Source organism: Lycium barbarum, chromosome 8 (assembly GCF_019175385.1).
Source record: "Lycium barbarum isolate Lr01 chromosome 8, ASM1917538v2, whole genome shotgun sequence".
Taxonomy (NCBI): domain Eukaryota; kingdom Viridiplantae; phylum Streptophyta; class Magnoliopsida; order Solanales; family Solanaceae; genus Lycium; species Lycium barbarum.
In genome coordinates this window covers 109171735-109243823 of record NC_083344.1, presented here as the reverse complement: position 1 = coordinate 109243823, position 72089 = coordinate 109171735, and the positions used below count along the sequence as shown (strand labels likewise).

Here is a 72089-nt window from a genome sequence, read left to right as displayed (position 1 = left end):
TGGACAAGATGAAGCCATACGAATGAAATTGTTCATTCAGAGCCTATCAGGGTTAGCATTAGATTGGTACACAGAACAAGACTTTCGCAAATGGTACACATGGGAGGACATGGCCCGCGACTTTGTAGAACAATTCAAGTTTAACATCGGGGTTAGTCCAAATCTTTACGATATGTGTGAGATAGAAAGAATGCCACATGAGTCTTTTCAGGAATATGCCATCCGATGGAGATTGGAAGCTTCAAAAATACGCCCTCCATTGCCCGAGAATGAGTTGATTTCAACTTTCATCCAAACGCAAAAGGGCATATATTATGAAAAGTTGTTATCTGCACGGTTACGTGACTTTTCTGATCTAATTCAAGTTGGAAAGCAAGTAAAAGCGAGCGTTCGAGTAGGAAGAATTGTTGACACTTCATCAGTACAAGCAACTTCTCAAGCTGAGACATTTAACAACTTGCGAGGCAAAAAGAGAGGAAACGACTCGGCTGTCAGGTCTACATATCAGCCGCAATCACGACAGAACTATCAAGTTTCGCGTGATCATATATCTCTTCATCAACGAGGCTTTCAATATCAACCCGATCAAGCACAGTCTAGCTTACGACAGTCAGAGCACGTAAAATTCCGCACTTTTACTCCTCTTGAAGAGTCATTAAGCAGCATATTTGAGAGAATGAAATCCAAGGGACTCCTGAAGCCAAAGAAAGGATGGATCCCTAAAGGCCTACCGCCAGATTTTGATTGGTCCAAGAGTTGTGCTTACCACTCTAATATTCCAGGTCATGACATAGAAAATTTCCCAGCACTTATGCATAAGATCCAGAACATGATCGAAAAGGATAAGATAAGCGTGCAATAAAATAAATTGTGCGACAATGATGGCCCTCCAGTTGAAAATGCAATTATTGTTACCGGAGATCCATCAAAATTGGCACCGAGACATTTGAAAAGGAAGCGTGGAACTAAGTAAAATAATTGAAAGGATCTACCGTCACTAGCATTCTCCACCCACTTGCCTCATGATCAGCTTTTCTTCTTGTAATTTTTTGCTAAATCTTCATATGAACTACTTTTGACCTAATTCCTTTGGGATAAGTAGGCAGTCCATTCTTGGACACGGTCTTAATATAGTGAAAATTCCATTTTTCCCACAAAGCAACACTGGGGCAGCTTTGCAAATGGCCTATCATTATTCGACAAAAGCATGAATCGAAATCCCGAGCAATATATTATCGTCACCAGATTTGTCGCAATGCCATCACCACGAGAAATGCAGATTCAATGCCAAGCTTCAGTGTTCAATGCAAGGCAACCATTTTATTTTACACTAACAAGTTTTCTTTGAGTAACGCAGGGGCATTTTTAGCTATTCTTGTAGGATATCACACAGTATCAAGTCGGCAATTGCAAGATTCAGATAAAGCAAAGGGCAAAGCCAACTTAATACTGATTAAATTTGAAACTCACAAATTTCTTTGAGTGCAGGAACTTTTTAGATGTAAATTTTGGCAGGGTAGAAGATCCCCACATCATTGGCACTGCATCATGAGTATTTGTTGCTGCAAGTTACGCACTGCGTCAAGCTCGTCTCACCGCATATGAATGTTCGCTACTACTCAAGCATCGCATCAAGCTCTTCGCTCCGCACCAATTTTAGTAAACATAAATCAAGCACCGCATTTAGGCTAGTCCGCCTTTAATAGGACATTATAGGATTGTCCGCCTTTAATTGGACATTATAGGCTTGTCCTCCTTTAATTGGACATTTTAGGCTTGTTCGCCTTTAATTAGACATATTAGGCTTGTTCGCCTTTAATTGAACATTTTAGGCTAGTCCACCTTTAATAAGGACATTTTAGGCTCGTCCGCCTCTATCTGTTGCATGGGCTGAGCACCGCCCTCTTGATGTTGCTGCATAAGGCTGAGCACCGCCCTCTTGATGTTGCTGCATAAGGCTGAGCACCGCCTTCTATTTGTTGCATGGGCCGAGCACTGCCCTCTGGATGTTTCTGCAAAGGCTGAGCACCGCCCCTTTGAAATTTCTGCAAAAGGCTTAGCACCGCCCTCTTGATGTTGCTGCATTAGGCTGAGCACCGCCTTCTTTCTGTTGCATGGGCTGAGCACCGCCCTCTTGATGTTGCTGCATAAGGCTGAGCACCGCCTTCTATCTGTTTCATAGGCCGAGCACCGCCCTCTGGATGTTTCTGCAAAGGCTGAGCACCGCCTTCTATATGTTGCATGGGCCGAGCACCGCCCTCTTGACGTTTCTGCATAAGGCTTAGCACTGCCTTCTGTCTGTTGCATGGGCTGAGCACCGCCCTCTTGATGTTTCTGCATAAGGCTTAGCACCGCCTTCTACATGTTGCATGGGCTGAGCACCGCCCTCTTGAAGTCTATATAAGGCTGAACACCGCCTTCTACTATATTTTGCATGGATTGAGCACCATCCTCTCGATGTTTCTACATTAAGGTACTTCTTTTCACCTCTAAATTTGAACTACGCTTGACCTGATTCCCTTAGTGGGATACGTAGGCAGCCTATGTCAGGCTCAGTCTCGTCATTTTTAAAGTCCCACATCGTCCTATGCCAGAAACTGGGACAAATTTTTAAGGGCATCATCACAAGCGACATCGAGAGATGTGAAGAGTAGTGGTCAGCAGACAGAGGAAAACTTCGGAAAAAGGCATTCGCTTTGTTTCACAATGTGTCACAGTTCCAAGTTCAGTAGAAATTATTTATCACTATACACATATTTTACTATGCATATTTTATTTTGAAATAATATGATTTTCAATCAGATCGTTTTATTAGTTGGTCAAGACTTAAGAATGAGCGGAGGTTACAAGTCCAGACAAAGTTGGAGGCATGAAGCGCCAAGAGCCAGATCTTCAAAGTCAACGCGAATCAACCCCCTCCCAAAACTTACAAATTTTCTTTGGATGCAGATTTCCAAGTTGCGGAAGCTAAAATATGTACAGCCTTGCAAGGATGGCACGTCGAACGGTTTGAGCTTTCTTATAATAATTATGCTTCTCAAGTATCAACAATTTTCAAGATTTGCAATGAATTAATTGCTTGAGTCTTGCGAAAATTCTTTCAAACATATCGATGCACAAATTTTTCCTATTGCTTTCAAATACCCCGCACTGCACATGCATTACTACTTTCAAATGCACCGCATATATATTGCTTTATTATTTTCAAATGCCTTGTGAATGCTCGCAAGTGCACCGCACAGGCATTGCTTCATTATTTTCAAATGCTCTGCGTATGCTCGCAGATGCATTGCACCGCACCTGCATTGCTTTATTATTTTCAAATGCTCTGCGTATGCTCGCAGATGCATTGCACTGCACCTGCATTGCTTTATTATTTTCAAATGCTCTGCGTATGCTCGCAGACGCATTCCACTGCACCTGCATTGCTTTATTATTTTCAAATGCTCTGCGTATGCTCTTAGGCGCATTGCACCGCACCTGCATTGCTTTATTATTTTCAAATGCTCTGCGTATGCTCGCAGACGCATTGCACCCCACCTGCATTGCTTTATTATTTTCAAATGCTCTGCGTATGCTCGCAGATGCATTGCACCGCACCTGCATTGCTTTACTGTTTTCAAATGCTCTGCGTATGCTCGCAGACGCATTGCACTGCACCTGCATTGCTTTATTATTTTCAAATGCTCTGCGTATGCTCGCAGATGCATTGCACCGCACCCGCATTGCTTTATTATTTTCAAATGCCCTGCGTATGCTCGCAGACGCATTGCACCGCACCTGCATTGCTTTATTATTTTCAAATGCTCGCAGACGCATTGCACCGCACCCGCATTGCTTTATTATTTTCAAATGCCCTGCGTATGCTCGCAGACGCATTGCACCGCACCTGCATTGCTTTATTATTTTCAAATGCTCGCAGACGCATTGCACCGCACCCGCATTGCTTTATTATTTTCAAATGCCCTGCGTATGCTCGCAGACGCATTGCACCGCACCTGCATTGCTTTATTATTTTCAAATGCCCTGCGTATGCTCGCACACGCATTGCTTTATTATTTTCAAATGCTCCGCGTATGCTCGCAGACGCATTGCACCACACATGCATCGCTTTATTATTTCAAAATGCCCTGCGTATGCTCGCAGACGCATTGCACCGCACATGCATCGCTTTATTATTTCCAAATGCCCTGCGTATGCTCGCAGACGCATTGCACCGCACCTGCATCGCTTTATTATTTTCAAATACTCTGCGTATGCTCGCAGATGCATTGCACCGCACCTACATTGCTTTATTATTTTCAAATGCTCTGCGTATGCTCGCAGACGCATTGCACCGCACCTGCATTGCTTTATTATTTTCAAATGCTCTGCGTATGCTCGCAGACGCATTGCACCGCACCCGCATTGCTTTATTATTTTCAAATGCCCTGCGTATGCTCGCAGACGCATTGCACCGCACCTGCATTGCTTTATTATTTTCAAATGCTCTGCGTATGCTCGCAGACGCATTGCACCGCACCCGCATTGCTTTATTATTTTCAAATGCCATGCTCGCAGACGCATTGCACCGCACCTGCATTGCTTTATTATTTTCAAATGCCCTGCGTATGCTCGCAGACGCATTGCACCGCACACGCATTGCTTTATTATTTTCAAATTCTCCGCGTATGTTCGCAGACGCATTGCACCGCACATGCCTCGCTTTATTATTTTCAAATGCTCCGCGTGTGCTCGAAGACGCATTGCACCACACATGCATCGCTTTATTATTTCCAAATGCCCTGCGTATGCTCGCAGACGCATTGCACCGCACCTGCATCGCTTTATTATTTCCAAATGCCCTGCGTATGCTCGCAGACGCATTGAACCGCACCTGCATCGCTTTATTATTTCCAAATGCCCTGCGTATGCTCGCAGACGCATTGCACCGCACCTGCATCGCTTTATTATTTCCAAATGCCCCGCGTATGCTCGCAGACGCGTTGCACCGCACCTGCATTGCTTTATTATTTTCAAATGCCCTGCGTATGCTCGCAGACGCATTGCACCGCACCTGCATTGCTTTATTATTTTCAAATGCTCTGCGTATGCTCGCAGACGCACCGCACCGCACCTGCATTGCATTATTACTTTCAAATGCCTTGCGAATGCTCACAAACGCATCGCACATACATTGCATTATTACTTTCAAATGCCTTGGGAATGCTCGTAAACGCATCGCACATGCATTGCACTATTACTTTCAGCTACCCTGCGAACGCATTCATCATGCCAGCTTTAAAAGCCTCATTTATCATGAATCGTTCTGCTTAAATAGCCCATCCGGTTTAAGGCCTCATTAAATTGCAGCTTTTTATGGGCTTATTTGCATCTCTTTACTTTCGATATTTATTTTTACTGACTATTTTATCTAGCTTAAGTTTCGCAGGAGCTTTAGCGCAACGTGGAACTATTCCTTCGGCAGCGAACTGGGGCAATGCGTTGGGAAGGGTAAGCAGACTTCCCGACAAGGGTCAAAGATCTACCTCGAACACTCGCCTCCAAGTCCAAATATCCCGCTCACATTCCAGCAGAATTTTCGAGTTCTACCATAATACCCAGTGTCATCATAATTCGACACTGGGACAATATTTTGCAAAGATTCGCACCAATCGGGATTTGTTATTCATAGGGGTCGTAGTCATCCCAGAACTACACACGGCCTGATTCTCATGCAGCCCGAGATATGTAGGCAACTCGGAGACCGGAGTTCGGCCATAATCCTCTCAAATTTTCTCTACCCTTAGTCCTCCAAAATCCTTTAGCCGGGACAAAATAGGCTACTAAGTCAACGTCTTTGCCCAAAAATTCTTTCATCATTACCGGGCAAAGAGGGACAAGTTGTTGACACCCAATTTTGTCCCACCTTTCCTCCGAAATACCTATTTTTCGCTTCCAATATTTTGGCAACTTTAAAAAATAATTATTTGTATTTTTTACTATAATTATTTGCTTTTATTAATACCGGCATTTCATTATCCTGTTGTAGTCACTACTGTTATTATCTTTTATTACCGTTACTACTACCATTATTATTATTATTATTATTGTTATTGTTATTATTATTATTATTATTATTATTGCTATTATTATTATTATTATTATTATTATTATTATTATTATTATTATTTTATTACCAGTATTATTATAATTCACATTTTTTTATCATTTCAGCACTTTTACCAGCTTATGCACACGCATCGCATTTATCTTCGCGTAATTTAATAATAGCGTTTACTTACTGTTGAATTTCAAAATATTATTGCACAACTATTGCGACGTCATATCATGTTATTTTCATCTGAGTACTAACAAATACATACTTTATGTTAGGGGATATTTTAGCACACTCAGTATATGATTAATTGAAATGGGTCTCTTATTTAAATCTAGAAGCCAAACTATTTTCATCCAGCCCAATATTTTAAAATAGCCAGCCCAAATCAGTTAACCCATTATTTTCATCCGCCCAGCCCACATTTTCAGCCAATTCAGCCCAAAAGAAAATTGACCCAGTCCATTAACCCACGACCCGGCCCAATTCTCATTTTAACAAAAATGAAACCCCTAAGGGTTTCATCTTTTTCTCCTGTCAGTCGCACACCCCCCTTGCTCCCAGCTCTCTTCTCTCCCTCTTTCATCGTCCTCTTTCCCCCCCACTTCTCCCTGTTCCCCACGCCCGTCTCCCACTTCCCTCTGTCCCCCACTTCCCTTTGTCCCCCCGCTCCTCTCTCTCTTCTTCACAAACGAAAAACCTATAAATCTTGGTTCTCTATAATAGAAATTCTCTCTTCTTTTAGCCGCCTGAAAATTCCATAGAATTTAGAAGCTTTTTTTGTTTTAGCCGCACAAAATCCCAAAAAGTTTTAATGCTCAGTAGTGGTAGCAGTTTCTGAATCGAGTAAAAAATCCGAACATCGCAAGCTTGGATTTGATAGTGTTCGAGTAGATTGGAAACCCTCCGCACCCACTTCGCTGCGCCCAAAGAAGGTCAGTGAATCTTCTCTTTTTAGTTATCTTGAATTTATAGCTGTTTCCCCGCTTAGCTGTGTTCTAGGATGGTATGGTGGTAGCTTTTAATTACTAGTTCAATATCTGCTTATGTGTGTTGGTTGTCATTCTTGTTTAGTTATGTTCGTTAATGGTTGCAAGCATGTTTAGGCGCATTAGCTTTTTTTAGCATTGTTTCGGGTGCAGACGTATTGTATTGTTTAGTTGGTAATCTTCATCTCCTTTTAGTTTTATTGTTTTCTTATGTGCGTTTTAATTCTTGCTCGTTTGTTTCAATTTCTCGCTTAATATAGTTGGTTAGTATTCAACAGTATGATCTCATGTTAGCTGCTTAAATGGTTTGCCTCCATGTTTCGTGTTAATGTTTTAAGGTAGTTTGAAGTGTTAGTTTCATGTATATTTAGCTGCTAGTCTTTATCCCATTATGTCTATGATTCAAGTATAGTAGTGTAGTTTAGAGCAGCTTGAACTATTAATCTGTTATTTGTTTGAAGTATTAATCTGTCAGGAAGTAGATCTCTGTAGCATGTTCTGTGTCTATCGTTAGCCATATTTATCGATTACATACTAATCTTTTTCCTTTCGTTTTTATGCATGACCACCGCGTGCCAGTCTGAGGAACTCGTCTTCTTCCGCATTCGATGTTGGGCCAAAGCCCAATGAAACATTCTATCGAGTCAGCCCCATCAGCTGTGTAAAATTATTCGGGGCCGAGACCCATAACAGCGGCAACAGTGCACAACAATTGGCCTGAAATGGGCCGATCCATTTAATTCCTTTCCTCCTCTATTTATGCTCCGTTGTGCATTTTGCTTTGGTGTTGAATGACTAACGCTTTGCCTTGTTTCGTTTTCTTAACATTAGATGAATCCTAGCGGATTAGTGGGGATGATGTTAGTAGTAACGGGTAGTTAAATTTAAAGGAGAAACCAATAGTTAATTCCCTAGGTTTCAGTTTTTATGTTCAAATTAATTAAAGTCTTCTCTTATGCAAATTATTATATTTTCTCTAAATCTTATTTTAAGCAACATTCTTATATTTTCCTTAAAACCTTAACAACCTTTCTTAGCCCTTTTTTTTCTTAAAATTCAAAGCACCTTATTTAGCATTAATTAATTAACCTAAGATTGGCCGGATAACCGTAGTTAACGGATTCTAAAGGATACCTAACCCCTTCCCTTTAGGATAATATAGAACCCTTACCTAGAATCACACTGATTAAGTAAACTATTAACGGAGGTTTAGTTAGCTTTACCTTAGTTAATAATTAGGTGCCCTAATTCACCTTAAAATCAATTAGGTGGCGACTCCTTAAAATAAAACAAATAGGAATCACCAATATGTTGTACTCTAAATTTAACCCGGTTAAAATGGGGTATAACAGAACTAATATCAAAGAGGATTGAATTTGGTATAGAATTGATAGAGATGTATTAGGAACTCACCTTAGGGTTTGAGAGAGATCTCTGGGGTTCCTTTCCTCCAAAAAGTCAACCAAAAAGAAGTGGGAAAAAGTTATAACGAAGTTAGGCTTTTAAAACGTCATTCTCGGTGGGCGGCCGCACAGCTGAAAGCCCACTTCGCGCAGCTGATCACGTAACGAAGGCCATAACACTGCCTCTGGTGCGCGATAGCGCACCTGAAGCCTGTCGCCAGCCAGTCACGCAGACTACGAAATGTATAGTAATACAGGCATAACTCCTAGCACAGAGTTTCGATTGAGCTCCATAATATATGGTTTGAAAGATATTTCAGAGACCTACAACTTTCATGTTTGAGTGTTCTCCAAATTCTCAATGCAAATACCCAAAAACTGGAACATAACTACTGTCTCAGACTTAGATAAATTTCAAGATTTCTAATGAACCTCCTTATCTCGTTTGACCCAGAAAAGATCATTTAACACCTGTACCCATCCCGAAGGGATCCATATAGCTAATATGACATTTAAACCCCAATTATTTCACATTTACATCTAACTCAGATTTATGGGACGTTACATAAAAGAGAACAACCGAATGCTAGCACGACGTTGTAGATTTTACATGCTCAAGTTGGCTGACGAACAAGCATCATCAACTAGTAGGGAACTAACATCTATAGAAAGAAGATTTGTCTTAAGAAACCCAAGATATTTATCTGAGGACGATATTGACAACTTCAATTCTGATGATTAAGAATATTGTGATTTTAATTATATTTTTAATTTATGATGATGTCGTTAATTTGAAGAATATTAGTATGTTTAGTTTTGCATTTATTCTTATATTTTATTATTTACTTACTTAAGCGTGTTAGAATTGACAAACATTATATACATAAATACAAAGTGCAACGATTCAATTTTTTATAGAAAAACAAATAAACTACTACATAAAAAGTGACGATTACATAATACATTAGAAAAACCATAGAAAATACATAATACATAATACATAAAAGGGAAAATACATAAAACAAAACCCCTCAACGTATACTCGGATTAATTATGACGCACCCAACCTTTGCGGGCGACCTATTACCCCCCTGGCCTTATTTTTCTGTATTTTTATACCCTTTTTCGGACATTTTTAAACGACCCCCACTTTTTTAGTGTTAGGTGCGATACACGTGCCCAGTCTTCTTCTTCATCATTTTTTTTTTCAGTTTGCTCAGGTCTTCTTGGATTGATTACTACAAAAAAAAAAAAAAACAGAAAATCTAAAAATAGAAACCACTGTTGTTAGTGATTTTCTTGAAGTAGTGTGTCATTGTTTGAGTATATATTAGTCACCAACAGATCTAAAAGTTCAAAAAATATTTTTGTTGAAAACGTGATTTAGATCTATGAAAATCTATTTGATTTTTGTAATTTAGATTGGGAGTTATTGTTTGAAGTATGAATTTGAGCTGAACCTAAGTGAACTTTGAGATTTGAAAACTGAATGTGGGCTTGAAAACCTATACCACCATTGCTGGTTTCTTCATTGTCCGAAACCTGCCGATTGAAATTTGGGTGTTGCCCATGTGTTGTTGAAATCAGCTTGTCATGATAGATTGGAGCTAAAACTCATTTTATTAATTGATTAGAGAAGCTTGGAAGTGATAAAGTTTTGAAAACCTGCATTGTTGAAATTTTGAAGAAGCCGGAAAGGTGAGCTAGTGTTTTTTGGATTCATTTGTTGGATTGAACCTATTGGAGAAGGACGTCGAAGCTAGAGAACGTAATAACCATGGAAAGGTGAAAAATTCAAAGCAAAGCAGTCCGCCATTGACGAGCTCCATTGAAGCTTCGAGTTCGAAGTTTCGGGTTGCCACAAACGAACTCCGATTTAAATGGGTAATATCTCAAAAGAACTGAAACATCGAGAGGAATTCGAAACTTGAAATTTAGGGTTGTTTGGTTGAGATTTGAGGTGTATTTGGTTGGATTTTAAGCAGTTTCTATACCCTCACGTGCTGCAGCTTCTGATTGACACGAAAATGGCCGAAAAAGGGTACAAAAATACAGAACAAATATGGCCAGGGGGGTAATAGGTCGCCCGCAAAGGTTGGGTGCGTCATAATTAATCCGAGTATACATTGGGGGGTTTCTATGTATTTTCCCATACATAAAAAGTTAAACTACTAAAAATAAAAACAAACTACATAGGAAATAATATACCTAGCCGACAATGCAACACTTCAAAATTACAAACAACAACAACAGACCACAAATCATCCTCCAAAATTTCACTTTCTCTTTCAAAGCATTTGTCTCGCGTTGAGAGTCTCTAAAGATTATCCTTGAAAAAACTTTTTTGTCACCACCCAAATTAGGCTTGTGCAGGCACCTACCTTCCCACCCTAATGGGCGAACCCTCTCGTTTATATAACGCTTCAGTCACGTAACATTGCTCTAAAAAACAGTTGGAATTTAAGACATACAGCGGAATTTCATTCATAAATACTAACTCGAATATTTCATAGTCCAACAATAAATATTTACAGACTGGATACAATTTTCCCATGACCTGGTCTAGACTAATACAAAAGCGACTAAGTAAATTTCAGAATGACATCATATTCTAAGATTCAACCTCCGATCCCGGAATGAAATGGGAGGAGGCCTTCCAGAAGAGCACCGCATAACTTCCACATATACTTCGATCAATCACCTAAAACAATCTACACCCCAAAAAGGGTGTAGCAAGTGTAATATCAGTACAAACACGGGTACTGAGTAAGTATCATAGGCCGACAACGGTTAGAAGTACATATTGGTAAAGAATTCATGAATAATGAGGATAATCACTATATCAAATCACATATCCCAAAAATAGTAGATCACTACTTCAATATAACTTAAGTCACAACTAATCGTTCAAGAATTATAAGCTGGCCAAACCCCCCATACAGGTTCTCAACATCTTTACAATTCCTAAGTCGCTCGTTCGTGTTTTAGGAGCGATCTCTTTATTATGACACCTTTATGTCCACCTTGCTTAACACAATACACTAATAGTCTTAGGCTAATTTAACAGGCACAATTCAATAATATAAGTCACAAGTATCGTGTCCAAATGTTCATCATTGCCTATGTATAGCATCTAAACCCCATATGATAAGTCTGAGTACTTTCGATCCAACCAATCACTACGTTTAGAGTCATTACAATACGATCATCACAACAGAATCATCACAATAGAATCATCGCATACATCTCGACCAAGTCATAATGCAATGCAATGCGATAATGGTATGAATGCGATGCCATGCCATGCAAATGAGGTGTACAAATGTACTCCAGACGGAAATATCGACGTCACGGTAGCACAACCCAGCGTGACTCGCGAAGTCTAAGTGCCACCGTCCCGGATCTTTGCCAAACAGGCAGACGGGACCCTGGCCAATTGCTCATAGGGGGAGTCTCACCGGCACCACCCTGGGAGACTCGCGGAGCCAATGCACTAACAACGATCCCGGGATAACATCGGAATTGGCCATGCAACAACGATGCCCGAATATAACCATCGGACATCGGCCTCCTCACAATCACTCAAAAGAGTCTGTCAAATATCAGTTCATAAATCAATGATTCCGGAATTGAACCTCGGACATCGGCCTCCTCACAATCACTCAAGTAAAAGAGTTTTTCAAGTATCAGTTTCGCTCAATCAACGATACTGGATCATCATCTGATATCGGCCATGCATGATAAATATGAGAGAATGCGTGCAATGCATATGTCAATCACCAACAGTCGAGTTCAATATCATAAATACCACAACGGTTATGTCAACAACGTATCACATCGCAATACTAACAGTGGGCATGCCAACATATATCAATAACGCAAGTACCAACAGGGGGTACGCCCACAATATATCCAAGTACAAATACCAACAACGGGTATGTCAATTCTATCTGAACCAGGACAACAAGCAGAATTTGATATCTACCAGCTACACATGGCATCAAGCCAACACAATTGAACAATCAAACACACATAACGGGGTGGCTAGCCCCAACACATATCAAGTCAATCATTTAACATACGGTATTACCATTTCCCTAATCAGCATATTTGCTTAAGATAAGAATCTCACCCTACACTCAAGTCACTCGTCACCATTTAACTAGGACATCATTCACTACCGTGATTCAATTTATATTCCCAACTAGCGTTTAGATTCACTACAATAATCTCATCAATAGGCATAATTAGATTCCGTCCACTACTCCCAAATCACACAAATCCATCGATAATCAACAATGCCACATCAATACCTAAGGAGTCTACATGACGCAAGCCCGAACAAACAAGTCACACACAACAACACCATCCTAATGTTACATCTCAAATCTCCAATTTCCTATACATGCATTCTCCGTTTCTTCTACACAACCAGTGGCGGAGCCAGGATTTCCGCCGATGGGGTTCAAAATATAAAAAAGTAAACATATGAAGAAGCCTAAGAAGGTTCAACATCTACTATATATACATAAAAAATAATTTTAACCTTGTAAAAATAGTTTTTTTTTTTAGCCGAGAGGGTTCGGATGAACACCCTCGGCATAGTGTGGCTCCGCCACTGTACACAACAATACGGAAAACTAACCGGAGTCTACCGAAAGAAAATCATAACCTACCTCATGGCCGAGCGGGTGCAACGAACATCCAATGAAGCCTCAATTAATCACCACCACGTAGTCCATATGAAAAGCTCGGAGACAACCATGAGACCCAAGAGTAGAATTAACCATTAGGGTCCTTTCAAAGGACTTCGAAATTGCTAAGGTAGATATGGAATTTTTATCCTACCTAAAAATTCACTATCACCACGCTAGTTGATCAATCAACCTTTATTTAGGATATTCATGACCATATTCAAGTTACTAGTTTGGTCAAATAGCCATTTTAGGCTTATTTCAAGAAACCCATTTCCAAGTTCTAAAATAGAGACCCATATGTATTTTAATGGGATTGGTGAAGGATTAGGTTGGGAATCATGTTAGGATGATGAGCATAGGAAAATATTCCAAGGACTTTATATCAAGAAGGATAAGGGTTCATCATTTTGGAACTTAAGAGATTTGAACTACCCATTTGTGATTCTAGACAAGGATCGTTAACGAGAATCAATGTTGGGAGAATGGATGGAAGAGGTTAGGGGGATAATCTTTCCCAAGAAAGTATCATTTTTTGCTCCAAAATTACTCCAAAGACGGCTGGACCCTCTAAGGTTTATGAAGCCAATTTCTGAAATGTCACTTAAATAGGTGGAACACTGCTCGTGACCGCTGGGGCGGTCTCGTCACCGCTTCGGCGGTACTGCTTTTGCGTCAAAGGTGACGCTGGGGCGGTCGAATGGGATTCTCTGCCCTGCCGTTTTTGCGGCAGACGAGCCGCTCCTACGGCACCGCTAGGGCGACGTGTATGCCGCTGAAGCGGTCAAAGATGGGCTCGAGGGCCCCGATCTAATTCTTTACGCTTAACTCATACGATTTCCCGATCAAGTTAACGGTTCCCAAGTTGCAAGGGAAGGCTCAAGCATGTCTTCGGGAGCCGGTGTCATGAATATTTCGAAATTCACCGAAACGACGGAACGGGTTGTTACATTTTTTTTCTTACGATTCTTTTAGCAAAATCTCCAAAAGTCTAATTTTTTTCTAAAGCTTCCCTAAGTTGACAATGCAAATCAAACTTCACAGTATCTACATTGCTTCGGGAAGTCGCGGTATCTCTATCAACCAGAGCCTTTTTATACTTCGCTGCCACCGTTTTATCCGCGGAAACTTCATCTTCCCACCAAAAATATGTGCACCCACCATCTGCCTAATAAAATAACAAATAATATTAGTTTTATAAGGTAGAAAATGTAGACAATGCGACAAAAACTCTATAAAAAGTTGCAAAATAAACTTACTTCGGACACTTTACAACTCCAAAAACGATGACCTGAATTTTCTGGAGTCCTTAAACTTTGAGCAGGTCGTATACACCGCAATAACATACGTCGGGTTCTGTAACATAAAACGATGATTCGGAGTTTTGAGACATGATTTATGAGGGGGTAAAGTATGGCAAAAGAGTGAAAATTGAGGAGAATGGAGAAGTGTTAGGAAAATGGAGGTTCTGTCCTAGTTTTATGGAGTTGTTTAACGCAGGAATTTCCTACGTTATTAAACCTTTGACGGCCTTCCTTAGCGCAGTAATTTACTGCGTTATTGGACTTAACTGCGTCGTTACGGTTAAGTCCTTTAACGCAGGAAAAGGGTACTTTGGAATCATTTTTTTTTCTTGGTGTATTTTGGTTCATTTCATCTTGTTTTGGATCATTTAGGTTCGAGACTCTATAAAAGAGAGCGTGAGAGAAATGATAAATTCTCACTTTCGTTCCACATTATTACTCTTGTTCATTGCTTCTGTCTACGTAAACCATTCAATTTCGCACCCATTTTTCCAATTTCAACCGTTTGTCAATCGTGGACGTTGAGTACGTGAAAGAAGTGGAGAAAGCTTGTGGAGATCTCCCAGCTCTTATCTCCAGCAAAAACTGTGGCCCTATTATGCTTCGACTAGCGTACACACACACTCTCCCTCTCTCACTCTTCCCTTCATTTTATTAGTAATAAAACTAGTAGTACTTCTTTTACGAGGAATTAAGTTTTTTCTACGTATTTAGTCCGGTGTACATTCGGATATTAAATGTTTAGAATAATAGTAATACATATCGAAAGACTAATGTTTGGAAAATCATATTGAAAACCCTGCCCCTATCATGCTTCGATTAGAGTAACATACACTCCCTCTCTTCCCTTCATTTTCTTAATATAACTACTGCTTTCATTCTCTTATATAAGAAGAACAGTAGAACTGCTTCACGCCTCTGTTTCATCGTCGTGCCTGCTTGCCATAGCAAGAGTCATCTTCTGGTATACCACGTGTTACCGCTTCTTGGGCTCTCAAAACTCCCACCGGTCACTAATTTTTTGGGTTTAACAGGTTCTTCTTCATATTCTAATCGTTTTGTTGCATGTCTTCACTCTTCTCCCTTCCTGCTTAGTTTAGGTGATCTATAGAGTTATTAGGTGGGGTCTCCTCCCGAATTTCTCCTTTGTTTATCCATGTTCTGATTATCAATGTTATTTATTAGATTTGAAATTGTGCTGAGTTTTAATTTGAAGAATGTTCTTTTCTGTGTTTTGAGTGTTCCATGGAAGAATTAGCTTACTTTTGCCTAAATTTTTTGGCTAATTGGTCATAAATCGCTACACCTCTGTTGTGCGTGTTCAGCTTCGTTGTTTTCATGGTTAAACTGTTTTAAGTCTTTCAAAGTGTAGTAAGAATGGATTTGTGCTCATTGACTGCTATCGAACTTGCGTTGGAGGTGGAATTTGACAAATTGCCCGAAAGAAGAAACTATTTAATTTTTTTTTTTTTTGGCTCTGTTAGGACCCTCTTAAATCCAGATTGTTTAACCAAAAATACCTTTGAATTAGATGTTTCAGAAGAGAATTCAATTCTAGTTTTCCATACTATTTACTTGTAGTTGCTCTTTGTTAAAAATTCAATTTCAATTTTCCGTACTATGTACATATAACTGCTCTTACGGTAAAAAAGGTTGTCATTCTATTGTTTGCCATTAATTAATATATTTTGTTCATCTGCTTTCACTATGGAATCAATTGTTCTTGCTGGTTATTGCTTAGTGGGGCTCTTTCTGTCAACTGCAGTTGAATTTTATAATGTTTACTATCGTAGAAAGCTGGTACCAACTTATATTTGGGAGTCACAAATTTGATATTGATGGATGCTGAACATCCAAACAAACGTCCTAGCTTTGATAAGAAAGGTCCTGATAGAAATGTTACACGTCGTGAGCTGTATAAACTTAATATGGCAATTGAAAAGAACGCACTATCGTTGCAGCAACAACTTAGCGACCAAGTGTTGGAAAGTCATCTTAAAATTACGACTCCTACTACCTCTACTGAGCTAACAACAACACCGCCATATTTGCCGTGTACTTTTAACACAGAGAATTACTGCTCTGCTCCCAAAACTAGTTAGCATACAACCTCTAAAATTTGTTCGCGCAACTACTTACCTTGTTTTGTGCAAGTAACTGTTTGTTTCTCCGCCTAAATATTTATTTGGAACTAATTATTGCCAACATTTTGTGGAACTTTTCCCCAATATATGTGCAGTAAAGTTACTGAGCTTACAGTGATTTCCTCATTTCCTGCTTCTGCCAAGGGAAATCCTTCTTCCTTCTATGAGAAAGGTAACTTACTGAAAGTTGTCCCAACTTTAGTCCAATCTAGAAGACTTACTAATATTCATTGAAAAATTCTTTGTACGCCAGGTTCAACATCAGGTGCTTGTAATGAAAACTACAATACAGCTATAACAGCCATTACTCAGCGTTCGCGTAAGTCTCATGTTTAATTAATACCGTTTACTTGTTCTCATTTCCTTCACTCCTTACACCTTTTAGCACATTCAGGTCACAACGGAAATAAAAGAGATGTCCTGAATATTAAACAATGATCAGACTACGTACCATTAAAAAAGGTTTCGAACTGCAAATTCTGTCATGCGAAAAGATTTCAATATGAATCTCCTGGATTTTGCTGTGGCACTGGTACAATTAAGCTAATTTCACATCGGATGCCAACTATGTTGCGTTATCTATATTTAGGAAATGATGAAAAGTCTGCATTTCCGAACATACATTAGAGTCTATGCATTTCCGAAGTGACTAAAACACTCCTAAACTTGGCGCGAATTGTAACTTCAGTCTCTGAATTATTGCCACACTTAAAAATACCCCTGATCTTTACTAAATGGATTTTAATTCACCCCCGCGTAGACATGACACGGTAAGTGGAATGCACTTGCCGTCCACTTGGCATTTTCATCCTATGTGTCCTCCACATAGATAAATTGTTTTTAATAAAATGTAAAAATGATTTTTTTTATAAAAAATCTGGAACAATGGAATATTTATTTTAAATCTAGAAAATTTGATTTAAAAAAAAAACTGAAAAACTAGAGTTTTAATTAAAATATCTATAAAAAATGGATTTAAAAAATAAATAAATGAAAACTTGATATTTTTTTAAAAGTGTCCTAAAAAATCTAGATTTTCATTATTCTTTTAAGACATTTCTTTAAAAAAGAACAGGAAAACAGTGGATTAAAATTGGAGTTTTATACAAATATGGAAAAACTATTTTTTTTTTAAAATGAGGAAAACCCTTTTTTTTTTTTAAATAATCCCGAAAAATTAGATTATTTTTTAAATCTAGAAAAAAATTATCAATTTTCCACTTTATTCTTAAAAAAATTAGTATTCCAGATTTTTAAAAAGTCCAGGTTTTTAATCAAAAATTCAATTTTCCAGATTCCTTTTAAAAAATGGGTTTATTTAGTTTTCCATATTTTTAAAAAGTCCAGGTTTTTAATCAAAAATTCAATTTTCCAGATTCTTTTCAGAAAAATGGGTTTATTTAGTTTTCCAGATTTTTAAATAGTCCAGGTTTTTAAATTTTAAAAAAAATCAATTTTCCAGTTTTTTTTTTTTTAAATAACGGGTTTCGCACATTTTTTTTTATAAAAAGATTCAGTTTTCAAGATTTAATAAGTTCCAGATTTTTTAATAAGAAATCCAATCCAGATTTATTTTTAAAAAATGGGTTTTCCACATTTAAAAAAAAAAGTTTTTTCTGATTTAAAAAAAAAACTTTTTAATGAATTTTTCAAAATTGATTTTTTTTTTATTAAAAAAAGCTGATGTGGAGTCTCCCACGCGCCTGAAAGTGTTTGTGCATACTTGTTGTGCCATGTGGCAACGCGGTGGTGAATTAAAATTCAGTTAGCCAAGATTAGGGGTGTTTTTAAGTGTGACAATAGTTCAGGGACTAAAATTGCAATTCGTGCTAAGTTTAGAGGTGTTTTAGTCAATTCAAGCTAATTTGTTTGCATTTACATCACGTGGAGTAAATTATGATACAGACTTAGCCCGATTCGTGGTATCTATATATATAAAAAAAGACTGGAAATATATATGAGTCTAAGAATGAAATAGAGCAAAAGAATTATTCTATTTGAGGTGATAGAAGACTTACAAGTCTGCTCCGTGGATGGTTTCATCATAAACAATATTATATGTTGAATGGTCATCACAGTTGGCCGGCGCAGATGGACGAATGAGTACTTTAACGGAACTCGAAGTCTTTGCTCTTGATTTGGAGCTCTGACATTCTCTGTCAACTTCATCGTAGCTCTGTCAGAAGTCCTGCAGCCTCTTCTCGAGCTCTCAGATTTCTCCCTGAATATATGAAAGGTATATTGCATCACATATGATGATGTTAAGAACACACTAATTTGTGATCTATCCTACTGTTTCTCAATAATGAAATTTTTATTCCGCTTATTATGTCTACATATACTGGTATCTATGTGCCCATGGCTTAGATAATCACAATGTCAAGTTTCAATCTAAAGTGTATTTTCCTTCACCTCTTATTAATTTAATTTAATGAACTGATGATAGATGCTTCAATATGGCACATGCCTGGTGCATACATAACCATCTAAAGCCTTATATACAACAACATCTCACTTGAACTCAGCATACTTTCACTGACAAGATTGGTGAGATTGAGAGGGCCACAAAGGAGGAGTTTGCGAGGTTGAAAAGGAGATGCTCTTGTTTGCAGTAAACTTCAACATCTGCCATTGCTGCTAGGGCATGCCACGTGTTGCATAATATATAGGAGATGAGCAATGAGGAAATGCATTCAGAGTCTTTTGAGCGCATTGATGATGAGATAGTTCCCCAGATTCAATTGAGATACACCAACGCTAAACTCGCAAGAGATGTCATTGCTTATAATCTTCTGACAGGAGTAAGCTCTGATGTGTTCTTAATTCATGTATCTATTTGAAGTTATTCCATGTTGCGTGTGTTTTCCTCACAGTTTCTACTCATGGCAATCTTAGTCATATGCATAGTCTAATCATTCCCTTTGTCCAAAGTCCAAACTGACGAAAATTGCTTTTACCACCATAGCATACACCATAATTACAGACAGACATTGTAAATCACAACCAACAACTGCTCAATTTTTGCAGTACAATGATGTGTTATTCTATGGGTTTAAGATCCTCATGGCAGAAATAAAACATTCAGGGCAATGGTTCATTTAAACACGTAGTTTTCGACTTCGACTTCTTTTGAAGTATGAATTATGAATTATGAATTGTTAGTGAGGACAAACTTTAATTTAAAATTTAGGACAACGATGTCAAATATCAGGTGGGTTAATTGGTTGTTGATAATAATTATAGCAACTTAAAATAAACTTCTTAGCGAGCCCGGGCTTATCCCCACTCGTCCAAAGAATACGAGGAATTAAAGTTTTCTCAACTTATTTAGTTTCCGGTGCACATTCGGATATTAAGTTTTTAGAATAAAAATACTTATGGAAAAGGCAAAATTAAGCTCTGTCTACTGGGAGAAAATATTTCCGCCACGTAGTTTGTTACGCGGTTTAACCCATATTTGTGTAGAAACACCTTTTATACACTATTGTACAAGATTGATACTTTATGTATAATGCTTTCCCCTCAGGCATACGGTTGTATAATATTTTATAATGTTGCATAATATTGTATATTGGGCTACGTGGCGTATTGTTTTATGTTGAGCTGTATATTTTTGAAAATTTCCCCGACGAAAAACTACTTATTGTATTTAGAAAACAACAACAACACCATACCCGTGTAATCCCACAAGTAAGGTTTGGGGAGGGAAGGATGTACCCAAACCTTACCTCTAACTTTGTGGGGTAGAGAGGCTGTTTCCGAATACTTATTGTATTTAGAAAATGTTTTGAAAATCATAGTAAGAAAGAGAGTTTGGCTCTTCAGATAGTAATAGTGCAAAAAACAAAAATTGGGACAAGGTGTATTTCACAAGAAGGATAATCATTAGAGGCTTATTGGATTATGTTTTTTTGTAGATGGCATGATGCAAGAACATATGATTGTAAGTCCAAAACTGGAGGACCTAATGGTTCTATCCGTAATGAGGAACAGTTCACTCATAGTGCTAACAATGGCTTGAATATCGCTCTTGAATTTTGCGGTAATTTTACTGCTTCATGCTTCAAAAAGAATTGACTGACTGGCTTCGTTTTTTATTTTTAAATTTACCTTAAAAGAAGGTACAGTTTGATAACCACCATGTACAATCTGATTGTGTTAGCTGGTCGAAAGAACCTTTTGCAATTCCAGCAATGACAAAATATTCCAGGTTTGAGCCTTGGTTGGCAGAGTTATCCGGTATCTGAACTGGTGGGAGCTAAGACGTACCCTGTGTAATGGTCAGGCCCGGTATAAGCTGGCTCAGGCAACATCGTTATATATAAAAAAGGAAGAAGAAAATTCTGGGAATTGTCAATTAGACTAGCTTATTTAAATTCAACATTCAGCACTTAGCGAAGCTGTCCCTTGGATCATATTGTTGGATGGTTCAGAATGTCTGATGCATCAGTTGCCTCCGAAGTTGAAAATTGCAAATGAACTTGCAATGGTCATGATGCCCCCCAAAGGAAAATGACACAATGTATTGTTGGGTAGGTAGGGGAGGGGTACATATGAGAGGTTAAAAAGGCATGCGATAATTACTTCAGTTTTATAGTTATGAACTAAAAGGACGAAGAGGTTCGAACTGGAAGGTTTTTGAGACCCCTAATTCAGATTGAACTTGGGTGGAAATAAGGAAGTAAAACTTTTTGACTTATCTGGTATGGTATACCAAACAACCTGAAGGGAATGTTAAATACTTGTCATTCGAGAAGCAGGACAATTGACTCCTGCTCCCTTTCCTTGAAGTGAACGTTCTATTATGTGTTTTTTCACAAACATGAACAAAACAAAGAGTTTCTGTCCATCGGAAATCAGCTTTTGAGCTAAATTCTTTCTAATCATATAGTATGACATAATAACGCATCTTTAAACCTGCTCTGTTTCTAATTGCAGAAGAAGTGAAGGCTGAACATCCAAAGATTACATATGCAGATCTATACCAGGAAGTCACTTTTTTCTTTGGTTCTTAAAGATGCTGGAGTGATTTCTTGTGGTATTCATATGGTTTTAAAAAGGGTGGTTATCAACTTAATTATCACTCGTTTTCAACAATTCGTGCTTTTTTCATGATAGTGAAGGCAATCCTTTAAAATTTGATTGTTTAGATTGTTCAAATTCTTCCGCTCAAGTTTTCGAACACTTAGAAAAAGTCTATTTCCAGATAAATCTATTGTTTTTTTGGCTGATGAAATGCAGCTTAAATTAAACACAGGAAATTAAAGGAGTTCAGTACACAAAGGAACTGATCGTAAGACTCAGTTCCCAAATAGTCTTTGTGGAAGGTAAACAAAGCATAAGCGGGGGGAGAGTTCCAAAATACTATATCAGTTCTAACTAAACCATGCGATTCCCAAGTCTTCCCGTAGTTTGCTGGAGTGTCAGCCGCCATATTAGCTTCGCGGTAAATGTGGTGCAACAGTGGACAATCCATTGCCTCAAGTAGGAACTTGCAATCATACTCGTGTGAATAAAATGCATTTTGTGAGTGTGAAGAGAGTAGATCTTTCAATAACTGAGAATCCGTCTCTACTATCAATGGATACAGATTCTTAGTAAAAGCCAGCAGATAATTTATTTCATCCTACAAAACTAGTTATTGTTGGCAAAGGTGCAAGTTAGATTGTAATCCTGCATGGTGAGAAGATGTAAAGGACTTGGCTCACCCATAGAATAGATAAAGGAAATGCCAAGCAGCTTGTCTAACTCGTATATCCTTCCTTTCTTTTGGCCGTACTGTGAATGTAGTTTTCGGAATAAATTCCTGGAACATGGAAATGATTTATTGCTGAGATGCCTCAAGTCAAATTCATAGGGATTGATGAATATGCACCTTTCATAGTCTTGCAAGCTGGGTGATTCTGTTTTGTTAGACACATTGTAATAGTGCTGATAATTTCCAGAAAATTGATACCTGAATTTTCCCTGAATAGCTGACATGTTATACCTTGCATCAAGTTACATTTCAGGAAATTGTCATTATCTTCTAATAAGGGTGCTGATGGACGTAGTTGAGCTTATTTATTGCCATAAATCTTATCGCTTGCAGGTGTTGTAGCAGTTGAGGTCACTGGTGGTCCAACCATCGACTTTGTCCCTGGTAGGAGGGTGGGCACAAACTTTTGCATTTGGTATTTGATGACAGTGAATAATAAATCATTCAAATGTCAATGCCTTTGTACCACTGTTGTTTTTATTAGGATTCAAAGATTTCTCCAAGGGAAGGACGTCTTCCAGCTGCTAAACAAGGTTTTCCTGGACTACCAATTCCTTTTTAAATATGTTGTAACCAACAATCTTTTTTTTCTTGACAATTCTCTTTACTTCTCAAGCTTCTGTCGCAGTTAAGTTATTGTTATTCAGCTCTTTGGGCAGGGCAGGCTATGAAGCTGCACATTTATGATCTTTAGGTTCCTGGGGGGAATTTTAAATACCTTATATCCAAATAGACAGTATCTTAGATGTTATTCTAGTATTTTCTATAGATAGGATGAAACTGCATGGAATAATATACCTAGCAAATATGTTTCATGAAAGAATAGGAGTGTGATGGGGACTGTTGGATCTTTTTCTTATAATGGGCATATTATTCTTTCCTCGTCTTGTTAATTTGGTATAACTGTTCTAAAAGTTGAAAAGTTTACTTCTTCCCTGGAATATGATCGTCAGGATACACTTGGTTGACATGCCTGGCCTTGCAAAACTTTCTTTTTACGTCCTAACTAACATATCAAATATCTTTCTCGCATGCACTTCCGCCTTCATACCAACCATACTCAAACAAAGCAGTGGTTTTTTCTTCAAGCAAGCCTGCAGTAACCAAAAATGGAAAAACCAGAGAACACCCCTTTCAGAAAAGGCAAAAATGTAACTTAGAAGGGAAAAAGGGGACAAAAGGAAATTGGAACAGGAAAGAGAATGTTTATTTAGCAGAAATACCATCAAATGTAACAAACAAGAGAAAGGAAATTATATGGGAGGAGATTGGTTATCCGGATGAGATGCCATCAAGGGTGATCAGTGCCTTTCCACACCCCCTTTCTTATTCTGAAAGCTAGCCTTCTACGGCCATTTTCTTTTGGTTTAGTTCTTCTAGCTCCTATCCCCGCAGCCCCTGATGGGCAATGCTCTTGGTAAGTCACTTCGTCTTTCACGATCGATGGTAAATCCTCTTGCTTAGCCTATGTCAACTGCTGTGAAAATGGTCTTTCTCACTATTGCTTTTTTGTCCACTTTAATCATTGTTCACTGGCAACTCACCAGAATCCATTTGGATCTTCTGCGCATTAAGTTTGAGAATGTTTTAAGAATAGTTGCTAATGGTACAAGAATTGCTTGCTTTTGACAAGTAGTACTATTCATTTCATTTCTTTTCAAATTATTCGGACTTACTGTCTTCTTAATATTAGTGCCAATTTCGTTGTTACTTTTCTCCTTGTTGTTTCTTACTTGAAACCACAAAAGAAGAGAAGGTTTCCTGGTCTTTACTGCATTTAAGTAAGGTTTACAGCTATTTTTGGTATGTTAGGGGATATCATTATTGCCGAACACAATGCCTACATTGCATTTGCAGGTAAAAGAGTAATTGAACAAACATTGAATAAAACAGTACCCGAAGGTTCACAAGTAGCTGAATGAGGAAGAAGGAACTTCACATGGTGTTCATCGACCTTGAAAAGGCCTACGACAAAGTCCCCAGAGAGGTTCTATGGAGGTGCTTGGAAGATAGAGGTGTACACTAGGGCGATCAAGGACATATACGAAGAATCCAAGACCCGGGTATGGACAGTTGGAGGTGACTCGGAGCACTTCCCGGTCATGATGGGATTGTACCAGGGATCAGCTCTTAGTCCGTTTTTGTTTGCCTTAGTGATGGATATTTTGACGCAGCATATCCAAAGAGAGGTACCATGGTGCATGTTGTTTGCGGATGACATAGTGCTGATTGACGAGACCAGCAGGGGGATTAACGCTAAGCTGGAGATTTGGAGATAGACCCTGAATTCTAAAGGGTTTGAGTAGTACAAGACAGGATACTTGGAGTGTAGGTTCAGTGGCGCAACGCGGGAGGGTGACGTTGAAGTAAGGCTTGATACACGTGTCATCCAAAAGAAAGAAAGTTTTGAGTATCTGGGGTCCATCGTCCAAAGTAATGGTGAGATTGACGATGATGTCACACATCATATCGGTGCGGGGTGGATGAAGTGGAGGCTCGCATCCAGAGTCTTGTGATGGAGGCTGACGTTGAAGTAAGGCTTGATACACATCTCATCCAAAAGAAAGAAAGTTTTAAGTATCTGGGGTCCATTATCCAAAGTAATGGTAAGATTGACGATGATGTCACACATCGTATTGGTGCGGGGTGGATGAAGTGGAGGCTCGCATCCAGAGTCTTGTGTGATAAAAAAGGTGCCACCAAAACTCAAAGGCAAGTTCTACAGAGTAGCGGTTAGACCAACGATGTTGTATGGGGCGGAGTGTTGGCCAGTCAAGAATTCTCACGTTCAGAAGATGAAAGTTGCGGAAATGAGAATGTTGCGGTGGATGTGTGGACATACTAGGAGAGATAGGATTAAAAATAAAGATACACGGGATAAGGTGGAAGTGGCCTCGATGGAGGACAAGATACGGGAAACGAGGCTGAGATGGTTCTGACATGTGAAGAGGACATGTGCAGATGCCCTGGTGCGGAGGTGTGAGAGGTTAGCTATGGATGGATTCAGGAGTGGTAGAGGTAGACCAAAGAAGTATTGAGGAGAGGTGATTAGACAGGACATGGCACAGTTGTAAGAGGTTGTGGAGGATACAGATTAGGTTAGTGGGGTAGTGGCGCGTTGTTTCGCATATTCTTCTTTACTATTAGTCATAGTATTTTTTTTTCCTGTAGTTTCTTGTCCTTTGATTTATGTTATTATTTACTCTCTTTGTGCTTTGCTTAGCATACTGTTGTCTTGCTGTCACTATTTCATTTTCCTATTTGACTTGCTTTGTTATTGCTATATTCTGTATCTGAGGGTCTATCGGAAACAACCTCTCAACCCCAAATAGAGGTAAGGTCTGCATATACTCGACCCTCCCTAGACCCCACTTGTGATATTACATTAGGTATGTTGTTGTTGTTGGCTAATTATTGAGTGCTATTGCCATATAACATTGGGTATTCGGGTATTTCTCCTTTGCCCCTCATTTCAGGGGAACTGGCCGAGGCGTTTCCATCAGTGATCAGCGTGATCCTTTTCTGACTTTGGGGTGGGGTGGAAGGGGGGGGGGGTGGGTTGGTCCTAATATTACCGCTAGTGTCTTCTGGACATGATTACAAACATGAGCCAGATATAATCAAATCTACGGGACATGAAACAAAAAGGATATATGTATTTGTTTGTCTTAATTACAAAAATATTTAACGTTAATCTATTATACAAAAGATTTGATACTCTCCTTATCAAGAAAATAATCTATTATACAAAAGAGACATAGAACATAGTCCATTAGTACTTGCAATATCACAAGCCACAATTCAGATAATTCAACATCAAAGTAAAGATTTAGAAAGCATCTAAAAAGTACCACCAACAGGTTCTCTTGTTTGCAAAATTTTCTGGGCACGTTTGACTTCCAAAGGTCAAACTGTCAAACGTCCCCTTGGTCAACCATCTTCGTGAGTTAAATGCAATTTGCGCAATAGAGGCAATTACTAACAGTGTATAAGAAGTAATATCTTTTTGGAGTTATGACAAGTATGTTATTACAGTTTGTAGATTAATTTGCTCTTCAATTTGCGTTTATAATTGTTGAATTTGATAGGTAGTTCTTTCGTGCTCATTCGTACCTGTGTTCTCACAAGATTCAGATTCTCAGATCTTTCAATTGTTTGTAAAATAACATATAAACCTAAATTGAGCTTCTCTGTTTCGTTTGTAAGTGATGGTAGGTGTACCACATGAAGTATTCTATCGGATGGGTTTGTCTGACAAAGATATAGTGGCAGTATCGGGGGGTCATAATCTGGTAAGTTTTTCTTTTTTTTTTCTTTTTTGTACTTTTGTATTGTTAGGCTGATTGTTTTTCACCATTTATGCTCTCCTCCTCTTGGTGCACTAACATATTTGTCCTTAATGTAAGTCGAGGAATGCACCAAAGTACATAAGTACATATGAATCGGTTCATTGGGTATTTGTCTGCAGGAAAGGGCACATCCAGAGAGATCAGGCTTTGATGGTCCATGGACAAAGGAGCCTCTGAAATTTGAGTACAATTCTTACTTTTTGTAAGACTCACTGGCTCATGGCCTTGTGAGCTCATTTTTGGATTTTTTGACCTTTAATTTCAAATGGGCAAAAGCCATCCCTCTCCCCCTTTTTCTTATTCATATTTGTTGTTACTGAGTAGAATTGATCTTTTCAACCAGGGAGCTACTAAACAGGGAAAATGAGGGCCTGCTGAAACTTCCCACTGACACAGCTTTACTGGAAGATCCTGTGTTCAGACATTATGTTGAGCTGTATGCTAAGGTAACTGAGTCATTTCAACTGTTTGACCAAAGTTTGTGGTTTAAATTATTCAACTTTGCAAACTTTTACCAAATACTATGAATTTACTATCACTTTTACCTTCTAATTAAAAAAAATGAAGGGGAAACTTCAATAATGTACAATCCAGCATAAAAAATTACATCCACGTAGCCATATTTTTAAATTATATCCGCATAGCCACTTTTTTACGGTATATAACATTATACAGAAATATACAACTTTATACATCTATTGTAGACAATGTATCGATCTTGTATAAAAGTGTATAATAATGTAAAAGAGGTGTTTATACACACTTTTACGCTGGTATACAATATTATACAAACTTATACCAGAGGTGTTTATACACACTTTTACATTGTATAAAATTGTAAAATAATGGAGATCCGGTGGAGATTTGGTGGTACAGGGGATAGGATGAAGGAGACGACCTCTTCAGTGGAGATCTGATGGTACAAGGGAGAGGATGAAGGAGACGACCTCGCTGGTGGAGATTCGGTGGCACAGCGGAGAGGATGAAGGAGACGAGTTCTCCGCGACCTCTCCACCGGCTACAGTGGGTAAAAAAAAAATAGTGGCTAAACCGGGTAATTATTTTACCCTAATTGGTATAGAGTGTAAAAATCCCAAAAATTAATTTACGTATCACTTGATGTTTGGTAAAATGAAAGATCACAGATTTTTATGTCTTAGCATCTACTTGCGATTTGTATAAGTGTAGAGAAAGCACCTTTGGCATAGATCAGACAACATTGAAAATTGGCAGAGATTGGGGAGTTTATTCGAGTTTTAAGGGTCAATAGCACCCTGTAGTAAATTTTAATTTTGGTTCTTGTGATATCTGACTGAGAATAAAACCTTCAATTATTTGAGATGTGCACCTTTGATCTCTTTGCTTGTGAATATTCACAAATTTCTATGATTATTAACCGTTCCATCATTTAATTACGTGTTATGTTAAGCTTGTGCCGTTACTCAAATATTTGAGTGTAATATACTGCTAAAAGTAATCCATATATAACATATTTCCTATATAAAGGGACCAAAAATGCATAGTTTAATTAATTGAAGATTAAATAATTAATTGAAGATTAAGTGTGCCGCGCTTTATATCACAAGGACAAAATTAGAATTTATCAATAACTAGGGATGAAAAGTGCTATTATGCTAAGTTTTAATTGCTATTTTCTCCCCCTCTTAATTGTGAAAGCTGAAGGAAGCAAGTACTTTTCATGTGTTCACGAGTCCGGAACTTTTTTAACCCAAAAAATAACTTTTGGAACCAAACTAGCCCTTTAAAAAAAAAAAAAAAAAAAAAGAACCAAACTAGGCTTCACGCACAGAATCTGTGCGTGAAAGGGCCAAAGTGTACATTTACAGTTTGGTCCTTTCACGCACAGATTCTGTGCGTCAAAAACCTTTTTGCCCCGACCCCAACCTTTATTCTTTGGAAACCAAACTCAAAATTAAGCTTTTTCTGTACTTTGACCGAAGATTAGTCACGTTATTTTATACAGAACTTAATATTTTTTTAGTGTAAAATAATGTCGGCTCATTACATCAAGTATACATATATGTTTGGATCGTCGTTTTAGGGGTTGTAAAGTGTCTCGAAGTAAGTTTGGAAACTTGTTATCTTTAAGTTTTTTTTCGTACTTTGACCGAAGATTAGTCACGTTTCAAAACGTCGGAATATAAATATTTTATATAGAACTTAATATTTTTTTGAGCGTACAATAATATCGGCTCATTACATCAAGTATACATATATATTTGGATCATCGTTTTAGGGGTTGTAAAGTGTTCCGAAGTAAATTTGAAAACTTGTTATATTTAGGTTTAAGTGTCATATATTATAGGGTTTTGATTAATCTCTTTTGATTTACTCCCAAAGTTATGAAAGTACTTTTCTGGTTCAAGAAAGATAGAAAAGAAAAAATTACTCTGCTTTGTATTAGGTTATTTTTTTCTTTTATGTCTTTTTTATTTTGTTATTGTATTGTGTAATCCGCACCTTTTGAATGTGCAAAAATAAATATAATATTTAAAAATAATTCATCCAATACGAGAAGTTCATAATAATTGAAAAACATTTCATTCCATTAGCAACGAAATACATCATTAAATTATAATAGACTTAAAAAAAATAATCAAGTTCTAGACACTCTTCTACTTCCAGATGTGCTGCCACCACCGGAGTTTTGCCCACATGAACGCTTATCATGCCCAAATTGCTTACATATCGAGCACTTGCGAGAGTAAGTCTTTTCGCTAACATCCATTTGATTGGGATAACGGTTTAGCTTGTTTTTTTCCCAATTTACGGATATGCTTCTTGTTCGCAACCATAGAAAATGGCGCGGCTGGCCAATAAGCTTGATTACCAAGGGGATGGAAGTGGCTGAAATATGCTTTAAGGTAATTTACGACCTTATATTCCCCGCCACATAATCAGTTACATTTCTGGCATTCTCTTAAAGCACTTGAATGCATAAGAACAAGGCATGTGGTACGTTTTCCACTTACCACGAGTGCATGATGTTGTACGCTCAGTAACAATATGTTTGTTTCCTACTTTACCGTCGTAATAACCCGTTCTAACTTCATACACTCGTTGAACGACGTCATACTCGGTCATTTGGTGACCCTCTGCTTTTCTTCTATGGTGTTCCATCTTTTTGTAGGGCTTTGGCATCCATGTTCCGTCCTCGGCTAATATGGCTCTGGCCTGCTGTTGACACCCAATTTTGTCCCTCCTTTATTTCAATTTATTTACTCGGGCTTCTAAATTTATTGACGAGCTGAACACTTTATTTTCACTATTACTAATTTTCACTACTTTACTATCAACATCACGAGCATTACTTTATCACCAATTTTTAAATATTCGTCATCATTTTATTTTTTTCGGGTTTAGAATCGTTAAATTAATTACAAGACAACACTTTGTTAAATCCTTATTTTCTACATATTAATTATTAATTGTCTTCACATAGTATATATTGTACTAGTTATTAAATTAGAAACCCAAGAATAATTAAATAGAGGAGGAAGAATCAACAATTTTCATCTCATAAGCAATTGCTCGAAAGTATATCAACATTGGACTCATTTTGAAGCTCGTATTTTAAAACGACGTGTTATAATTTTTATTTTATCAAAATATTATTTTACAAAGGACAAATTCCTGATAATGTTATTTACCCAAAAAAAGAAAAAGAAAAAAAAAAGAAGGAAAGTAAAGAGAGAGATAAGAGGAATTGGTGCGGTGAACTTGGAATAAGAAGGAATGAAAAAGAAAGAGGAATAATTAAACATCTTTGCACTTCTTTTTCTTTTTCCTTCTTTTGCGCTCATCTCTCCCTTTCCCCTCTTCTTCTTTCTTCCGCCTCCTTCATCGTCTTCTTCTTTTTCTCTTCTTCTTCTTCTGCCTCCTTCATCATCCCTCCACTCACTTCTGTTCCCCACCACGTCTGTCTCTCCACTTCCCCTTGTCCCCCACGTTTATTCCTCGCTTCGTCTCTCTCATACGCTCCTCCTTTTACTTTAATACAAATGAAACCTTATAAATAAAACGGGAGTTAATCCAGAAGGGGGGAGGATTTTCAGTTTTTGGGGAGGGAACTGAGCATCGTTTTAGAAAAAGAGGGATTTTTGTTGAGCAAGAAACCTAAGAAACTTGGACAAAAGATCTGGAATCTACAAATTTTCCTTACAAAAACACAATTACTTTAATCGGGTTCGTTCGAGTTCGAGTAGAGATCCGAGATTCATACCCCGTTCACTGCACCTACAAAAGGTCAGTAAACCTTTCCCTTTTCTTTAATTTTTAGTATTCTGCGTATTGAGTTTTAATTTATGATCATGTGTTAGTTAACAGCTGGGTTGGCAGTGATTTAGTTTAGTCGAACTTAGTATTAGTTAATATAGCGTATTCTCAATGATTGCGGCACTCGGGTATGTTAGTATAGCCAAAGATGTTTGCTGGTAATAGTAATGTTCAAGCATGTCTTATTTGTGTAAGTGTTGATTTTCTATTTGAGAGTATGGGAGATATACCCAAAATATACTAGATGTATACAGTTCCTGCATGCGTTTGAGCTATAAGAATTTGTACATTGGAGTATATATCGTGTATATCAGTTATATGGACTCTGAATTATTAGCTTGTGCGTCATAATGATATTAAGTTGGATCTGAACTTTAATTGTTTGCTTCATTGGATTGCTCGTTATTGGTTTCTATATTCTGAATATCATGGGTATCATTCGAGTTTTGTCTTGTTTATTAGGAATCTGAAATTAATTGAGCATGGTTGAGTTCCTTTACGAATTTAGATAGTCAATTTCCTACCGACTTTAAATTTGTGTGCAGAGTATGACATTTTGCCCAGTTCTGTTTTATTCATGTATTTTGTCGCTAAATGGGTTTGTGCCTGATCTGAAATGTCGTTAGTGTATTCGGTTTTGTGTTAATTGCTCTTCCTGTTCAGTTAGGTTTATATGTTAATTTCTAGTTCAGGCATGTTTATGCTCGTTCTAATTCCTGTTTAATTGTATCGATATGTCGGTTGTTAGTTTAGTTCAGGTTTGGTTTAAGTTCAGCATGCTTCCGCCGTTAGTAGATTATTGGTCCTCATTATGTTTTCTGAATGATATCAGTATAGACATGAGTTTTAAACATACATTATTGTCCTAGTGTGTATTCTAAGCAATTCGGATCATAGGAATTTGTTATAAATAATTAGTTAAGCTTCAGCTCTTGTCTGGAAGTTTAGAGAAGATACAATGACACATGGTTGCTTAGACTCAATCTAGGTAGCATGACATTTAATCTCTTAACCTTGCTGATCATTACTGTCAAATGGCTTTGTTATGTTTGCTTGATCTTGTCCCTTTGGTGATTGACTGTTGACTGAACATGCATATGCTTGCCATTCATGAAATACCCTTAAAGAATAAATTACACTCGTCTATGCTTTTCACTCGGGATTAACTTACTTCAGAACCATCATGTGACTTAAGTTGTTCTCTTCCTTCATTGTGTTTTCTTAAGTCTTATTGGCCTTACCATTTATTTACTTGAATAAGTAACATTGATCCCACTTGCCTATTCTGCTGAGTTTTAACTGGACCATTTGCATTCATGCTTGCTGATTTTGCTATGACCATTATACTTGAATGTTTTCCTCTGCCTTTGTCTCTTAAGTATTCGAGCCTACAGTGCCAAAAGGAAAATTATTCATTGAAGCCAAAGTTTTCTTTTCTTTTAAATCTCTTATTTCCTGTTTCTCTTTGAGCCTTATTAGATATGTGGAGGATCATATTCTAATGATTTCATCTCGTCTACTTATTTTCCACATCCAGATCTGCTCCTTGTCCTAGTTAAAGACACACAATGTATGTTTTAATCGTGTTGTAGTATGAGTTGTTGGATGTAGATTTTAATGCATATAGGAAGCATGACAACTTTTGGTATTCCTTTGAATTTATGTGATAAAGGGTGAGCCATTAGCTTAATCTCAACTCAGCATTTTGGTTCTTTCCTATGATCCTAAATAACTTAGCAAGCTGCACATTTGAAATTAACACCAACTGTTTCCTTTATGTTGCTATGTTATATTCCTTTTGGGTTTGTGTTTGTTCTTTGTCTGTTTGCTGAATTAAATGTCACTTCTTAGAGACAAAATTGGACTTGAATAACTACCTCTCCTCACTGCAGTCATCGGTCGTGTTTAGTAGGAAATTGAATTAGATTGTTTTCGTCTCTATACACTTAGTCACATATACATCTGCAATGTCTTCTTTGGACTTACATGTTGATATGAATTAAATGATAATGTCGCTGCACTTTGTTCACTCGCCTTTCTTTTATAAGTATTATATCATTGTATTGATCTTTTTTCTTTTCATTTTTTATGCATGACTATCGCCCGCGAGTCCAAGCGATTCCTCATCTTCCCCGCATTTCGACGTTGGGCCAAAATCCCAACACAACTCTACTCGAGTCGGCTTAATATGGTAGTAGTCCAGCCTGCAGCACAAACAGAAAACATAAATTCTGGGCTAAAACCCAATAGGCCCGACCACTGTAGCAGCAGTCCAAGAAAAAATGGGCCTAACCCATTCACTCTTCACTTCCTTCATCATTTTTATAGTCGTGTATTTTATTTGCCTTGTATGACTAACATTTTATTTTGTCTCACTAGATTAAATGAACCATAGTAAAGTTAGTAGGACTTAGTTTAGTAATGGGTAGCTAGTTTCACAAATTACATTCACTTCCATTTTCTAAATTATTTATAGTATTTATAATATTTTGAGTAATTACTTTTCAAATAGTATGCCTACATATTTTGGGTTAAGGGTATCATTTTTCATTCTTACCATCTTAGGAATCTTAGAACGTCACTAACACATAATATGAATTCGATTATATTTACAAACGTTTTCAAGATTTACCCAATTATACATATTTTAGTTAAAATTAGCTAAATAAAGAATGATAGAAATAGAAAGAACTCATGACTCTTTTCATCATATTTAAGAACATAAGTCTAGGCATTTCCATTCCACCATATTCATATGAATATCATTTTTACTTAAAAGATCACATTCGTCGCGTTTATCTCTTTAAAGACTATTATTCATAAGCAAATCATCTTACTCTTTTATAAATCTTATTTTGAACAACATTACCATTTCTATTTAAAGCCTCAACAATATCTTTAAATATCATTCAACATTTTCCTCTTTTATGCAAAATTATTATGTCTTCCACAAGTATCATTCTAAACAATACTATTTTACTTTCGTTTAAAATCTTAACAACGTTTATAAGTCGTATTTCAAAACAACATTAGAAATACCCCTTTTTTTATATACAATTTTTTTTTTTTTTTTACAAGTTCTATTTTAAATAGCATTCTTACATATCTATCTATAACTTTAGCCATACTTAAGAAACTACTTTCCTTTTTCTATAATACTATATCTACATTTAGCCTAATTAATTTTAAGTCCGGTCGGTTAACCATTGTTAATGGGTCTTAAAGGGTGCCTAATACCTTCCCTTTAGACTAATTGAACCCTTACCTAGAATCTTAAGTTTCGCAGACCTTAAACAGAGTTAACTTTAAACATAACTTTAATAAACTTTAGTTGTCCTAATTCACCATAAATAATTAGGTGGCGACTCCTTAAAATAAATAAAAACAGGAATCTCCAATACGTCATACTTCTAACTTAACTCTCCGGGGTTAAAAATGGGGTGTGACAGATTGGCGACTCTGCTGGGGAACTAAACTTAGGTTCTAACCATAACGGACTTATATTTAATTAGGATTTGTGTGCTAACTTTATTTGCTTTAATTATTTTCACATGTTACAACTGTTTATCTGCTATTAATTGTTTGTTTGATATAAACCGTTAAATGTTACTGCTTTGATAAATTGTCATTCCGTTCATATTTCTTCCACTTCTGGAAAACTCACACTATCACACGTACACGCGAGGTGTGTTTTGCGCACCCGCAAATTTCTTTCGTAGAATCCAAATGTTAGGAGAGTTGGCGTATGCGCGGGGTGCTCGAATAACGGGGACCGCGTAGCCTTCTCACTCGAGTTGTCCGCTCGGGAACCTTGCGTCTAGTAAACCCACTCCTAGTCAACCTAAGATAGAGCTAAACCAACACCCTTTATTAAGAGCATACATTTCATGACCTAGGAGGTTTAATACCCTTGGTGTATTAAGCCCATTAGATGACTTTACCTAAACGTCCAAGCGGGTTCACAACCCCAAGCGACAATGATCATACTTTATATGCATATTTGAAGGATAAATGTACCTATATATTGACTATTTGCTCTAATTAATTAAACTTTAGGAGGGAGGGAATGACTAACGTTTCTATGACAGGTATGGATTTGCATTGGAGTACAATGAATGACGAAAACATCACAAATGGAGTTAGAAGTTAGACATAGGAAACTGTATTTACTTAGATTAGGAAACACTCCATGTTGTATTCATTTGATATGTAATAAATATCCACAACTTTTGTACTTTTTTTTTGGGAAATAGAATTTGTTTAATTAATCAAAGTAACGGGATGACGTATTATGGCACACTTTACCCTTCAAACAAACGTTAGGCCTACCTCTGGCACAAAGAGGTCACATGCATATTAGGACGCGTTATTGTTTGATATACTTGTTTGACTCTACTTGATAAATTATTTGCTACATGCCTTACTTGACTTTACGTGATCATGACTTTACCTAGATATGTTCATGAGACTAACATCATTCATACTGTATGTTTCTTTTATCTTATTCCCAAGAAGAGAGTTGATTTGTGTTCACACTCGATGGCCGACCATCCTTACATCACGAGGTCAAAGACGTCATCGCTACCTGAACGTAGTTGGGTTGTCCAAGGAAATGAAATTACTATGTCTGATCCGGCCGCATCTATTCCAATTGGTGTAGAAAACATCGTGACCTCTAGCGATCCGCCCGAGACTTCCGAACACGGAACTGCTATTCAACGGGATGAACATATCGCCCGCCTAACTCAAGAAATTGAGAATCTACGTGGAGAATTAAATCGGGTTAGGGACTTGACCAATTTATCCATCACACTCCAAAATTCACCTCCTGAACCTAGAAATACTGCGCCAGAACCACCTCGTTTCCCATCACTCGAATCCCCAGTTCCTGAGCATTTCCCTCCCCAAAACAATACACCTACCAACAACAACTTACCTCCGATCACCCCCGCAAATCCACCAAATCCAACATCCGTCTATACTCCCCCACAAAGTCAACCAACCACCTACACTAACTATACTTCTCCACAAAGTCAACCACCCACCTACACTAACTATACTCCTCCACAAAATCAACCACCCACCTACACTACTTATGCTACTCCTAATCCACAACCCGTCAACCCAGCAAGTCAATCGCTAGTTCACACTCCCTATGTTCCTTTGCCCACCAACACTAATCCACCACCTACAATTACTCCTCTAAACCCACCAAATCAACCACCTACAAACACCACTTATAACACACCACCTCCGGTCCAAAACACCCCCATCGCCCAAACTTATCCAACCCAGCATATGCACGGGGCACACTTTGTCACCCCAAATGCACAATATGTTCCTCCGGTATATGCCACAGAAACACAAGCCTTTACCAACCCAGTAACGGTCAGGTTCCAACCCGAGGTGGATCAATACGAAGAAATAGAAAAGGATGCAAAGGCAGGGGCAGATAACATATTGCTAAAAGAGATCCACAGTCTCAAAGAAGCAATGAGAAACCTTCAAGTTGCTAGGGGAACTAAGAGTGTGGAATACGAAGATCTTTGTGTTCAACCTGACGTCGATTTACCCGTAGGCTACAAACCGCCGAAATTTGACACATTCAATGGAACAGGCGACCCTCATACACACTTAAGGGCTTATTGTGACAAATTGGTTGGAGTGGGCAGAGACCAGAACATAAGGATGAAGCTCTTCATAAGAAGCTTATCTGGCGAAGCACTTACTTGGTATACACAACAGGACGTCCGTAAATGGCGTGGTTGGAGTGACATGGCGCAAGACTTTATGGACAGATTCAGTTTCAATATCGATATCACGCCGGATAGAGTCTACATGACTAAGTTGACTAAGAAAGTAGCTGAGACATTCCGCGAGTACGCGTTACGTTGGAGATCAGAAGCAGCCAGGGTTCAACCTCCGATGAATGATAGAGAAATGACTGCTACCTTCATTGAATGCCAGACTGGCATATTTTACGAGAAAATGATAGGTATGATGGGACAAAAATTCACAGAAGTTGTCTGAATGGGAGAAGCCTTAGAAGAAGGAATCAAATCGGGGAAAATTCAGGATCTTATTGCTTTACAAGCAATAAACAAAGCTATTTAGTCTGGTTCTATCAACGGGGTTAAAAAGAAAAAAGAAGATGTCGCTACAGTCATGAACGCCTGAGGGCATGAGCCGAGCCAAGCCATTCCATACTTTGACCACCCACAACAACCTTTCTACCCTTACCACTATCCTGAACCCTACCAAGCTCCACTACCTCCTTACCCTGTCTACAACACCCAAGCTAACTACTACCAACCCCGAGCACCCCCACATCAAAACCCACGTCCGTATAAACCCAACCAAGCTCCAGCTTACCAAAATCGACCACATACTATACCTAGAGCCCGTCCAAACCCTGACACCAAAAACACCCGTAATTACACTCAGATCACTGAACCCTTGGCTCAATTGTTCGAAAGAATGAAAGCAGCAGACATAATACAACCGATTGAAGGAAAAATTCCCGAACCTATCCCAAAATGGTTTGATGGTTCCAAACGCTGTGCATACCACTCTGGAGTTGTTGGGCACGCCACTGAAGATTGCTATGGTCTTAAAAACAAAATCGAAGCCCTGATTAAGGAAGGAGTAATCCAGCTCGCTGAAGCTAAGCCCAATGTGGTCAACAATCCTTTTCCTGCTCACGGAGATGCCAAGATTTGAAGGAGTCCAGTGCGGAAAAGGTCATATCATCAACTTTTTCCGTTCCCGTGAACAATCCAAAGACAAACACACATGAAGATTACTGCTACAACGACTTACAACATCGAGACACCTATCACACGAAGTGCCGAACCAGGGAAGACTCTGAAGAATTGGACTTGTACTCCGTCCTCGATCCGTCGGGAGCCTTGGTAGCATGAACATGTAGTGAACTTGTTTTCTTTTATTGACGCTTGAACCGTACCCAAAATTTTGTTTGTTTTGCTTCATCTTGTGGAAGCTTGAATTGCAAAACTGTGAATGCATTTCTAATTTTCCTTAATCATCTATTTTATACTTTATTTATCAAAACTGTCAATTCTACGATTGTGACATGAAATGTACGAACAAACAACATACGTCCCGAGAGAATAACAAAGAAACTAGGGGACAAGACAAGATTCCCTTCAAAAGAATTGAAATAGCCGATAGGTGATAACATAAACCTCAAAGAGAGCAATTCAAGAAGAAATCACAGGACGACAGTAGGTAAGACAACCTAGTTTGCAACCTTTCCTTTAACAACAGTACGAACTACGTTCCGACCTGATTCCCGTGGTGGGATGCGTAGGCAGCCCACATAGGGTTCGGTTGCATTTAGAACAAAAAATCAAAAGATTTTGCATGCATACGAACTACGTTCTGACCTGATTCTCATGGTGAGATACGTAGGCAGCCCATATAGAGTTCGGTTGCGCTATAACAGAAAATCCAAAAAAATCCTTACACAAAGAAAACCACACAGGGCCTGATTTCCCCGGAGGAATTCGTAGACTGTTAACATACAGATCCGTCACACCTAGATAAAATCCAACAAACCTTTTACATTTATATAGCAGAACTACGCCAACCAGATTCCCTCGGTGGGATACGTAGGCAATCCACATCGGGTTCGGTCCCTTTATTAGAAAACTTCAGACCATTCACCCTTACGAACTACATTCTGACCTGATTCCTCGGTGGATACGTAGGCAACCTATATAAGGTTCAGTCACACCGCAACATAAATTTAGTACACCCTTCAGAACCAAAACTGGGGCATATTTTTTTGAAAAAAAATATAGACAAAAGAACAGGGACATTGACAAGATTAAGGCTACCAGACCGGAAGTATTATAGATCGATTACTTTGGAAGTATCACAATCTGAAGTTGGCAGAAATATTTTACAACTTACATACATATATTTACACATATATCTTTCATTACATACATATATATCTTTCCTTAGATACATACATTTACATATATATATACATATATATATATATATATATATATATATATATATATATATATATATATATATATATATATTTCACAACTTATATACATATAGTCACATTTTCTTATACATATACCTACATACCTACCTTTCAAATCAAATACTTTCTTGCAATTGTTTCACTATTGTTCACCTACCGAGGCTTGAACGGAGATCACAAGATCCAAACAAACAAGACGAATGGAGAGCCAACCACGTCAAGCTTCGAGTCAACACGAATCAACTTCCCCCTCCCAAACTAAGAATTTTTCTTTGAGTGCAGGAACTTAAGACCGCGAGATCAACAGTCAAGTCTATCAATCATGGCAGAAAAGCATCATCTGGCTCAATATGGCCCCGCCTAAAAGCCAAACGGCTTTATTTCTAACTCTATCTTTATTTTTTTTTATCACAATAACTTTATGACTTTATATACCTGTTTTGTAGGTTGACGAAGTTGAAGGCGAATTAAATCAGGATCGCACATAATTAGTTCAGCCTGTCACGATACCATCAACATCATAAGCCAAACGGCCATTCTACCGCTTTGCTCCATACTTCATCAATTACGTTATCATATACTTTACCATCTTTAACCATTTTACTCCGAATTTTGCAGGAATTATCGTCGAGTCCCCGAAGACAACCGGAGACACATTATCAAATCTATGAAGACAACCGGAGATGTATCATCAAGTCCCCGAAAACAACCGGAGACGCATCATCAAATCTCTGAAGACAACCGGAGATAGATCATCAAGTCCCGAAGACAACCGGGCATCACTCGGCTATACTGCCCCATATGCATAAGCCAGACGGCTACACATCATCAACTCTAACGATTTACCTTGAACTTTACAGGAATATCATCAAGTCCCCGAAGACAACCGGAGACACAGCATCAAATCCCCGAAGACAACCGGAGACACATCATCAAGTCCCCGAAGACAACCGGAGACACAGCATCAAGTCCCCGAAGACAACCAGAGACACAGCATCAAGTCCCCGAAGACAACCGGAGGCACAGCATCAAGTCCCCGAAGACAACCGGAGACATAGCATCAAGTCCCCGAAGACAACCGGAGATGCATCATCAAGTCCCCGAAGACAACCGGAGACATATCATCAAGTCCCCGAAGACAACCGGAGATATCGCATGGCTACACGGCCTCACCTGCATAAGCCAAACGGCTATACACTTACTTTACTCCCTACTTAATTTCTTTATTTCATCATCTACTTTACCTACTTTAACGAATTTACCTTAAATTTCTCAGATATCATTTATCATCGAGTCCCGGAAGACAGTCGGAGGCCCTATCACTATCATCTTCAACTGCAACTAGAGAATTTATCACATCCTCGGCATACGCCTCACACATTCATTCAAGTCCCTGAAGACAACCAGAGACAACATTGGCCACACGGCTTCATCTTCATTCTCACACTCATATTTACTATCATTTATACTCTTCGTAATTTTACACTTTCAACTTTATTACTAATTTTGACATGAATTTCAGTTTTGGCAGAAAATACAACCTGCAGGGACGCAACACAACGTGGAACTTTATCTTACGCAGTGAACTGGGGCAAATATGCTGAAGAGGAATACCAAACTCACAAGCAAAGGTCACGAATCTACTCTCGAACTCGACTCCTCCTACATCCACAAACATGTGCTACGTAGGTTATCCAAAAATTTCTTTCATATTCATCGTTAAAACTTTACTAAATCTGCTCTTTTCACAATCTCATATTCCTTTCTACATCCCAGTGTCTCCATAACTCAACACTGGGGCATTTTTTGGAGAATTTACATCGTGTCTAGTAGAGTCCTACTTATGGGTGTGTTGTGCACCACATTTATAATTAGGAGGCTATAAGCATATGTTCCATTCTCGTCACCTGTCCACAACCCTTGCAAAGTTATAAATCCATAAATAGCATTCGCTCAACAGGTTCGACCATAATTCCTTCTACCCTCATAATATTTTTTCGCCAATTCTCTAAAACCATATTTCCTTACAAATCCGTATTTTGTCGGTCGGAACAAAATTGGCTATTACGTCAACTTCTTCGCCCAGGGATTCTTGCATCATCTCCGGTCGAAGAGGGGCATCTGTTGACACCCAATTTTGTCCCTCCTTTATTTCAATTTATTTACTCGGGCTTCTAAATTTATTGACGAGCTGAACACTTTATTTTCACTATTACTAATTTTCACTACTTTACTATCAATATCACGAGCATTACTTTATGACCAATTTTTAAATATTCGTCATCATTTTATTTTTTTCGGGTTTAGAATCGTTAAATTAATTACAAGACAACACTTTGTTAAATCCTTATTTTCTACATATTAATTATTAATTGTCTTTACATAGTATATATTGTACTAGTTATTAAATTAGAAACCCAAGAATAATTAAATAGAGGAGGAAGAATCAACAATTTTCATCTCATAAGCAATTGCTCGAAAGTATATAAATATTGGACTCATTTTGAAGCTCGTATTTTAAAACGACGTGTTATAATTTTTATTTTGTCAAAATATTATTTTACAAAGGACAAATTCCTGATAATGTTATTTACCCAAAAAAGAAAAAGAAAAAAAAAAAGAAGGAAAGTAAAGAGAGAGATAAGAGGAATTGGTGCGGTGAACTTGGAATAAGAAGGAATGAAAACGAAAGAGGAATAATTAAACATCTTTGCACTTCTTTTTCTTTTTCCTTCTTTTGCGCTCATCTCTCCCTTTCCCCTCTTCTTCTTTCTTCCGCCTCCTTCATCGTCTTCTTCGTTTTCTCTTCTTCTTCTTCTGCCTCCTTCATCATCCCTCCACTCACTTCTGTTCCCCACCACGTCTGTCTCTCCACTTCCCCTTGTCCCCCACGCTTATTCCTCGCTTCGTCTCTGTCATACACTCCTCCTTTTACTTTAATACAAATGAAACCTTATAAATAAAATGGGAGTTAATCCAGAAGGGGGGAGGATTTTTAGTTTTTGGGGAGGGAACTGAGCATCGTTTTAGAAAAAGAGGGATTTTTGTTGAGCAAGAAACCTAAGAAACTTGGACAAAAGATCTGGAATCTACAAATTTTCCTTAAAAAAACACAGTTACTTTAATCGGGTTCGTTCGAGTTCAAGTAGAGATCCGAGATTCATACCCCGTTCACTGCACCTACAAAAGGTCAGTAAACCTTTCCCTTTTCTTTAATTTTTAGTATTCTGCGTATTGAGTTTTAATTTATGATCATGTGTTAGTTAACAGCTGGGTTGGCAGTGATTTAGTTTAGTCGAACTTAGTATTAGTTAATATAGCGTATTCTCAATGATTGCGGCACTCGCGTATGTTAGTATAGCCAAAGATGTTTGCTGGTAATAGTAATGTTCAAGCATGTCTTATTTGTGTAAGTGTTGATTTTCTATTTGAGAGTATGGGAGATATACCCAAAATATACTAGATGTATACAGTTCCTGCATGCGTTTGAGCTATAAGAATTTGTACATTGGAGTATATATCGTGTATATCAGTTATATGGACTCTGAATTATTAGCTTGTGCGTCATAATGATATTAAGTTGGATCTGAACTTTAATTGTTTGCTTCATTGGATTGCTCGTTATTGGTTTCTATATTCTGAATATCATGGGTATCATTCGAGTTTTGTCTTGTTTATTAGGAATCTGAAATTAATTGAGCATGGTTGAGTTCCTTTACGAATTTAGATAGTCAATTTCCTACCAACTTTCAATTTGTGTGCAGAGTATGACATTTTGCCCAGTTCTGTTTTATTCATGTATTTTGTCGCTAAATGGGTTTGTGCCTGATCTGAAATGTCGTTAGTGTATTCGGTTTTGTGTTAATTGCTCTTCCTGTTCAGTTAGGTTTATATGTTAATTTCTAGTTCAGGCATGTTTATGCTCGTTCTAATTCCTGTTTAATTGTATCGATATGTCGGTTGTTAGTTTAGTTCAGGTTTGGTTTAAGTTCAGCATGCTTCCGCCGTTAGTAGATTATTGGTCCTCATTATGTTTTCTGAATGATATCAGTATAGACATGAGTTTTAAACATACATTATTGTCCTAGTGTGTATTCTAAGCAATTCGGATCATAGGAATTTGTTATAAATAATTAGTTAAGCTTCAGCTCTTGTCTGGCAGTTTAGAGAAGATACAATGACACATGGTTGCTTAGACTCAATCTAGGTAGCATGACATTTAATCTCTTAACCTTGCTGATCATTACTGTCAAATGGCTTTGTTATGTTTGCTTGATCTTGTCCCTTTGGTGATTGACTGTTGACTGAACCTGCATATGCTTGCCATTCATGAAATACCCTTAAAGAATAAATTACACTCGTCTATGCTTTTCACTCGGGATTAACTTACTTCAGAACCATCATGTGACTTAAGTTGTTCTCTTCCTTCATTGTGTTTTCTTAAGTCTTATTGGCCTTACCATTTATTTACTTGTATTTTATTTGCCTTGTATGACTAACATTTTATTTTGTCTCACTAGATTAAATGAACCATAGTAAAGTTAGTAGGACTTAGTTTAGTAATGGGTAGCTAGTTTCACAAATTACATTCACTTCCATTTTCTAAATTATTTATAGTATTTATAATATTTTGAGTAATTACTTTTCAAATAGTATGCCTACATATTTTGGTTAAGGGTATCATTTTTCATTCTTACCATCTTAGGAATCTTAGAACGTCACTAACACATAATATGAATTCGATTATATTTACAAACGTTTTCAAGATTTACCCAATTATACATATTTCATTTAAAATTAGCTAAGTAAAGAATGATAGAAATAGAAAGAACTCATGACTCTTTTCATCATATTTAAGAACATAAGTCTAGGCATTTCCATTCCACCATATTCATATGAATATCATTTTTACTTAAAAGATCACATTCGTCGCGTTTATCTCTTTAAAGACTATTATTCATAAGCAAATCATCTTACTCTTTTATAAATCTTATTTTGAACAACATTACCATTTCTATTTAAAGCCTCAACAATATCTTTAAATATCATTCAACATTTTCCTCTTTTATGCAAAATTATTATGTCTTCCACAAGTATCATTCTAAACAATACTATTTTACTTTCGTTTAAAATCTTAACAACGTTTATAAGTCGTATTTCAAAACAACATTAGAAATACCCCTTTTTTTTATATACAATTTTTTTTTTTTTTTTTTACAAGTTCTATTTTAAATAACATTCTTACATATCTATCTATAACTTTAGCCATACTTAAGAAACTGCTTTCCTTTTTCTATAATACTATATCTACAATTAGCCTAATTAAATTTAAGTCCGGTCGGTTAACCATTGTTAATGGGTCTTAAAGGGTGCCTAATACCTTCCCTTTAGACTAATTGAACCCTTACCTAGAATCTTAAGTTTCGCAGACCTTAAACAGAGTTAACTTTAAACATAACTTTAATAAACTTTAGGTGTCCTAATTCACCATAAATAATTAGGTGGCGACTCCTTAAAATAAATAAAAACAAGAATCTCCAATACATCATACTTCTAACTTAACTCTCCGGGGTTAAAAATGGGGTGTGACACCTGCCTTGTCCTATTCGCAAACCGTTTCACGACCTGCTTGAAAGCTAGTCTTACCATTGCGGTGACAGGTAGTCCCCGAGCAGATTTGAGGAGTCCATTGAAAGACTCCGAGCTGTTCGTTGTGAGCATGCCCCATCTCCTTCCTCCATCAGCATAAAACGTCCATTTTTTAACTTCTAATTTCATCAACCAAACATATGCCTCTTCACTCACTTCCCTTAGCAGCTCCATTTTCTTTGTTGATGCTGCATCGCAACCCCCCACATCAATTTGTTTACAGTGCCATTGTTTGCAAATTAGCCTTTAAGTGCCTTAAACAATATCGAGAATAAGCATGTGGAGGCTGTCACCCTTCCAGAGTACGCATATTGTGAAATATGCCTTTATGACGATTCGATAGAACCCTTACGACCCTTAATAACATGAGTTTTCAGATGAGTCAAGAACATCCCCTATGTCTCGTTGCTCTCGTTAGCGGCAATTGCGAAAGCAAGAGGGAATATTGACCCATTGGCATCCATACCTATTGCAATTAGGAACTTGATGTCATATCGGTCATATACATGCGTCCCATCTATCGATATCACATTCCGGCAGTGAGCAAAACCATCAATACTTGGTTTGAATGCCAAAAAGACGAAGTCGAAAATTCTGCCCTTTAAAAGCCGCCATTGTACAACACTGCTAGGATTATCATGTTGTAGAGCCGTTATATACCCCGGCAGCGCCCGAAAAGAGGATTCCCAAGTTCCAAAGATCATCTCAAAAGCACGTCTACGCTCGAGAAATCCCTTTCTCTTGCCTATGATTTTACCATATTTGGAGTGGACCATGCTAATACAAGTTTTGATGGGCATCCTGCATAAGATTAAACAAACAACATTTAGCAATGATATTTTAATTGCTATAAGATATATAATGTACTAGGTCAGATAAGTTGCCTTGGAGTTTCCTCAATGTCTTTAAGTAACACATGAGCAATCAGGTTTATATCTAAATTAAAATGATCTGCTCGACTTTTTCCCATATCACAAGTGTGCTTTGGGTGGAATTTTGTGATTTCCCACAGACCATTAGGCTTAATAATTCCCTGAAGCAACCATCGACAGCCTTGAGACTTTCGCTTACAAACCAGCCTCCATACCGATTTGTTTGAGCCATCAACCTTAAACTCCCTCACATCCTTTATACAATAAATTTTGACAGCCCGTTGCAACGCCTTTTTTTATGCGAACATCATTCCCTTTGCAAGGACGCATTCATCAGTCATGAGATTTTTTTGTTCAATCCACGTTTTTTTGCGACTTTGATCATCATCTCTTGTGAAGACAAATGCATCCTCACGACCTTGTAGACTATCAAGATATGGAATATAGTCAGAATGCCACTGCATTGGGCTGTCAGGAATTGGGTTTTGCGCCGTCGGAGGTGGTATGTGGTGGTGAGTTGGTTCGGGGGACTGAAATGCGCATCTTCTTCATCCCCTTCACTATCTTCATCATCGGTTACCTCTACATTATTAGCCGGTTCATTGTCATCACTCTCTAATGTATCCACATAACTTGGACAATCAGCGCCATCTAAGAAAGGCCTCCTCCCACACGATAAAAAGCATATGTTAAATTCCAAATTCAAATATATATATATTTCTAATTTTTTTATGGCTATATGAGGTTGTAACTTTATTTTGCCTTCTCCTAGTACTATTCCTAAGAAATTTATATAATTTCTACATAATTCCATCTTTTTCTTACTAATTATTATTCCATTTTCTACAAATAATCTAAATACTGTTTGTAGATGTCCTAAGTGTTCTTTAATATCTCTACTAAATACTAGTATATCGTCTACATATACTAATACAAACCTTTTGTATTCTCCAAATATACTATCCATTTTTCTTTGAAAAATTGGAGGAGCTGTCTTTAGTCCAAATGTCATTACTAACCATTTGAAATGTCCTTCAGGACTGGTAAATGCAGTCCATTCTATACTTTCTTCATGCATTCATACCTGCCAGTATCCTGATTTACAATCAAATTTACTAAATATTTTCTTTCCTTGTATTCGATTGATTAATTCCGTCTTATCTGGTAACTTATATCCATCTGTCCTAGTATTATCATTAAGTTTTTTATAATTTATTATCATTCTAGCTTTTTCTCTTACTATTTCACTATGATTTCTTACCATAAATGCTGCAGATCTATGTTTAGAAGTAGATCTCCTTATCACTCCTAAATCTAATAGTTCTTTCATTTGTACTTTAAAATCTTCTACATCTTGATTAAAATCTTCTACATCTTGATTAAAATCTTCAATTGAAGCTATTTTAATTACATATTTTGGATTTATTATATCTAATTTACATACAATCTTGTTATTTTTCCAATGTTTTAAAGGTTTTTCTCCTATAATTTCTATTTCATCTAGTATTTTTATTATATTACCTAGATCTTTTGATTTTTTATTATTCCTATTCTTTCTATTCCTGTTTTAAAATTATATATATATATATATATATATATATATATATATATATATATATATATATATATATATTATTTAACATCAAGGTGATGAACCTACACATATTGAGAATGAGCATGGTGTGGAGAATGATCAACTCCCACCAAACTGAGAGGACTGCCCAACATCCACAGTTGGTACCACTGGCGCGTTTTGGTAATAATCAGCTGCATCGAACTGAGAATTATTATAATAATCAGCTCCACTGAACTGAGAGTTTTGATAATAATGAGCTGCTCTACTAAATTGAGATGATTGCCCAATATTACTCGTATCAGGTCTATAAACCCTACAAAGATTTAAAAATGGTTATTTACCAATACATACAATAAACACGTGCTACTACACAAAATAATAATAGAAGAATGCATATTTACCAAGTTTGATTAAATTGTTGGGTTAGATTTTCAAGCGGCACCTGGCCACTCAAAATGTCCACGTAAGAACTAATATCTCCATAAGTGTTAACTTGACTGACTGTTCTTGAGGGACCTCTCGGGGTATCTTTTCAACATATATCTCAAGAACATTAATGGCGACTAAATGTTTATATTCTTCTGGCGCATTCAAATAATCCCTCAAAGAATCATCATCATTGATATAATGCATACCATAAAGCACTATACCATGGGAAACTGGTTGTGGATATCTGCCTGTTATAGAGATTTCATGCTCATCTGGACTAATGTTCATTTTTTCATGTATGTAAGTGACTAGTGATTCATAAGACATTTCAAGTGGACATTTAACATGAACTTTTGGTCTTTCATTGTAACGAACTGTACTATTGTCATCAAGGATAATATCATCCCAATGTAGTGAAACCCTAACTGGTGGAATATCTTGAGCCATTTTTTGTATGAAGTTTGATTTTTTTATTTTTTTTTGAATGACTTAAGAGAGGTTTTTTTGAATGACTTAAGAGACTTAAACTTATGAAATGGAAGAGTTTTTACCTCGTCCAACATTCTTCTTAAATAGATTTATATTAACCCCTCTTGCACATTGAAATGTTGTGCAATAGTCACTATTTTCGTCATTTCATGCATTGTATTGTCAAATCGATCCTTTATGTGTGATAAAAAAAGCTGAAATTGACATGCATGGCATGTAGTCAAATCAAGCATGGGGTATAAATACACTTGTATTTCGCATTGAAATGTTGCGCAATATGAATTAATGTCTAATAAAACGGTCAAATAATGTAGCATTGTATTGTCAAATCGGTCCTTTATGTTCATAAAAAAGCTGAAATTGGCATGCATGATGTGTTGTCAAATTGGTCCTTTATGTGTGATAAAGAAGCTGTAATTTTCAACCATGATGTGTTGTCAAATCATGTTATATTGTGCATTGAAATGTTGCGCAATATGAATTAAATTCAAATAAAACGGTCAAAAATGTGTGATGAAAAAGCTAATATTGACATGCATGGCGTGTAGTCAAATCAAGCATGGGTAATAAATACACTTGTATTGCGCATTGAAATGTTGCGCAATATGAATTAATGTCTAATAAAACGATCAAATAATGCAGCATTGTATTGTATAGCAAACTTTGAAGTTTCAAAACTTTGAGACATGTTTTTGGGAGTGCAAAAGTGTGTTGAAAGGGTGAAAATGGAGGAAATGAAAGAGAAGAGTATGCTGGAAATGGGAGGTTTCTGGTGGGTTTTTGTTACGCCTTTCACGCATAGATTCTGTGCATGAAGCCTAGTTTTTTTTTTTTTTTTTGAAGGATTAGTTTGGTTCCAAATGTTATTTTTTGGGTTAAAAAAGTTCCGGGCTCTGTGTTCACCTTTTTTCATATGTTCTCCTATTTATAGTAGACTTAGAGCAGGACGATACGGGGATCCACCCATGTGTGTATCCCTATCGGATTGATTAGGACATATAGAAATTAAATTAGAGAGTCAATGTTTGTTAGATGTCGCAACAAAGCAAAAGTACCGAAGGCGATATTTGGGACCAAGAAGGTAAGAGAACTATGTAAATAATAATAGGAAAGTCAAAAGACAAACTCATAGGATATTGGAAACATAGAAAATAATTTCGAAAAATCTTTTTGGAATAGTGTTGGATCGGTTGCAATAAGTACAGTAGAATAGATTAGAGCTCAATCAAAACTGACTAATTAGACTTATAAAAAAAAAAACGAAGTTCTAGAGTGGCTAATTGGGTTTTCTTTATGTGTCCAAAGGTTATTTTAGCCCTAAAAGAGACCAACTTGGCGTGAAGTATGATGTGGAATTACATCTGTTCACTTCATTTCATATAATACGGTTCTTACTGTACCTCAGAATTATTGGTTGTCCGTTAGTCTGTACTCTGTGGCAAACATGCGAGACTGGATGATGTTTAGTGTTCAGGCACTAGTGGAAGGTCCAACTTATTGGTTACACTTGTGCAAACTGTTTGCTAATTTTACCAGCGTTTTATTCTCTTTTTAAATGAGGAGATTTGCAGCATCAAATGTTCTAGCACAATTCATGCGGCGTTGCAGCATCATGTTCTTTCCTGTTTAATAGGCCATTTCTTTGCATTGCTTTTGTGAAAGTTATATGAAAAGAAACTTAACTGATTAGAGTCCAATTTGGTTAATTTACAGGATGAAGAAGCTTTCTTTAGGGATTATGCTATATCACACAATAAGCTCTCTGAGCTAGGTTTTACCCCTAGTTCATCTGGTTCCAAGGTGACAGTGAAGGACAGCACTATATTGGCGCAAAGTGCTGTAGGTATTGTTGTTGCTGCTGTGGTGGTGGTACTATGTTACTTATATGAAGGCCGAAAAAGGATGAAGTGAGCTTCGGTATCAGCGCTACAAATTGCTTTGTTACCTTGTACCAACTACATGAGTTAGTGTACCTCATTTTTGGTGTTCACTCTCCTTCCTGAAATTACAGCCTGAAGAGCCATCTAATTGGATTAAATAGAAAGATACATTAGTAAGCTGGTTGTCCCATTATTGTATAAACGTTCAAAATTGTTTGTTGGACTTTTTGGAGTTATCTGATTCCTTTCTGCTTTGGCTTTCCTCAGATACTTGACTTAATCCAGTTACATTTTGGTGTGAAAAAGGTAAGCCAGATATCAAGATGGCCTTTTTAACTTCAACCTCACAAGCAGATTGCATAATAAACTAACTGGGGATTTATGTGCCATTTATTTGTTTGTGCATCCCATGTGCAAATTATTGAGTTGCACCACTTGCTTATTTTACCTAACAGTGTCAGGGATTGTCGTAGTACTAGTTTTTCCTAAAATAGGGTGACTGGACTTTGAAATTTGTCGGTTTTTCGTGCTCTCTTTTGGTTGGGTCATTCCTCCCTTATCCCCTTTGCCAGGTAAAAGGTGCTTAGTATCACTTGTGTGTGTATCCAAATAGGGATGTCAGGTGAATCAGTTTCAGTATTATGCATAAATAGGGTGTCGAATGAACGAATCGATCCGAATTTGAGCGTGTCAAATAGACCAAGTTAACAAATTATGTGTTAGAATTGACACCTTTATCCAATTTGAATAACAGATGAGATAGTCTCATTTTTATGGTAGAAAAAGCAGAATCGCGTTTTCGTTCTCTATTAAACTAAAATGAGGAGATTTAAGGGTTTTTTTGGGCGCTTGGTGCTCTATTCAGGATCTAAATACATTTCTTGCTTTAGGTAAATACCAAATACAGCAAAAAATCGAAAGCGAAAGAGATGGAAGACCCTATATATATTTAAATGAGGTTGGTGGTTTTCTAGGTAAAAGAAAATTGACAGAAATAAATAAAATAAAATTCGAGGGAGCAACTATTGAAATTTTATCTGGGGGAGATTGGATTGGCAATCTATTGTTATTATACAACTCTCCTTTACATTAACTTAGGTGCATGGTTTAAGTTCTCAATCAAATACCTTTGTCTCCCATTCTTTACCCTCGGATTAATTCGCGGGTCACCACTTTTCTCTCCAAGAAATGATTTTTTTTTTTAATAAAAAAAAAAAACATTCATGCGTGAAGAGACAAGCCTTTGGATTTAGAAATGGCCAAAGTCATAGATGGACTCCTGAATTTGTCTTGATTTTTCATTTAGATCCCTCAACTGAAACGTTAACCATCTGAACCCCCGAACATAAGATAAACTGTGCCATTTGAACCCCTCGTGCCAGCTGGGCACACGCGTGAAGCTCACTGCTTTAAACAGAGCGTGAGAAACCAAATTTCTTCTTTTTTAAAATTTTTAATTTTTAAAAATTAATTTTAACAAAAACTCTATTTAAAAATCTATTTAAATAATTAAAAAAATTGAAAAACCCAACCCATCCTCTCTGATAGCCCACTCACCACCGCAGCTGCCTCCGCCGCTACTGCCGCAGCCGCCGCCGCTTTCTTTTTTTAAATTTTAATCATTAAAAATTAATTTTAACAAAAACTCTATTTTAAAATCTATTTAAATAATTAAAAAAATGAAAAACCCAACCCATCCTCTCCGATAGCCCACTTCACCACCGCCACTGCCGCCGCTGCTCCACTTCAAAATCTATTTAAACAAATCTCCGACGAAAAACGGCACCATTTTTTTAATTATTTAAATAGATTTTGAAGTGGCGGGGGCAACGGCGGCAGTGGCGGCGGTGAAGTGGGCTATCGAAGAGGATGGGTTGGGTTTTTCAATTTCTTTTAATTATTAAATAGATTTTAAAATAGAGTTTTTGTTAAAATTAATTTTTAATGATTAAAATTTAAAAAAAGAAAGCGGCGGCGGCGGAGGAGGCAGCGGCGGCAGTAGAGGCGGAGGCAGCTGCGGCGGCAAGGTGGGCTATCGGAGAGGATGGGTTGGGTTTTTCAAAAAAAATTTTAATTATTTACATAGATTTTAAAATAGAGTTTTTGTTAAAATTAATTTTTAATGATTAAAAATTTAAAAAAAAAAGAAAGCGGCGGAGGTAGCGACAGCAGTAGCGCCGGAGGCAGCTGCGGCGGTGAGTGGGCTATCAGAGAGGATGGGTTGGGTTTTTCAATTTTTTTTTAATTATTTAAATAGATTTTAAAATAGAGTTTTTGTTAAAATTAAATTTTTTTGTTGACATGACTTATTTGTTTTTTTTAAAACAGGTAACATGACATGGCTTATTTTTATTGGTCTATTTTTCCATGTCACAACAAGTGAGCTTCACGCGTGTACCCAGCTGGCACGAGGGGTTCAAATGACACAGTTTATCTTATGTTCGGGGGTTCAGATGGTCAACATTTCAGTTGAGGGGTCTAAATGAAAAATCAGGACAAGTTCAGGGGTCCATCTATGACTTTGGCCTTTAGAAATTAGACAGTCGGTTTTGACTTAAAGAGTGTTTTGAATGTATAACTAACTTTATTTATGCTCTTCTCCTCCCCCCCCCCCCCCCCCCCCCCCGCCCTTCCTCTTTTATGGGGAGATTAGAGAAACATTAAGCGAAATGGGTATTATGGAATCGAACTCACACTTAGGAGCCGTTTGGACATGATTTCATTTCATGAGATGAAATCACGAGATGAAATCATGTTTGGATATGCAATTTGAATTTCTTAAGTTGCAGTTTTTTTTTATAAACATAAAAACCCCGCAAGTTGTGAAAACTATCAAAAAAAATTTAATTCTCATACAATCTTACCAAATGAGTAAATCATAGTTCATAATAAAATTAATACGCTACTAGAAGACCTTTCTAAAAAATACAACATCAATTGATCAAACTTTAGTTCAATAAAAAGGAAAATTTAGCATGAATAGTAATGTAACTACTCTTTAATATAATCCTCCCACATGGTAAACATGATTGATAAATATATTTTACCAACTTGTAGATTTATATTTAATACAAATGGTTGGTAAACATGATTGGTAAATATATCTACCAACTTATGGGTCTTTTTTTACAAAATATAAACGTATCGGTCAAATTTTACATTTATATTTTTTGAAATCATGATTTCAAATCCCAAATCATGCCTTTTTGGGTGATTTGGAATTTCATCTCATGAGATGAAATCAGAGATGAAATCGCATGTCCAAATTCCTACTTAATTTATGTCATGAATTCATCTTGAAATCGAATTTTTTTTGTTCAATTTAGGCCATCTCCAACCTTGCACCATTTTTGACACCAAATTCTATTTTGGTGTAATATTTGGTGTTTTGGAGCTTCCACCATTTTGGTGTGTGAATGGTGTTGCACCAAATTTGGTGTAACACTATTCATCAACACCATTACTATTCATCAATATTTTTATTTATTTATTTATTATATAACACTTTTGATTTAACATATTATAAATTTTAATTTTTTCATTTAGGCCCCTAATATACCTAATTATTTTTTATGTAATATCTTTATAATATTAATTTTACATCTTAATTTTGGAGTGTAATTTTTATAAATTAATTTTCGTATATATTATTTTTATATAAAATTGTAAGTTAATTTTATTATAAGTTATAATTGTATAAAAAAAATATAACCATCACAAAAATGAAAGGTGCAAATATAAAATATAATATGTTGTTAATAAATAGCACAATGTTCAATAACATAATAATTTAGAATTGAAAATCCATTAAAAATATAACACAGTGTTCAATAACATAATACATTAAAATTATAACACAATGTTCAATAACATAATAATGTTCAATACATTAAAATTGAAAATACATTAAATAACATAATAATTTAGGAAATTATAACAATAATTTAGTACTCTGGTAGGTCGTTTCCAGATCCACCGAAATCATTAAATATTGAGTGTATGGGGCAGAGGGTTGTTGTGGTTGTGGCTGTTGAACTTGTTGAAATCGCGACGAAACAAGAATCATGTCAAAAAGATATTGAACGTGCATTCGGAGTTTTGCAATCTCGTTTTGCAATTATTTCAGGGCCGTCACGTTTTTGGAGAAAAGAAGTGCTACATGATATATTAACTACGTGTATTATACTACACAACATGATAATCGAGGATGAGCGTGATCTTAATGCACCAATTCAAGATGCTTGGGAAGGTTCAACTCTAACAGTAGAAATGACAGTAGATGAAAATTATCGATTTGAACAATTTTTAGCTCGACACAAAAAAATTAAGAACAAAGATGCTTATTTTGCACTTCGTAATGCATTAATAGAGCATTTATGAGAGCAACATACTAATCGTGAAAGTTGAACATTTATGTAGAAATTAAAATAAATTTTACCATAATGTAATATTTATTTAATTATATTTTATCAATGATTTCACTTTTATTTGAATTATCCATTAATATGTATAACGTATAATATTTGCTTACAATTTATATTATTTAAAAATTTATCGTATAAAATAATTTTATATTAAACGGTTATATAACAAAGGAATATGAATTACATGGGATGAATATATAATAGGAAAAAGGACACTGTGTGTTCACTCAGCCAAACTAATCCCACATTTAACCACTGTTTGGGCTTAATCCCATTAGGTGTCCGGTCGGCCCAAATTAATGCCAAAAAATGGCTGGTCGGCCCAAAATAATGCCAAGGCTGGCCGGCCCAACAACCCAGGCGCTTAGTCGTCACTAAAGGGCTGCTATAGCATATATACATATGTTGGAATTATATATACACTTTATATACAAGAATTATACAGTTTATATACACATGTTGGAATTAATCATACATAAATTATACGTTATTATACATTTATTATACACATATTATGCAATAATGATATGATATTTTTTTTTACATATACAATAGTGATACATATTATATACCACAATGATACGGTTTCTATAATACACTTTTTGTACGTATGGTACACTTTCTATACAAGACTGATACAGTTTATATACACATGCTGGAATTATATATAGAGTTTCTATACAAAAATGATACATATTATATACAAAAATGATACAATTTTCTATTCTATATAGGGAAATTGCACTGTGCTGATACACATTATATACACAAATGATACATATTATATAAGAAAATGATACATACCTTAGTGATTCATATTTTATACAGTTTTTATACATTACAGATAAGTACTGATACATATTTTATACACAAATGGCACATATTATATATAAAAATCGCCTCAAACATTTTTGTATTTGGATTTTTATTTGAAAATTGTCTTATTTAAGTTTTGGCTAATGGATGAGATTAGTTTAGTGGGTATAATTTGGATTTACAAGGACTTTGGCCTCCGGGTGGAATTAGTTTCAGCCGACCGGCCATATATGTCCTTTTCCCTATATAAAAAAGAAAAAAAAAGAAAGGATTTGTTTTATGAAATAAAAAATAAATTTTAAATAAAAGAAAATAGTATAATATAGAAGAGAGAAGAATATAAACGGAATATTGTTTTTTGGTGTAAAAAATAGTATAATGAGTTGGAGTTAATTTCCACCAGTTTGGTGTAAAAAATGTTGTACAAGGTTGGAGATGCCCTTATTCCACCGAGGAAGCAATCCCATTTTTTTACCTTGAATTGGTCAAAATATGCTGAACTTTTTATACTCGTGTTTTGCACATATGTGTAACAGTGTAAGTGTTCAATTTCAAAGCACCTGATTCTGTCAAATCCGGGATCCCATTAAGTCGTATACACTTCTAAGTCATATCAAAAGTTCTCCTATCTTCTTTTTTTGCCTCTCCTGTTCGAGGTCCGCTCACCAAATAAAAAAATTAGGAGTATCACATGGGAAAACCAAAGAGGTAGGTAGGTAGGTAAGGGTGTTTTAGGACAGCCACACTAGTCTTGTTGTGTATACCTAACTAAGCACATGATATCCACAGCCAGATGAGTTGGCTCTCACCTTATTGTTTCACTATTATTTGCCTACCCTCACCTCACTTCTCTTTCACGATTCATGTCTCCTCGCCAATATTATTATTATTATTATTATCCAACCAATCATGCATGTAACTTCATCCACTCTCTTGCCTCGATATTTATGAACACATAAATGTTATTTACTCATTTTCAACACTTTGCAATTCCCATTTGTGAGGAAAGGGAAAGATCAATTTGAGGGAGCACCAACTCACTTTATTACAGTCTCTCTATAAATGAACCTAACTCAACTTACTTTGGTGGAGGGTAGGGTGGGGGAGTTGAGAAAGGACACAAGAAATTAATGCTTGGAAGTTAAATTGTAACTAACGAATTAAAGTAGTTATATACATTTAGCGTAATATATTTTTTTTTTACAATATCAGTATAGTTTAATAAATTACTCTTACATATTAATTTCATCAGGTTACTAATTACTTCCTATGCCCCAATTTATGTGGCACCTTTCGAATTTTGAAAGTCAAACGAGTTATTCTTTGACCCTAATTTTAAATTGTTAATATTGTCACTTATAATGCTTTTTTATATAATTTTCAAATATATAAATTCTATTTAAGAAACTTACTCTATAGAAGCTTGACACACAAAATCCAAACGCTGTCACATAAATTGGGACGGAAAGAGTAATAATTATAAAAGATAAATACTTATGATTGCCTTGTAAGTAACCTGATAGTATAAAAAAAATTACACTATCAATTCATAGAACTTAAACTCATTAAATATTTTATTCTCCTCCAGCGGTGGAAGCTACATAAACTGACGAGTGGTCAAGTGAACACCCTTCGTCAAAAAATTATACAATTTATATAGAAAATTATTGCGTATGTAGGTTATAATTCACTTTTATATATATATTTCACTACAAGAAAAAAGATATGCGGCAACAAAATCTTTTTTGTTGACATAGATTGATTATTGTTGCAAAAAGTATTTTTGGCAACAAAAAAAAAGTTTTTGTTGCATGAACTTTTCCCAACAGCTGTTATTGCAACGACATGCAACAACTTTTTTTTTTGTTGCCAAAAGTACTTTTTGCAATAATAATCAATACTATGGCAACAAAATTAAATTGTTTAGCAACAAAATATTTCATTTGCCAACAATAAAACTAAGTTATTGCCAAATATTAATTTTTTTTATTGCCATTTATATTTTCTTGTAGTGTTTATTTAATTTGGAACATCCTTAGCCAAATTTCTTATTTGGCCACTATTCTCCTATGCTATTGAAACCAAAGGTTGAGAGATAATGACCATGTTTGAAATGTCACCACTTTTCAGTAGCAAGTAATAATCTCATGAGAGTCAATCATATATTGTAATTAATTTGTAAGCTTAATTAGGGGTAAGTGTGGGAATAAAATTCAAGACTATTGTCAATATAAAGAGGTAGGGATCGGAGCCCCTTAAATAAATAGAATATGACAAAAAAAAAAAAAAAGGAGGTGAAATGGGTAGGTAAAAATAGCCACATGGAATTTAGACAAGTGGACATCTCTCTCTTTCTTTCTTTTTCAAGCCATCAAAGCCGAGATAATGGAAAAGGTTTTAGGAACTTTCATTCATGGGCACAAGTTGTTATCAAAGTTGTTTTCAGAGAGAGACAGAGAAGTTTTGTGGTGGTGGGTGGTAAACAAAACAAAAGAAGAAAAATCCAGGTAGGAGGTAAATAATACTTAATCATATATATAGCAAAAATACAACAAAAAGGTGAATAAATGACCCTCCTCCACTATATATTAACCCTACATTAATGTTGCCTAAACTTGAACCACAAGGTTTGGCATAGGAGTCTTTTAAACTAGAGTTTAAATTATATCCATGATCAGTGTAATCTTTTTTTTTATCGATCATCTGACCACCTTTAACAGGTAATCTATCGTATTTTTAAGATTATTTTAAGAAGACCTGCTTATAAATATCTTTGGATCATAATAGTATAAAATTCTTTACTTGACACAACGTATATAATTTAGATTCTTTAAATAAAAGAGAAAAGAGAGAAGTGGAAGGTGAACCAAAGCCCATGAGCAACTACCGCCATACAGCACAGTCATTTTTTTCTTCTACAAATTTCCTGTATGTGCTTTTTCTTTTTATCTGCTGTATTACTCTAGCTAGTACATGTCTTCTAGAAACTCTAGCAACAGACACACATAATCTCTCTCACTTTATTTTGCTTGTATGCTGGAGTACCAATATAGTAATGAACAACAACTCCCCCACCCCAACCATATATTATGATCTTACTCTTACTTGTATTAGCAAAAATCTATACACTAAAAGCACATCGCACAATTCTTCACCAAATGCTCGCTGCAACTAACTTACCAGATATCATTACTAAATTAAAAATGAAAAGAAAAGGTTTAACTTCTATGCGATGATGGTGTAAAAGAACTTTTATTATAACATTATTTAAATTAGATAGCAATAAGTAACCCTCCATAAAAGTTAGAACTAATTAATAACTGGAAAGTAAGGCAAAATACATGCCACAGCGTAACACGTAAATTTCTCTTTTATGCTATTAAATCAATTAAAAGATAACTGAAGGTAATCGTCCATATATAAAAAGGGGAATACGGGATGAGTAAACTGGAAAATAAGGTAAAGCGCATTTACAACACGTTAAAAAACATCGACAATTTAAAACAATGAATATGAGTTAAATCCAAGAAAAAATGTTCCACATGCTGTCAACATTTTTTTTTATTTTTCGAATTTCCTTCTTAAAAAAACACTTAGCACAAATTGATTGATCATTGATGATAGTTTCTTTATCCGTGGGTAAAAAGATAAGAATATATCTTGATCGATCACCATAAATCCGATAAGGTTTTTAGTTCAATAATAATTTTACAATATATTATAATATTGGTAGTCTGCAGGAAAGTTATTCTGGTACATGTTGCCCATATGGTTAGGAAGATTTTGGAAGGTTGGGTTTGGTATATGGTTAGCTAAATTATTAATAACAGGTTGTTCAGAGTTTGGACAGAAACGAAAAAGAGAGACAAATTAATAGGAGTCCATCAGATCACACACTCCCCCCCCCCCCCCCCCCCCCCTCCTCATTACTAGAATTTAATAACTCATCACTTTATACGTACCTGAAGGTTACCCATAGTTAATGACTTGTCACTTTTACTCCTTTTATCAATGACATAGAGAGTAGTATTTTTTTTTATATTATTAGTAAATTTTAGCCTGTGATAGCGGTTAGTTATTACTCCCTCTGTTCATTTTTACTTGTCATTTTTCACATATCAAGATAAGACAATTTTTTTCTTCCTGTTTTATTTATAGTATTAAATACTTACTTCAAATCATTTTTTCAAATTCAATAAAAATATGCACCAATTAATATGGGTAAATTGGTAAATTATGCACTTCATTTATTATTTATTAAACAGCGTGAAAAGTCCAAAATGGACAAGTAAAAGTGAACGGAGGGAGTAGTTTTATTATATTATGATCAATTAATGCTTATCAAGAAAGTTATTTGTGATATGATTGTAGATATCACTTACATCGTCTGTAAATTTTAAATCATTTGATAAATATTTGTTTTTTTTAATCCCCGACACTTAAAATGAAGTTTTATACGATCAAAGCAATTTAATCTTCTGTAGGTGAACACTTACTTTAGTTTTCAGATTATAACTTATCCCGCTTATTATAGATAGTAACCTGTAAATACTTTTAACATAATCTTTTATATTATATGTGTAAAAATAAATTACACTATTAATGTAAAGTTACATTTCTATGTAACAAAATTGTTTGTCCCGATATTTTTATATTGCTATAGCGAAATGTTATTACAGAAAACATATAATATACCATATAACATAACAGGAAAGATCAGTTCCACAGAAAATATAATTATTATAGTAAAATGTTATTATAAAGAATGACAATTATTTGTGTAAAATTACACGCATAAATATATGATAATAATGTTGATGGAAATACGGAGTATTTTTTTTTTTTTAAAGGAATGCCCATCAGCCACTCCCCACAAACCTGTCTCACCAACTCGCATCTAGAAGCAATTAGTGTCACTACGCCCACCCCAGCCCACCCCCACCCCCACTCCCCCCACCCCATCTGAGGTAGTCACTTTTTCTATTGAGTCAAAAGCTTATATAACCCCACTTCAAGTCTTAAAAAGGCAGGCTTTGATTCTCAAGCACCATGTACCAAAGCTAAACTTCCATTATTCTTTCCAATATCCCTCTCTATTACTTACTACTATACCATACTACACACTTCAAATAAACAAAGTAAAGGCAAAAGTTTAAGGTATAGTTTCTTCATAAAGTTGGCTCAATGGGAAGGTCACCTTGTTGTGAGAAAGCTCATACAAACAAAGGAGCATGGACTAAAGAAGAAGATGAAAGACTTATTGCTTACATTAGAGCTCATGGTGAAGGTTGTTGGAGATCTCTTCCTAAAGCTGCTGGACTTCTCCGATGTGGCAAAAGTTGTCGTCTCCGATGGATTAATTACTTAAGACCTGATCTTAAACGTGGTAACTTTACTGAAGAAGAAGATGAACTTATTATCAAACTCCATAGCCTCCTTGGAAACAAGTACGTTTAAAGTTTCATCATAATTTCTTTCCATATTGGTTAAATTTTGAACTTAACACTGTACATCAGAGATAGATTCAAAATTTAAACTTGACGACTTTTAATATTAAGGTTCTGATTGCAAAATCCACTATACTTTTGGAATTATGAATTTAAAATTTAAATAGTTTTTGAACTTTTAGTATTAGATAAGAAAGTTACGCGGTTCAATCTGCTATCTGAGCAGGCGAGAAATCTTGGCCTCAGGATAAATGGAACATAGTACTAATTATTTTTTATTCGTGTATGATAGGTGGTCGCTTATAGCTGGAAGATTACCGGGAAGAACAGATAACGAGATAAAGAATTATTGGAACACACATATAAGAAGGAAGCTTTTGAGTCGAGGTATTGATCCAACGACACATCGCCCTATCAACGAGCCTGCTAGTACACAAAAAGTGACAACCATTTCTTTTGCTGCTGATGATCATCAAGATCAGAAGATTAATATCAAAGCCGAATTTGTTGAAGTGAGCAAAGAAGATAATGAAATTCAAGAAAAGTGTCTTCCTGACTTGAATCTTGAACTCAAAATTAGTCCTCCTCATCATCATCATCATCAAGAAAACCAACAACTGGATCATCATCAAAGATCAAACTCTTTATGTTTTACATGTAGTTTGGGGATACAAAACAGTAAAGATTGCTGTTGCAGTAAAACTAATGGAAATGGATGCAGCAATAATATTGTAAGTATGAACATTGTATCAGGTTACGACTTTTTAGGGTTGAAGACTAATGGTCTTTTGGACTATAGAACTTTGGAAACAAAGTGATCAGTTCTGGATTATCGTCTTATTTGCTGTATATGTAGAAAAAAAAGTATAAGAATGTCAAGAGAAGTTAAAGAGAGAGGTCTATATAAGTTGAGAATATTATTCTTCTAGCTAGTTTCTCTTGGTTGTAAAATTCACACTATATTTACGTTTAGTTCAAAGCGGTAAACTTAGAGTACGTACCTATGTTCTATGAATATTAGATGGACGAGTACTTTCCTTGCTTACTCATTTTGTAGTCATTGTATTTGTTTCCTTCTTTTGTTAATGATTTCTTCTTCCTCAGAGAAGCAAAGATCAGTGAGCTGCTTTTAATTTTTTTCAGTGTAGTAGCGATTACTCCCTTCGACCCAAAATGAGCATCAAGTTTAAGAAACTAAAAGTTAATATCATGTAAATTAAATATATGCAAAGTGTAACTTCTCTTTTAAATTAGTGGTAGTGACTGTTTCACATTTCACATATCATTTCATTTTCTAGCTAGCTTTTTATAGAAGAATGTTTTTTTATCAAGTGAGTCCCAACAAGAATCCTTAAGCGTAAACGGGTCAAATTATTTCTTGAACTTCCCAAATTTATCCAAATTTGACCTCTTTTAATAGCCGAGGTCATATCTACCATTGTTGTGCTAGATTTTCCCTTATTGACTATTGACAAAATTTCTCCAACACATTGGCCTTTAATTAAAAGCTAAGTGTCAATTGTTTCCTTCAATTATGGGAAATGACCCAAATTTGCCTTTGAATTTTCAAAAACAGGGTCACTGTTCCGGCAGTGACACCACCGTCTTCTTCAACACTCGGAATTTCCAACAGCCAGGTATATATCTATCCCAAGCTCAAATTAACCACACTTAACTGCCAAATTAATCCAAATAGAATTCAAACAATGATTAATTGCACTAACAAATTGAATTTTCACATATGTCAGAATTCCATCGACACAACTTCATCACCAATCTTTCTTAAATCATAAATAACGATGCAAAACTCCACATCAACCCTCTAAAGCTAAAATAAACCGGGTTTACACAATATTGATATTGTGACCGTCAAGGTGCCTATACGTCACGACCCAAATTAGAATCGCGTGGGCACCTACTATTTCTATCTCGGTATGCGAACCCTCAATCCAAAATCACACATTTTCCAAGTAAAGAACAATTTCATTTCCATCAACATATAAATAAAAAAAATTATCAGCGGAAATTGAATCATTATATTAACCCAAATTGCGGAAGTGGTTACAACAGATAAATAATTACAAGGACTCATTTCTATTCCCACGACCTGGTCTAGACTAGTACAAGAGCGACTAATGTAAAAAATGCAACACTACAAGAAAGTATAGAAATCGCAATAAATTTTTTTATATTTGGCAACAACTTAGTTTTATTGTTGGCAAATGATTTTTTTGTTGCCAAAGAATTTAATTTTGTTGCCATAATATTGATTATTGTTGCAAAAAGTACTTTTGGCAACAAAAAAAAAAGTTGTTGCGCGTTGTTGTAATAACAGCCGTTGAGAAAAGTTCATGCAACAATTTTTTTTTGTTGCCAAAAGTAATTTTTGCAACAATAATCAATCTATGACAAAAAAAAAAAAAATTGTTGGCAGATATATTTTTTCTTGTAGTGCAACAATTATTCTAAGACCCAACCTCCATCCCGGAATGAAGTGGGTGGAGGTATTCAAGATAGGCATCGTACATCTTTCGAACGTATCAACAATCAATCACCTGAAACACTCTACACCCAAGGGATGTAGCAAGAGTAGTATCAATACAATCAACACGTATTAAGTAAGCATCATAGGCCGACAACGGTTAGAGGCACATATCAGTAAAAGAGTTCACAATAAGCATGATAAGTAGACTAGATCAACGTCATACATTAACTACCACTCGTCGTATCATCAAGATTGTTAGATCAATTAACTCTTATCCAATAGACACTAGGCAGTTCCACACAAGTTTCGCAAGTCAAATATCATCACGCTATTCAATCTTAGTATAGAAGCCAACTCGCCTATATGATAATCATTGTTCACCTAATTTTTAAGAAAACCCAACATGTACAACTAGAACAAGGAACAGTCAACAAAATCATAGCTTACGGTTTAGCAACTAAGCCCGATCGGGTCAAGTCTCAAAATATCCAATCTGAAATCAGACAACATGAGTAATTATCAGATCATCACAATATAAGCCAGAATGCAATGCAATGCACGGGTGTCTGAATGAAGATGCAATGCAATGTTGTGTACACATGTACTCCGGACGGAAGTATCGACGTCCCGGTAGCACAACCCATGGGGGACCCACGAAGTCCACGTACTCACTCAATCCACAATTCCGGGAAAACCATCAGACATCAGATCTCACATCACTCCATACAATCCACGATTCCGGGACAACCATCGGATATCGGACTTCTCACATCACTCTCATGCAAACTGAGCCAGTTTATCACAGTGTTTCCTCAAGTATAACAATGTATCAACAGTATATCATGAGTGATGAGAATGCGTGCAATGTATGATTCAACATCAATAATCAGATCAATATCACAAGTACCAAACAGGGGTACGCCAATCATATCATAAAAGATTATACAAGTCATATAGAATACTATCTTCGTATCAACGTCAACATGTGAGGTACCACAATATTATGAACAAGATATCTCAATAGGCTCCGATAATCAACACGGACTGGTCACCTAAAATATCACCTCGCTTCGTTTACTGCTTCAATATTAACATTTAATAATTCCACTTTCTACTTCTAAGTCGTCACTAATACATAGTCTAGAATTCAATTCACGATCTTTGGTACATTTTATCCATTTCAATATCAAATAAGATCCACTATGAATAGCATAGAACAAATTATACGAAATTCTCACCAAGGGACATGGTAAACTAAGTACCGAACAACTAACTTCCAAGTCACAACAAGTCCACCAATTTTTCAAGGAAACTAACACATGAACCTAAGAAGTCTACAGGCCACAAGCCCGAACACACAAATCGCACAACAGTACCATCCTAAGAATCCATCCCAACTCCAATCCTATACATGCATTCTCCATTTCACTCTAGTAAATGAATATGTAAATCTAACCAGAGTCTACCGAAAGGAAGCTGTAACCTATCTCGAGGCCGAGGGGGTGCCACGAACATTCGTAGATCTTCAATTCGTTCATCACGTCGTAATTCATATGAAGGAATTTGAAACCTTCATGAGACCCAAAAATAGGAATCACCATTAGAGCATTTATAAGGGGTTCAGATTGATAGGGAAAGTTTGGGAATTTAGACTTCTTCTAGATTTTCTAGGCTTTTATCACTAAATGAACTCTCTTTCCATCATCATAAAGCTAAGAGATTTATTAACCTCCATTCATGAATAAAATCAACCACTTAAGCTACTAGCTAAGTAAAGTCACCATTTTTACCTCTATTCCTTAGAAAGCCATTTTCAAGATTCATGGAAGAAACCCATTTACAAATTGAGAAGAAGAAAAGAATCTAAGTTGCTGACCACCCAAGGGTGAACAACATGATGGATTTAGCCAACATAATCCCTATTAAGAACTTGCTAACCATTTGACCTTCTAAGTCTGGAATTGGTGATACCCATTTTGTTAGCTCTCTAGGTGAGGACCATAGGAACAATTTACTATGTGAAATGAGGGATTAGAAGAGGTTAGGAGGATTTCCATTCCCAAGAAAATCTGAATTTGAACTCCAAAAAGGTTTGAGGGGCGGCTGGACTTTAGGGTTTTTAGAGAAATGGGGTCAGTTCTCGAAATGAACCATAAAATCACTGTGCGTCACCGCTTTAGCGGTATGGGGACCGCTTTGGCGGTGCCACTAAGAGAGCCAAGGAACTATTGTGGCGGTCCACTGGCCAAACCACCTAGTCGCTTCGGCGGTAAGTCCACCGCTATAGCGCCACCGCTGTAGCGACATACTAGCCGTTGTGGCGGTCTAACTGGGCCTGGTGACCCAAATTTCAAAACTCTCACGCGACGTGCACAAATGGTTCGATCAACTTAGCGATTTCCAGAAGTATTACTGAACGAAGACATTTTTAAGGAGTCGAAGTTGCGGGTTTTCTCGAGATTCACTAACGACGAAATGGGTCGTTACACTAGTGGTTGCGAACTGGTGGTCTTCTACCGAAGGTGATATGTTGATTGGTAAAAATGATAAAGATGAAGGTGTTAGAGAGGTCACCTAAATGACTGATGATTTATTTTTTTTGTCGAATTTTTATGTGTTATTTTTGTGAATATCGTGGAAGTGAGAGGCAATGGTGGAGCAACGATGGCCTTCAAGTGATTTTGAGAGTGGAGAGAATCAACTGTTATTGGTGGTGATTGATTTAGAGGCATGAGAAATGTTGACCGAGAAAAATGGTGATCAAATTTGGAAAAAATTTCAAAGTTTAGGGGTAAATCTAAACCATCTCGCATAGTTCAAGGGCAACGCCCTTTTCCCCGGTGAAAATAACTCACGTGTTGAAAAACTTATGTTGTTAGTCAATATTTTATTTGTGTCGTAATAAATTTTATTTCTCTGAATTTTCTCGGTATGTTATCTGACATTGTTAACATAGTTTTATATTAAGTAACAGTAAAATGGATAATCTGTTGGAAAGTTGCGTTCTTTTTCGTCTTTAAAACATCTTCTTTCTTTCTCTCTTGTATATGTTTTTTGGTTTGTAAATCTTGATAACATTAGCATAAGTTTTTTCTTCGTCCTTATCTTATGTGGCCCATAGGGATGAATCTTGGATATATGTATAATGTAATAATGTATTCTGTATGTACGCTGATCGATTCATGTGACACATGCAGAATTTTGTTCATTACTTTTTTTTTCTTTTCTTTTCTACATGTAGATTCTTTTATTCTTTGTTCTTTTTCAGAAGAGATTTATATTGTTAGTTGTGTGTCTCTATGTGGGGATGGGGGGTTGGTTATGTTGGGGGAAACTGGATAAGCAGTGAAAGGATGAGAAGAAACGAAGATGGCAAGAAGTTGGTAACCTATCTCCTCTATTATTACTTACATAACTAATATAAAAATATTTTTCTTATATTCACTGAAAGTATAATAAAATTATATATGATCATACAATTTAATTTGTTGTAAATAGTTATTTACTCTCTTATTTTGAATTTACTATTAGCTCTACTAATTATAAAGAATCTTTAAAAGTAATTTAATAATATAAAGTTTTTATAGTGTCATATAAAATGCGTGAATAAGCTAACAACTGTCCATAACTCCACCAACCTAACAATTATTATCCTCGCCGTGATCTATCTAACTAACCTGCCATTCTCTCTCGGCTCTAGTCCCCAAACTTATATTAGATGTGTCAGAATTTAAAGTTTATGAATTTTTACAATAATTTTAAATTAATATATAATAATAATTGAATTTATATCAAAATATTTATAGATATTTATGAATTTTATTATATATTTATATAAGATATGTATAAAAATTATTGAGTTCACATGAATCCTTAAATCATACCTTATATCCATCAATGCGTACATTTCTTTTCACTACCAAAAAGTTGTGGGATATTTCTTCTCTTTGTTTGTCAAGATGTTTTTGCACATTATCAATAATAGATTATGATTATATTACTTCTAATGTACTTTTTGTATATCTAAATTGCTTTTCAAATAATTAGGACAGCTTCCATCACCAAGGGTAAATTGGGACGTACGGTGGATATCTTTTTCATTTTTAATTAGACGTATCAGGTTAGAACTTTGGAAATCAAGAATTTCTTGATAGGTAACATTTTAACCCTTCGTCTGCCTATCCAAAGCAAATGCTCCATGAACTTGGTTCTAAATTATCTTCTTATAATTATAGATATATAGCAAAAAAGAAGTATTTCATCATCGACATAATTGATCTAGTAGCTTTTGGATTTTCTGCTTCATGTCTCATTGTGTTGATTATGATACTGTTAACTATATGTCACATGCATATTATAAGCTAATGAGATTTTGTGATTAATTATTTTATTAATAGAAACAGCAAAGCTTACTTTTCAAACCTAACATACATCAAATGCAGTATTAAATTGACTTGTACTGATAGACTCCTATTATTTTGAAATGAAAATTTAAAAACTATTATCACGAAAAGTTCTAAGTTATAATCATAGAGAAAATTATATCAACGTTTTCAGCTTTGTATTTCAGTAATACAGATCAAACATAACATGTATGCCTGTTAAAATTTGTAGAACATTTTCTGCATTTTTTTGACACTGGTTCTTTTAATAATTAAAGGATCAAAAGCGGCAGTCGGTCTATGTTGAGCTGAATTAAAATTTCCGCTGAATGGACTTAAGTGCTTTTGGTTGTTTGACTATTCTTTTGTCTAACTTTCAAAATGCTTTTTGTTTTTTTTTTCCAGTATAATCGTCTAGCATTCATTGACTCAAAAAATTTGAATTTGGATCTGCCCAGTTCATTAAGGAAAGTAAAACACTCCCTATTGAAAGAATTTTTTATTTATAAGACTTTAATATGAGACATCTATTTAAAGGTAGAGAGATTCTACCATTTTCACTGTATCCTTGTTGATTATATTGTCCAAATTACTAATTCCCCATTTACTACTGCTACTAGTAGTAGTCTACTACATAAACCTTCCATGCATATTAGGATGTTGGGTTGGACCTAATTCCTTGGTCTTCTGAAATTATATTTATAACACGTATTCGTCGTTTCTTCAAAGCATATTAGGTATCTTGATACGTCCACTTATTAATTACTAATTGGTTGAAATGTTCCATACCAAGAAAAACCTTCTCAAAGCGCAATCTAAAAGCATGTGTGACTTATCCAATCAGAAAGACGTATCACATAATATCATATTCATATTCCTCTAAGGAAAAAAAAATGAACGGCCCTTCGCAAAACGGAAAGGGCTAACTTTTCAACCTTTATTCCCATCTGCTTTTGCTTTTTTCGTTTGTGTTTTTTTAATGTGTTAGGTAGAGACATTAGAAGCTTCCATAAGATATTTTTATTCATTTTTCACATTTACTCATGCTAGTACTACTTACTACTACCAATATAATTATTGCATCTTTCTCCATGAATGGACTCATAATTTGATACTTAATTATTCACTTTTTTCTTTACGGGATTCTTTAAGAAATCATAAATGAAAATGTGCTTTTATAGCATTATCTTTATCTCTCTCTAATAAATTATATCCTAATCAATATTGATATTTTAAAAAACAATTAATGTTATGGTCAAAATAGGAAAATTTTAATTAATTCTATCTTGATTTTGTAAATAAAAAAATATTTTGAGACAAATATGTTTAGTAATGTGATCAACTAATATAAGACGGAAGATTTTCCAACATCATATGTGGACCCCTATACCAATAATCCTCATCTTATTATGTTTTCAATATAATTTGTCTTGAATCATCCTCCTCCCTGACACAGGTCTATTTTTGAAATTTTGAGACATAAATCCTGTCTATCATCATTAAATAAAATATAAGTCCATTAAAATTTTACCAAGAAATTATTGGTGTAGAAGCTTCATATTTAGTGCAGAGTAGAAATTACATCTGAATTAATGTAAAGCTTAAGAGGTTTCAATTGTTACTCAAACCGTACTCAACACAGGACACAGGTACGTACCTAAATTTTGACCTTCACCTTCTCATATGAACATTTTTTTCGTATTCGTCCGTACTGGTAAATCACATAACTATACAAAATGAAATGAAATTGGTTATTCTTACTAGTAATGTTCTATAACATATCGCGGCCCGTACTGAAATTTTATCGATTACTTTGAGCCTGTTTGAATGAGCTTAAAATAAGCAGCTTATAAGCCAAAAAAAGAAGTTGGGGTAGGCTAACTTTTTTTTTTTGGCTTATAAGTTGCTTTAGATAAACTAAGCCAAACAGGCTCAATTATTTTTTTGGACTTATTTTATGCACAAAATGACTTTAAGGTGACCAGCCAAACACTAAAAAAAAACTGAAAACAGCTTATAAGCAACTTATAAGCCAATCTAAACGGGCTCTTTCTCTCTGACAAAATTTTCCTTTCTCGAAGTTTTTTTTTTCTTTACTCTTTTTCTTTTTTCGATGTCATATCGTGGCTGGTATGGAAATTTATCAGTTACCTTCTCTCTGACACATTTTTTTCTCAAATTCTTTTTTTTTTCCATTTAAGGTATTCGAAATTCAAGTGACCGGCTACTCGTAATTTTTGCTTCACAGGACCCATTAAAAAAGAAAAGTGCTCATTAACATAGATTTCTTCATTTATAAGACTTTAAACCGATAGGAAGGTCTCATCCATCTCACAGTACTACTTAATTGTCAAAGTCTGCCTTGCCCATGCAGTTAATAAGTGTATATTCACCCGTCAAATAGTGATGAAAATTGTCATATCTAAAGCTAAGTAGGGTTGGTTTGTTGATTGAGATTGGAGGATATTTATAGCTGGAATGCAGGATTTTGGAAACTAGCCTTTATACTACCTCCTGAGATCAGTGGCGGAGCCAGAATTTCCGCTTAGGAATTTAAAATATAAAAAAATAAACACACGAATAAGTCTAAGGGGTTCAACATCTACTATATATACATAAAAAATAATTTTAACCTTGTAAAAATAATATTTTTTTCCGCCGAAGAGATTCGGATGAACACCCTCGGATCTATGTGGCTGCGGCATTGCATGAGATGACATAGGTAACATCTATATTTCGTTAAGGACAAAATATTTCTCACCATATGGTCCAGGCAATAGTTACAGCGTATTTGCTCGACATTTTCATATTTTTCTGAATCCCGTTATCAGATTTTTATCTCATTCACTTATAAAGTAATTAAACAGTTAGGGCTGGAAGACGAAATCATATCCAAAAAGAAGGTCAACCTTGTAAAAGTAGCAAACAAGATAATAATTCGTTAGACCCATAAAGATTAGTTTAAACCATGATTAACGTTATAATTCACCTAACCATTGAAAAGGCTAATGGATCTGGATAGAGTTGCTTCTTAATTTTGTCTATTAGCAAACCTGGACTATAACATTAGTAAAGTATCACTTTGTGATTTTACTATGCTTTTAACTTTTAAGATGAAATTTCATTTATCCATATCCACACACGTATTTTAACTTTTTCTTTATTATTCCTGCCATAGACGATGCATTTTTTGTTAGTCAACAAATGATAATCTTCCAAACGCTTTTACCTGTTTCGTATTTATCTTAGGAAAGAAGTACTTTTGGTATTAAAACAAAATAGCTAGACGATTTCTTTAGAACAAAAAAAAGATTACTTTTTGTGTGTTCGGTTACGTTTATTGACTAGTAGACGACTCAATCTAGAAATGGATGACATGTCCCACTAATATGTGGTGATAATAATATATTGGAAGTAGGTCAGTTCTATGGAGGAAAGATAAAGAGCTAAATTTAAAATTTAGTGATGGAGAAGAAGAAAAAATAACAACAACAATATATATCTATGGTGTGTGAAATGTAAAGTTGTTGCATTATTGGTTGGATTCTAGATTTTTTATTTCTTAATTTCTCTCTTTGTGTCAAACTACATAAGTTTGTAATAAGTTAATAAAGATGTAAGTTGAGCGACACGTATTTAAGATATACTAATCCTTCCTTAACATCTTTTTTCTATGTATCAATTCAATCGGTTGAAAATAATGTCAAAATAGTACAATCAGCACCACCTACTTCTTTTTTTTTTTTTTTTCCCCTCTACTTCTTCCTTCTAGAAAGACATTTTGACAAGGATTTTAGTTTGGTGGTGGCAAAATGATGCTTTTCACTTGCCAAGTGTGGTTGCTTACTCAAGAAAGAAGGGTCCCATTGTCTTCTTTTTGTTTGTCTTGATTTGGGGGGGGGGAGAGGGGGGATAAATCAATCTAGATTCTTTACCAATATTATTATTATTTAAGCTTATTTTTTGTTTCTATATAGGTACTACTACTTTCTCTGTTTCAATTTATGTGAATCTATTTTTTTTATTCCGTATTAAAATGAATGACATCTTTTCTAATTTAGAAACAAATTCACTTTATGAAATGATTTACAGCCACACAAATATTCAAGACTTATTTTGAATCACAAGTTTCAAAAGTCTTTACTCTTTCTTAAATGTCGTGTCCAGTCAAATGAGTTCACATAAATTGAAACGGAGGGAGTATTATTTACAGGACTGAGGGGTCATTTGGTGCATGGTATAAGCTGATATATCCCAGCATTAATTTTTTGTACCATGTTTGGTAGAAAGTATAAATTTATCCTGAGATAAATTTATATCTTGTACCAAATAAGGTATAAAATACATCCCAACTTAAAAGATGGGATATCCCTTCTTATCCCACTTATCCTGAGATTATTTTATACCATCTTTTAGATGATATAAAATAATCCCATAAAATGAGATAAATTAATTTCGGGATTATAATTCCGAAATAATTTTGGCTACCTACCAAACGACGCTGATAGTCCTAGGCTTGTACCTTCTGCCACTTAAATACTGCTGATTGGACTTTTGGTTAAATAATGGCCAATTAATTGTTT

The 72089-nt window shown here is 35.9% G+C and overlaps 4 protein-coding genes and 2 long non-coding RNA genes across 6 annotated transcripts; all 6 read left to right on the top strand.

Annotated features, from left to right (window-relative positions):
• Positions 1 to 18288: 18288 nt before the first annotated feature.
• On the top strand, positions 18289 to 19663 carry LOC132606634 (uncharacterized). The gene is made up of 2 exons (XR_009570002.1): positions 18289 to 18867; positions 19078 to 19663. It is a non-coding gene; the product is annotated as an uncharacterized LOC132606634 (long non-coding RNA).
• Positions 19664 to 19828: 165 nt separating this feature from the next.
• LOC132608113 (L-ascorbate peroxidase 3-like) lies at positions 19829 to 22951 on the top strand. Its single transcript, XM_060322185.1, has 6 exons — positions 19829 to 19842; positions 20549 to 20673; positions 21570 to 21622; positions 21889 to 21958; positions 22723 to 22781; positions 22874 to 22951. Exons 1-6 carry the CDS (start codon positions 19829 to 19831, stop codon positions 22949 to 22951), a joined length of 399 nt encoding a protein of 132 aa, XP_060178168.1.
• A 3074-nt stretch (positions 22952 to 26025) lies between these two features.
• On the top strand, positions 26026 to 28078 carry LOC132606631 (L-ascorbate peroxidase 3-like). The gene is made up of 5 exons (XM_060320211.1): positions 26026 to 26410; positions 26596 to 26681; positions 26858 to 26922; positions 27082 to 27184; positions 27615 to 28078. Exons 1-5 carry the CDS (start codon positions 26404 to 26406, stop codon positions 27624 to 27626), a joined length of 273 nt encoding a protein of 90 aa, XP_060176194.1. The 5' UTR covers positions 26026 to 26403; the 3' UTR covers positions 27627 to 28078.
• A 2253-nt stretch (positions 28079 to 30331) lies between these two features.
• Positions 30332 to 37996, top strand: LOC132606630 (formin-like protein 13). The gene is made up of 2 exons (XM_060320210.1): positions 30332 to 31004; positions 35123 to 37996. Exon 2 carries the CDS (start codon positions 35475 to 35477, stop codon positions 37062 to 37064), a length of 1590 nt encoding a protein of 529 aa, XP_060176193.1. The 5' UTR covers positions 30332 to 31004; positions 35123 to 35474; the 3' UTR covers positions 37065 to 37996.
• Positions 37997 to 41371: 3375 nt separating this feature from the next.
• Positions 41372 to 50218, top strand: LOC132606632 (uncharacterized). The gene is made up of 2 exons (XR_009570001.1): positions 41372 to 42246; positions 49786 to 50218. It is a non-coding gene; the product is annotated as an uncharacterized LOC132606632 (long non-coding RNA).
• A 10000-nt stretch (positions 50219 to 60218) lies between these two features.
• LOC132606629 (MYB-like transcription factor 4) lies at positions 60219 to 61688 on the top strand. The gene is made up of 2 exons (XM_060320209.1): positions 60219 to 60639; positions 60932 to 61688. Exons 1-2 carry the CDS (start codon positions 60377 to 60379, stop codon positions 61455 to 61457), a joined length of 789 nt encoding a protein of 262 aa, XP_060176192.1. The 5' UTR covers positions 60219 to 60376; the 3' UTR covers positions 61458 to 61688.
• The last annotated feature ends 10401 nt before the right edge of the window (positions 61689 to 72089 follow it).

What these genes read in the sequence shown, in the direction of transcription:
- LOC132608113 (XM_060322185.1), top strand. An exon ending in TATCGCTCTTGAATTTTGCG is followed by an intron (nt 20,674 to 21,569) that starts GTAATTTTACTG and finishes TTCTAATTGCAG; the next exon opens with AAGAAGTGAAGGCTGAACAT. An exon ending in ACTTTGTCCCTGGTAGGAGG is followed by an intron (nt 22,782 to 22,873) that starts GTGGGCACAAAC and finishes TGTTTTTATTAG; the next exon opens with GATTCAAAGATTTCTCCAAG.
- LOC132606630 (XM_060320210.1), top strand. Translation starts at nt 35,475, where the DNA reads ATGACTTTACCTAGATATGTTCATGAGACTAACATCATTCATACTGTA.
- LOC132606631 (XM_060320211.1), top strand. An exon ending in TATCGGGGGGTCATAATCTG is followed by an intron (nt 26,682 to 26,857) that starts GTAAGTTTTTCT and finishes ATTTGTCTGCAG; the next exon opens with GAAAGGGCACATCCAGAGAG. An exon ending in AAGGAGCCTCTGAAATTTGA is followed by an intron (nt 26,923 to 27,081) that starts GTACAATTCTTA and finishes CTTTTCAACCAG; the next exon opens with GGAGCTACTAAACAGGGAAA.
- LOC132606629 (XM_060320209.1), top strand. Translation starts at nt 60,377, where the DNA reads ATGGGAAGGTCACCTTGTTGTGAGAAAGCTCATACAAACAAAGGAGCA. An exon ending in CATAGCCTCCTTGGAAACAA is followed by an intron (nt 60,640 to 60,931) that starts GTACGTTTAAAG and finishes CGTGTATGATAG; the next exon opens with GTGGTCGCTTATAGCTGGAA.